The sequence below is a fragment of the Wolffia australiana genome, chromosome 2 (genome assembly GCF_029677425.1).
Source record: "Wolffia australiana isolate 7733 chromosome 2, ASM2967742v1".
In the NCBI taxonomy this organism is placed as follows: domain Eukaryota; kingdom Viridiplantae; phylum Streptophyta; class Magnoliopsida; order Alismatales; family Araceae; genus Wolffia; species Wolffia australiana.
The window spans coordinates 17817387-17889475 of NC_135836.1; the positions used below are offsets into that span (position 1 = coordinate 17817387).

Consider the following 72089-nt stretch of genomic DNA (forward strand, 5'->3'; position numbering starts at 1 on the left):
GAAAAAGTGCCTCATTGTTGTGGGATAAGAAGCCGTTGTATCTTAATGCCTGTATTTGAAACCTTAAGGTGGTCTTTGGGGTCTGAGCAGTTAGTCCTTTAGAAAGATCCTAATGTAGAGCAGATATTTGATGCCTATATTGAGATATAATCAAGTACCAAAAGTGATGTTGTTGAGTTTTTAGCATCCTGAATGAGAAAATAGTTTTCGAGGTAGTACGGGGACATTAAGCGTAGGTCAAGAGGCACAATATGAAGTACTCATTTGAAGAGTAGTATAAGACAAAAAGATATGATGTGTCTAATAAGGACTCACTTTGTTAATATAACATCAAGAGAAGTTAGTTTACTGAATATTATTTAATGAACATTAAAATCTAAATAACATGTGACACATGACACAATTCCTAATGGATGAAATGAAAAAGGTGCATATAATACCACATAATTCACTTTCTCTTTTTTCATTTCTCCTCGATCTCATAAAAAACTTTTCATACTCAACAATGTAGCCGCATACATCAGTATGTATCAGACCTGACATATCTTTGGGAGGTTCTCAATTTCCAAATTAGAAACATGCGCATGTGTATGTGTGTGTCATGGTTAGCAAGTTAAACATGATTGAAAATGAATGACAGTAAGTAGGCATCTCATGAATTTTAGGCAATCTCCATTTGCCAAATTTTCAAAGCTCTTAAAGATAAGCCTTAATACACAGTCTTCATGAGAGAAATATCAACTTGGAGGTAACTTTAAGAAACATCTGATGGATATATGATTGAATTTTACACAAAAGTAACGAATTTAGTTCTCAAATAAATGGAACTACAAATTTTTACAATAGTCAGGAAATATCTAAGTTTATTTATAATAGGCCCAATTTTCTTTATTAGACTAAGAAAATAATAGTCTTCTAAATAAAGAATCTCCCAAGAGAAGCTTGAGGTTCACTATCAATACTGTGATCATTAAATCCTTTTGTCATACTTCCTATCCTTAACATTATATTGTCTTTTCATCTCATTTTATCTATTTCTCAAAATTGAAACATGTCTAATATTTGACTCTCTAATTGAGGTAGGCACTACATGTAGTTATTTAGTTAGTGCCCTTTCAGACCATGGTGAAAATATACATTGTTTCATATATCGTAATATTTATTCTCTTCACTAACATGCTAACTTAACAGTCATAATCTTTTTCATTTTAAAATGACATGTGACACCTTTTTGGTTATTCTTGGGGTCTTTGTATTTTTTGTAAGCAATTAACTTTGGAATTATCAAGCATTTTTAATTCAACTAGGTTGACTTAATCTTGTTTGTGATAAAAATAAAAATACAGTTTGATTATGGTTCATGATGGAATTGAATGATGAGGTCACTACTAATGTCTAGGAATAATCACTCTGCACAAATGCAGGCTGTTAGTTCATAAGATCATATTTTGTATTTCATCATATGCAAAGGATCACTTGACCATGTAAGATTTGAATAGATTTTTGGCTACTATATCTTCAAGTCCTATTCCACTGGTCAAAAAAGCTATATCATATAGTGTGTCATGGCCTTATGTTCTATATCTTCGCAATATTTTAATTGCTAATAGATCATCGAGGGTGTGTAACATTAAACCTTCCTATAGAGAACTCTTTACTCATATCCCATCTGTAACATCTTTAATGATGTATTAAAATGAGCTCCATTACAAAGGACATAGGCAAACGCCTCATACATGAAACAATACCCCTGACTATGGATCACAACCGTGATTTCTTGGATCCTTCCTGAGTTGTGTTGATCTTCTCATGTGCGCAGACTCTAGATGTATCCATGTGTTCTACGACACGTTGAATCTCCTCCTTAACCTTGACGAGCTCCATTCACCATCCTTCGTTGTTGTTATGCCGTCCCAATTGCATCGGGAATGGAGAGGAGCTCTAAGAAGTAGGAAGAAGAAATGGAAGGGCCTTCAAAAATTCTGTCCTGGGAGAATGTTGTTCAGGGCCTTCCCTTATTTATCCAAAGTTTAATTATATCTTGTGAGATCCAAAATACCGTGAGTGTGTGACCCTCTAGGCCAATGTATCAATCTCTTTAATGACTCTAGTTGCCCAATAACCTTTATTACCCTTCCAAATTTAACTATATCAATATATAGATTAATTAATGCCTGATCAATCAAATGAAACCAATAGGTCAAATGTCCAACCTTTGGGATGCCACGCTATACCTCGTACTCTAGAAGATGCACATGATTGTGAACTGACTCACTCATGGAACTTGTCTATCATCAGTTATTGGGTAAGTATAGTCACTTGTCCACTTGGTGCTCCTAGGATGACTTAGGGTATGGTCAACTACCTAACCCTAGTAGGGCATCTGAGTTAGTATTGATGCATTTGGAAATCATTAGGGAACTCTTCTCCAATATTTTTCTGCCTTACCTAAGGACTTCATCGCATCATCTTCATTGAGATGTCTCTTCTTATACCGAGGGTGGATGATCCTAACATAACCACTAAATATTTTTTAATAACTTCTTGATGCATATGACTATTTAGAATCCCATGTTTAAGAACTAGCAGGTCATAGCCAAAGTACAACTGACCGTCCACAATACATCTTTTGTGACCCAGGTCGAAGGACCAATTACACAACTGTATCGTGAATCAACTCATTGACAAATTGGTATAATACCATTTAGAGATTCATATGGATCTATTTGGAGAATATTTTCCGCGAACGAGCACCTTGTATCTATCCTTAGTGTCTGTACACTAATGGCTACAAGACTAGCCATACTCACCGTATGAGTGAGGCTAGATAGTTCTATACTATTTGGTTACTTTGATGTCCTTCTCAAGTATCCTTCTAATATGGATATTAAGACTACATGCTTAAGGACTATTGACCTGCGTATTACAATCTCATCGTAGTTCACTAAGTCCTATCATGTATTCATGAACTTGATTATTAGGATCCTACATGCATTGTAATGAATACATCATCAACATGGAATAAGATATGTAGTGTGTGATTGGCTTGTGAACCTCATATTTCCATTATCATCAAGTTCTTGAACATGTCATAAGTGATTTTCATCAAATATATCTCATAGTGGGTTACTTGATAATGTGTTTTTGCAGTAGATCATATTCTCTACAACATAAAAGTTTTCTACCAGATTCTATATTCATTTGTAAGGGCTCCCACTAAATTTAAGCATTCTACACGACCTCACGTTCCTAAAATAGGACAAAGTAATGTTCTTCTAGTGGGGATTAGAATCTCAAAAAATCAAATTATAACTTGGAGTTCATTCCACTAATCATAATAGAATATTGAGCATTCATATGATGATATTTGCAACTACTTGTAGTATTTAAGAGTAAGTTGATCTCCAACTCTCATGCAACATGGAATTTGCTCCACCAGCCATTGAGTCTGGTCTGGGTAGCACCTTTGTTACTTTATGGCAATACATTTTCGTCCAGCCTTGGAGTTTGATACACCAAACTACATATTTCTTCTACCTCTAACTTGTGGCATACCTTAATTATTAGTCCGTCCGACCAAAGATGCAGCAATGGAGTTTTCACCACAACCAAACTTTAAGAAATTAGGATCTTAGCTCTATTAAAATGATGACCACATGTGAGCTCACAATCTTTACGCTGTGCCTTATAGTTTAATTGTGTTTTTAATATATTTTATTTAGTGTCTTTACGCTATATTTTAATTCCTTATTTTTTTAATTTATTTTAGTTTCATGTATTATCTTCTATTACATATGCCTTCATCTAAGACATAGAAAGCTTACATATGTCTCATGTGTCTGTGCAAAGATGCGAGCACAACTTGACTATCATTCATAGTAAAAAATTTAAGCCCAATATAGTTCTATATTTTGAAACCAAGCTTTAGGGATCTTATATTAGATTTATCTAGGTTTTAATTACAACCAAGCGGTTCACATTTATTTTGACCAATACATGCACCTATATGAAACATATTTTTATATTCACTATTCATATTTCTATACTTAGGTGATAAGACTTATTTAATTGAAACAAAAAAATAATTTCAATCTCTTACATGAAACTAAAAGTGTCACTAGAAATGAAACTCTCAATTCCAATGATATCAAAAATGGCAACATAATTTGAAACCGACTCACAAGGTCACTTCAACAATAAATGTTCTTATCTATTTTATTTAATACACATTATTCAATTGCATTGGTGTATCTAGTAGAAGCAAGACTACATATCTATCTAAATGTAACTAGAATAATTACTAAAGAAGATAAATATGAACTGAACATAAGGTTTTTGATCAATGATTACCTCTGCTTATATCACAGTTGAATTTATGAGTAACCATTTAAGAATTAAATTTTTTTATTATGATTAGAAAATGGAGCACTGGTGGATTCAAACCTCTTCAAAATTTATGTGACACCCTACAGTGGAGCTTTTTATTTCATTAAAATAACTAGTTATTATGAATTTTTATATTGAGTTTTGAAATAAACAAAAGATTTGTTCTCATTTGGTGTACAAGCTATCATATCAACTCATTTGGTGTACAAGCTGTGGTGCTGCTAGCACAGGCGGCCGACTAGCTGCCTGCGCGGGCTGCGTTGGCGCATGCGCGAGCGGCCGGGTTGGCAGCCTACGCACGCGGCCTAACCGCGGGGTTCAAGAGCTCTAGGCGGGGCTGCGCGCGGGTGCCGGCGCTCTTGGCGACGTCGCACGCGGTCGCCCACGGGGCTGCACCTGCGTCACGCGGCCGCCACACACCGTGCGATGCCGCCGTACGAGGCCTGGGAGTGCCGCCTGCCGCCGCTGCACGGGGCAGCTGCCTGCCGGCGGCCCCGCAGAGCGGCGGAGCGGCGGCCTCTGGTCGATGGTGGGGCGGCAGCCTCCGATCGACGGTAGGGCGTGGTGGCCTCCTGCCTACTATGGCTTTTGATCGTGGAGGTAGGAAGTATATATAGCTATTATGTTACCTAATCCACTAATCCTTAGGATCTGGATATCAGAGTGTTGACTTCTTCAACTCTAATGTTCTAGAAGCTTATGGAATGATCTAGACAAAAATCTTATAGATGGTTATACGACCTTCAAGTCACTTTTAGAATCTTTTGTGTTTCTAGAATCATATGGAGTCCTCTAAAATATTCTATAAGCTAATGGACCATATTATAAGCTTGTGGGTCTTTCTAAATGTTTTAGAAAGGTGTGGAAATATTCTAGAGAGGGAAGTCTATGGAAGATTCCGAGGAGCTTGATTTAAGGAGGTGCCTGCCTCATCCAAAGGGGGGATCTGGAGAGCATCCTAGTGTGCATCTTTGTGAGCATCCTTGTTAGAAACATTGAAGGTTTCAAGCTACGGTAATTGGAGAGTTGGAGAAAAGTTGGGGCCAACATAGCATCTTACAAAGAAGCTTTTGTGAGGAGCTGACACCAAGTGTGTATCTCTTGCTGGTCAGTCCCTTTGGTAAACTTGTTCTCTTTTGTACTTTCTGTTTTGAACCTCTACTGTGAACATTGATAATCCCATTCAAGAAGGTTGTTTATCTCCAATCAGTAGATGGGTTTTGTTCACTCTTATCCCGATACCCTTGGTGGATTACTATGGTTGGTTGGATACATATTTTAGGCTCCATTAAGTTAAGATCCTCAATAGTATGAACTTTTGAGTAAAGATTAAAAAGAAAATTTAAAATGAATCTTTGTTTAACGGAAATGTAAATCTTTTGGTTATATTGACTCTTGTCCATGTACATTGAATATAAAAGTATACAAAAAAAATAAAGGTACGCATATACGACAAATCTCCATAATAATAATAATGAATAGATCAAGACTGACTATCTTGAGTCATGCAAACCACACGGATTCCCATTTTTCTAGCTCCTGTGATGCACTTGGAGCTTCTCCATTTGTTGATAAAAAAACTTATTTACTAATATGTATGATGCTGGAGTACCACCTTGCAACGAATGTGGGTTTTTCTGAGTCTCTAATAGGATGTCCAGCACCAATTTAAGCCATGGAACAGGTGATCTGTAAACTTAAACTGGAATTGCTCAATTTGAAGAACTAGAAAATTATGCCAGCAAGAAAAAATAACGTATTAATTATTTTTTATTTTACATTTTCATTTGTGCGTCTTGATTTAATTTTTTTTTAGCGAAGGGCAGGAAATGGGGCCTTAGCATGGGCGTCCTTGTCAAGGACATCATTATCAAGGTCAACGACTTGAGGGCTTTCATTTCCTCCCTAAGAAATCGGAAACTTTGACTAGGTAATCAAACGCAGAGAGAATGGAAGATGATACTAGAGTCTTCATTCGAGTATGGCTCATCGCAGTGCCAACAGCACTGGGTTTCTATCATCCGACCAGGCAGGTGATGGCTCCTAGTGATCCTTCCCGTAATTCTTCTCTTCTTCGTCCTCCCTAATAGCGGAGTTGAGAAACTCGTCAGCAGCAGTCAGCGCCAGGATGGCCGGTCCTGAAATGTACATTTTGAGCCATATGTGCCTCCTTTCGAATATTTGAAGAAGAGGGTCTCCAATTTGAATTGTATCTTTGGAATTTGGCGCATTCCCTGGCTCGATGTCCGTATTGTGAACAAATTTGGTAGCGAGGTTGGAATCTTTGATTCCTTCCTCTTCCTCTTCCGCGATATTGAGTAAATCCTCTGTTGTTGTTGAATTCCCTCTTGGTATAAGGGTATTGACCCCTCTGAGCATTGTTAGCTATTGGCGGAAAATTTTCATTTTCCTCTTCAAATCTTAGATATGCGTCGTGGGCTTTGAGGTTGGTGATAATTTCGTCAAATTTGAGGTGCCCAATGTTGGCATTGATGCTCACAATGAATGACGAGTAGGCTGACACTAGTCCCCTCGAGAAGGTGTGTATCTTGGCCTGCTCGTAAGGTAGTTGTCCGGCAGCATCCAATGCTTCAATAACTGATCTAAAGTATCTGACGTACTCCTTAGTACTCCTTGCTCCTTTCCGCATGTTATGAAACCTGCGTTGAAGGTCCATTATACGTTCCTGATCCCATCCAGCAAACACTGACACCAACTTTTCCCATGCCACTTTAGATGATCGGGCTCTGCTGATATGAGGTAAAACCTGTTCAGAGATTGTCTGGTGAATAAATCCTAGTACCTGCTGATCGATCCGCCACCATTTCTTGAACGCTGGATTTTTGACTATATTTCCTTGTTCATCTACAATGGAAACAGGTGGAGAGAGACCTTCAATGAATCGCATAAGACCATACCCGTTTAGAATTGGGACCATGGCACTTTTCCAGACACGAATATTATCACCATTGAGCTTGGTCAGCACAATTCCTCAGGCGGGAACTATTACAGGAACTTGTCCTGTCATGGCAATCTCGTTCGCCGATGGATTCACGGCCATGGGAAAATTTTCCCCCATCTTCTTGATGCCTGCTTAGAGTGGCTCTGATAGCATGAAAGAGCGCGAGTCCCTTCACGTAGCGTGCTCGAGAACTGGGAGAAAGTTGACCAGAAAGAAGAAGAACGACAGAGAGAGAGAGAGGGAAGAACATGAGAGATGGAAGTTAGATTGTATTATCCCCAAATCGATCAACACAGTTTGGGGTTGTATTTATATGATAATAGTAACTAATTATAATGAATTTCCTTAACTAATCTAGCCGTTGTAACAGAAAATACAATGGCTATGTTTAGTTAAGTCCTAGCCGTTGGATCTCGCTAGTCGATCTTTGATCCTAGCCGTTATATCTCAATATAAAGGCTATGTTTAATTTGATCCTAGTCGCTAGATGTGTATATTTAGATTTTATCCTAACCGCTAGATTGACCTGTCTATGTTTAATCCTAACACTAGATTTTCCTATATTGAATCCTAGCCACAGTCCCATATCGGGTATTATATATTTCTAGTTCCTTACTATCTAATCTTATTTAAACCTATGTCGGTGGCATGTCGTTGACTGTCGACGGGCCATCTTGGTGCTGGCTGCTGTCGACAAGTTTCTCAACTCTGCTATCCTTCCCCTTATCCTTCTCCACAATCCATATCCGCATCATCTCCGCCAACATCCTCGTCTGGCTAGCCACATTCAAGCTCCTCTTTGCCTTCGATAGAGGTGTTGTCTCCTTGAACTCGTAACCACCTCAAGAACTTCCAAAAATTGCAAAGAAAATAAATCGCTCCATAAGAAACAAGAAATCGAGAACACGTAACAAGAAATCGTTCCGCGCACATTTCATCGAGTAGGTAGAGGCTCTTATATAGTGAGCCAATCAGACAAGGAGAGAGAGGGGAACATAACCGCCAGCAGGTGACCTGGCAAGCAAGTCTGATATGGATGCATCTCCGCCGTTATAACTCCGCACGATTGACGGTGGAGGTCAACCTGATAAAAGAAACATAACTGCCAAAAAACATAAAATCCCCAAATGTTCATTGGACGGAGAATTTCGTCGAAGCCAGCGAAATCGGGGAGCTCCGGTGAGGCTGGGGCAACTCCTTCATACTCCTCCTTGCTCCAGAATCACCTGGTCAACATTTCGCATGCCTAGCCGCTTCCGCATTTCTTCAAACTTCAATCTCCCGAGGGATTTTGTCAGTATATCTACAAGTTGATCTTCCGTCGGTACATGCTCCAGGATTATTTTCTGCTCCTCAACACATTGACGAATGAAGTGGTATCGAACGTCTATATGTTTAGTGCGATTGTGATGCACGGGGTTCTTGCTGATGATAATTGCCGAATTATTATCTATCATTAGCTTCCATGCCTCCTTTGCCTTGCCTCGCAGCTCACAGGTGAGTCGGTTCAGCCACATGCCTTGGCAAGCTGCTGAAGTGGCCGCAATGTATTCAGCCTCACAAGTTGAGAGTGCCACAGTCTTTTGCTTCTGGGTGGACCAGCTGAACAACATGTTGCCTAAGAAAAAGCCCTGTCCGGAGGTGCTCTTCCGGTCATCAGCATCACCTGCAAAATCGCTATCACCATAGCCCACCAGGCCTTCTCCTTCATAACCCTTCTCATATATGAGACCAAAGTCACAAGTGCCCTTGACATATCTCAGAACTCTCTTAACTCCGGTGAAGTGCTCGGTGGATGGCTTCTCCATATATTTGTTCAATAAACCAACCAAAAACATCAGATCAGGGCGTGTATGAGTCAGGTACCTCAAGCTTCCAACAAGACTTCGAAAATAGGTAGCATCCACTGTTGGGCTTGAGTTGACTGAGGAGAATGCCGGTCTTGTTTCAAGCGGTACGTGCACCGGGTTGCAGTCCACTAACTTAGCATACTCGAGGATCTTCCTTGCATATGCCCCTTGAGACAGAGTAATCAGCCCGTTCAACTGTCTGATCTCTATCCCAAGGTACGAATTCAGAAGGCCGAGATCACTCATCTCAAAGTGATCTCTCATCTGCACCTTGAATATCTTGATGTGCTCATCACTTTCACCTATGACAATTAAGTCATCTACATACACACCAAGGATTAGTGATGTATCGGAGCCCATCTTGTGATATACACCTTGTTCATGTTTACTCCGGGAAAATCCAAGCGACTTGAGGGTAGTATGAAGCTTGTAATATCAGGCACGTGGCGCTTGCTTTAGCCCATATAAGGCCTTCCTCACTCTCAGCACCTTTCCCTCTTCTCCCTTTACCACAAAGCCTTCGGGTTGTCGCACGTAAAGCTCCTCCTCCACCGTGCCATGGAGAAATGCAGATTTCACATCAAGATGGTGCAAATCCCACCTCTTTTCAGCAGCAAGGGCAATTAGGAGTCGAATTGACTCAAATCAAACCACTGGAGCAAAGACCTCATCAAAGTCAATGCCCTGCCTCTGAGAATAACCTTTCACAACCAGCCTTGCTTTGTGACGGATAATCTCCCCTTGTTCATTCTTTTTCAGCTTGTAGAGCCATTTCAGCCTAATTGGCTTGCAATGGACTTGAGGATGCACCAGCTCCCAGGTCAGATTCTTGTCACTTGATTCCATCTCCTCCTTCATAGCATTCCTCCACTCCTCTGCCTTTACGGCTTCCTAGAAACTCACAGGTTCTTCTTGGATGAGCAGGCAGTTTTCATCCACATTCAAAGGTGAGTAAGTATTAGCATATATCTGAGCAAGAGGTATGTACAGAGGAGGATGACTTGTCTGTGACTCAGTGTGGGAAGATACCACCGATTCACCCACAGGTTGTTGCACTTCAGTCATTTCTTCATCATCGGGTAGTGTAGGGTTGACCGAGTCAACCGACTCTAACTGGGATATTTGCTCTAAGTCACCAGCCTTTGAAGATAGCTGAGGATAGAAGGTAAGTACTCGATCATTCTCACCTTGACTGTTCCACATCCATTTACCATTCTCATAAAAAATTGCATCACGAGTAATATGCACCTTGGAGTTGACCGGGTCAAAGCACCGATAACCCTTAGTCCCAACTTCATACCCGATAAAAACCATAGGATGACTTCTATCATCTAGCTTCTTATGATTTCCTCTTGTGGCCTTCACATGAGCAAGGGTCCAAAGACTCTCAGGTGGTCAACGCTTGGTCTTCTGCCGGTCCACTTCTCATATGGTGTGCTACCCTGAAGACTTTTTGTAGGTGAGCGATTTAAAAGGTAGACCGCAGTGCTCACTGCCTCTCCCCAAAGCTCTTTAGGCAGATCCTTCGACTTCAGCATGCTCCTCACCATGCCCATGACTGTCCTATTCTTCCTCTCAACAATGCCGTTTTGCTGAGGAGAATAAGGAGCAGTCAACTGCCTCTTAGTGCCTTGAAATCACAAAAATCAGAGAATTCATCGAAATTGAACTCACCTCCTCTATCAGTCCGGAGACATTTGATTTTTAGATCCTTCTCTGCTTCAGCTAGAGCCTTTAATTTCTTGAATGCACTTAAGGCTTCTGACTTGTGCTTGAGCGGAGCCACCCACATTAACCTCGAGCAATCATCAATGATTAGGAGAAAGAAGTGACTTCCCCCTAATGTGGGTAGATCTATCGGGCCACATAAGTCTGCATAGATGAGCGCTAAGGGCTGGGCAGCCCGAAATTCACTCGAGGTGGGGAAGGAGTGTCGACTTTTCTTGCCTGCTAGGCAGTGGATGCACACATGAGTGGGCACTTGAGTGAGTGGAAGACCCTCGACTAACTGGTTCGAACTCAATTCTCTGAGGCTGTGGAAGTTCAAGTGGCCAAATCTAGAATGCCAGAGCCAGCTCTGTTCATCAGCATCTTTCTAGACCAAACACTGATCAACAACATGAAGTTTGTGAAGGTACAGCCGACCTTCAGTGCGTTTGACCTCTGCAAACACTTCTCCATCTTGATCAAATATGGTCAAGGAACCTCCATACATGACCATCCGACACCCCTCTTCATGAAGCCTGCCCAAACTAAGGATGTTAGCACATAATTTCGGTACATAGAGTGCCTTACCGAGTTTCACAATATGTCCATCACCCCAATTAACATGTATAGTGCCTCTGCCAGCTATTTGGACTGTTGAATTGTCGCCGAATTTGACAATTCCGGATGCCTCTCCATCGAGATCTGCAAAGAAGCTTCGATTACCTGACATGTGATTAGTGGCCCCAGTGTCAAGATACCATAAGTCAGGATCAGAGGGCTCGGCGGCTGAGCCTTGGAGCAAGACATCACAGGCTTCACCAGTAATAACCATGAGTAATGTAGAATCCGGCTTGTCAGTGACCTCTACCACATAAGCTTGCTCTGACCTCTCCTTCTTTGCACTACGGCATTCATACGCAAAATGCCCAAATTTCTGGCCGTTGTAGCATGAGATCTGTGACTTATCGTATTGCACTTTTCCTTCATCAGCAGGAGGAGTTCGGCTGCGACCACAGCCTTTGCCTCGGCGTCCACAACGGCCACGACCGCGTCCTCTGCCTCGGGATGAAGATGCCTCAGCTGTAAGTGTAGTCTTGCTGAGTGCGCGGGCAAGTAGTGCCTGCTCCTCCTCCCGAGCTTCACGCTCCTTGAGCCGCAGCTCATGGATGGAGAGCGAGCCAATTACCTCATCCAAGGTGATCTTCGACAAGTCTCCATACTGCTTCAGGGATAGCGTCAGCGGGTCAAATTTTGCTGGAGTAGCACGCAAAAACCAAGTGACAACGTCCATCACAGACAATGTCTCCCCGAGCCGTTGTAGATCGGAGACGATTGTGGTGAATTTCGTCGCAAAATCCATCACACTGTCACTCTTGTCCATCGCGAGAATTTCATACTCGCGCTTGAGGCTCTGGACGTGGGATTGAATCACTCAATCCATGCCCGAATTCCGCGAACGAAGAATGTCCCAATTCTGCTCGGCAATCTTCTTCGCGTCAAGGACAATCATCAGGTCTTTTGGCACGGCCGAGAAGATAGCCGAGAGAGTGGAGCAATCCTTCTTCTTCGGCACGGAGTCTGATTCGATTGCTTGCAATAGATCGTGTGAGTCAAGAAATACCTCCATATTCATCGACCACACACGATAGTTGGTCTTGGAGAGCTTGAGGGATGGCGCTGGCAGCACCATCTCCCCCCTAGGCTCGCCGTACGAACTCGCCTCGCCGGTCTTCTTCACCAGCTGCACGATCCACCGAATCGAGTGGCTCTGATACCACTTGTTGGCGCCTTGAACTCGTAATCACCTCAAGAACTTCCGAAAATGGCAAAGAAAAGAAATCGCTCCATAAGAAACAAGAAATCGAGAACACGTAACAAGAAATCATTCTGCGCACATTTCATCGAGCAGGTAGAGGCTCTTATATAGTGAGCCAATCAGACAAGGAGAGAGAGGGCAACATAACCACCAGCAGGTGTCCTGGCAAGCAAGTCTGATGTGGATGCATCTCCGCCGTTATAACTCCTCGCGATGGACGGTGGAGATCAACCTGAAAAAAGAAACATAACTGCCAGAAAAACATAGAATCCCCAAATGTTCGTTCCACAGAGAATTTCGCCGAAGCCGGCGAAATCGGAGAGCTCCGGTGAGGCTGGGCCAACTCCTTCAAGAGGACCCCTCCATCCCAGCCGGCCATTAGATAGTCTATCACTGGCAGCTTTCATAGCGATAGCCTCTCTCCCCATTATCGTCAAACGAAAACCTGTCTCCCCTCAAACCACAATTTCTCTAAGGCTTTCTATCGCCGGATTTGTGACTAAAGTTCTCCTCTTGGCCTTGGTTGCGTCTCTCTATTCCAAAAGGCTGCAGTTCCATCGCTGGGTTGCCGTCGCTCTCCACTCCCTCTTCTTATACGTTGGGCTTGATCTATTCCTCGCGAGCATTGCAATCATGACATGAGCGATGCTACCTCCAGGCACAGATCTTGAACCAAAGTTCGCCGCGCCGCACTTGTCTTCTTATCTTCAGGATTTCTGGGGAAGATGGTGGAATCTAGTGGGCTCAAACATCATGCGTTCCGACATGTATGATCCAGTCCAAAGCTTGTGGGGAAGTACGGCAGCAGTGATGGCGTCGTTCTTCTTTTTGGACTCATGCATGATGTTATCTTCTTTTACATGTCCCTCGAGCCGTCGACAGGAGAGGTTGGGTTGTTCTTCGTGCTCCACGGGATCTGCACGACGGCAGATATATCGGCAAAGAAGCAGTGGAGTATGCGGGGAATGAGGCCTCTGCAACCGGCACTAACGGTGCCGTTGACACTTGGGTTTGTATTGGGGACTTCTTGGTGGTTGTTCATGCCGCCGACAGTGAGGGCTCCTGGGAAGGAAACGGATGATCTCTTCTTGCTCTTGAAAGGAGTTGCTGAAACCTAGGTGTTGTGAGCGAGATTGATGGGATGTTTAACACATGTGAGTCATTGTTGTGTGTCCATTTGAGGCCTATTAGAAGCCTGTATCCCTTCTATCATCCCATTTCTTCTTCTTCTTCTTGTTTTCATTGATTTTTCTCTTCTTCTCTCTCTCTCTCTCTCTCTCTGTCTCTCTCTCCCTTTTGTTACTACTTACTACTAGAGTTCGCCTGGCCCGAGCCCAATACAGATGACGTTATGGGGACAGATGCTGTATTGCATATCAGAAATGGGACATCTGGCATCCATCTTTCCTGATATCGGTTGCTACAGGTCAGATATCCAATACAATTATCCATCATGATGTCATCATATGTCAGAAATGGATATGGGGACAGATGCTGTATTGCATATCAGAAATGGATGACGATATTCTATATTGGTGTGGGATGTATTTTTTTATCGTCGTACATATAAATTTAAATATATTTTATATTTCAATTGAATAATAGATTTAGTCAATATTCAAGTTTAGCTTGAAAGGTTGAAAAAAATGACATCCGATATTTATTAGCCTAACCTAGCCAAAAACGGACTCGCATTCCTAATTTCCAAGCCTAGTCAGATTATTGGATACTGATATCTGGATACTGATTTTTAGCATATGTAACATCAGATATCCAAATACCCAACTCTGATATCCAATATCCACTACTAGGATCTGCAATGTCGTGACTCCTTTGATATTTTTTCCGATATAGGGGATTGGGTGGATATTCAACATCTGTTTGGCATTGAATATCTGATATTTGAATTATATCTATTTCACCCACATATCAGATATCAGTTTTCCAATATCAGATACCGGGCAGATATTGAATAGACATACAGACTTACACTAATTATCACCACCTATGGCTCATTGTAATGCCCCAAAGTAGGCGGCATCCCTACAGACATATGTGCGTGCTAATTGTGAAGACACATCCTTGTACTTGGACTCAGAATAGGGGGTCAATTCCTTAAGAATCATAAGTGGCGACACCAGACCTTGATTTTAAAGCCGATGCCCATTAGGTGCTTGTGCTTGTTGATGCACAAGCACGGCGGATAAGGGCAGTCACGCGCACTGCACAGACAGGCTATCGAGGACGCGCATGCATAGACACCAAGCATCATGCGCACGCGGGATATGCAAAGTGGGCATCAAAGGCGTTGGCACTGCACGCGGAAGCTGCTTGAGAGCAGATGCGCATGTGTAAGCCGCGTGGGCTATGTGTGTTATGTGTGGGGGGGGGCGTGAGGAGGGAGAGATTACGCTAAGAGACTAAAACATTGGTGTAGAGAGCACTGAGATGACTGCGGGGCGTGTGGCAGCCCTATGGGTAGTGGTGTGACGCATAGTGCCAAGGCTTGGGGTGACGAGCACGGCGGTGCCAATGCAGACCGACTGTGGTGGTGTTAGCACGAGTGCTGGTGGCGCGTGGATTGTGAAGGCTGGGATGGAATGGCTGGTGCACTAAGAACTATGACCCATGGCGCGCCATGCTTGGCGCGAGGGCACACTTGTAGTAGTGGTGCTGATGATGGATATTATGTGGCCGTCAAGCCAATCACACTACCATATTTACGTTCATTATTAATCTGTGTGATGTTTATAATGAAGTCCATGAATATGTGCAATGACTTAGTTAATTATGATGAGATCATAATACAGTGATCACTGGTTTTTAAACATGTATTCTAAATATTCCTATTCGAGGATAGTCAAGACTAACATCGAATTATCCGGATAGAATAGCACTAGCTGACTCTACTTATTCGATAAGTATAGTTGATCCTATGGCTATTAGTGTGGCGACACTAAGGACAAAAAGTGGGTGCTCTTTGGAGAAAGAGTTCGCTGAATTGGTCCGTATGAATCCCTAAATGGTATTATACCTAAACGTCAATTAGGTTGATTCAAGTCAAGGTTGTATAAGTGATCCACTGACCTGAGACACAAAGGACATCTCATGAGTGGATGACTACATTTTGACTATGACTTACGAGCCTCTTATCATGGGATTCAAATAAGTTATAAATTGGATGTAGTAAGAAGCTTACGGAGATGATTGAGTGGTCAAGATGGGATCATCCGCCCTCGGTACAAGAGGAGATTGACTGAAGGAAGATGATGCAGAAAAATCCCTGGCCTGGGTAGTGAGGATATTGGAGAAGACGTTCTCCAATGATCCCCGTTACGCATCAGTACTAATTGAATGACAGATCAGAGTTTGATGATAAACCATACTCCAAGTCGTTCGAGAGTCTCGCGCGGATAATGGATTATACATATACGGTAACCGATGATGGTAAAGGTTCCATGAGAGAGTTCGAGACTACTCGGCATCTTCTAGAGCACGAGGTGTAGCTTGGCATCCCACAAGCTAGAAACTTAACCTATCGACTAGGTTAAATCGATCATTATTTAATTAATCTATATGTTGATATAGTTAATTAATAAGGTTGGTCAATAAATTTTATTAGGCCATTAAAGTTATTAACTAGAACAATACATGGGCCTAGAGGGTCACACGCACAAGGTCATAAGGGCATTGGTGGATATATTTTACTTTGGGGGATTTTTGGGAAAAACCTTAAGTGAAATATAAAGAGGGAAAGGGGTCTCATTTGAAGCACCCATGCAAGCCTCATTTGAGAGCCTCTCCCCCTCTCCACTCTCTTCTCCACTCATCCAAGGAAGAGTGTCTTCATGGTGAGGAGATCCTCTAGATTTCTAAGAAGAGTTGAGGAAGAAGATGTGGAGATCCAAGTGCCGAGTGATCGCGTGGATACTTCTAGAGGCCGGACGTGTGAACGGCTTCAGAACGATCTCAGAGCGGCAGAGTCAAGGGTGGACTGAGTTCCCCAAAAGGTGCTAGCAAGGTTTTGTTTTATAGATCAATGGAGAATCGATCAACCATGCTTCCGCATCCATGGAACGTGTTTTTCCATGGCCAAACTAAAGCATAGAACCCAGTAGTTGGCAGGTGTGTGCTTAGGGATGAGGTTGTGAAGGCAAAGGAGCGCCACTACTCAAGCGCGTGTTACGCCTAATCTCGTTACTTCAGTATCATCCTTGGTCTTCCCCCATGTAATGGCTATGACTATGAAATAATATTGTCCTTTTATGATAACAATGACCCAATTCATATATGGGGCCTTGCCCTAGCTTCTCCTTTTAAACTCCAAGCAATCTAAAGTTTTTGCAAGCGACTTCCACTACACAAGCAAAGGTTGTTCAATGTTTTTGCCTAAGCGTTGAGGTCGGCACACGTTTGATCCGAGAGTTGTTGTTCATAGCTTAGGATTTGACCACGTAACGATCATGGAAAGATTACGGATAATAGTTTGAAAAAAGAGGGTACATGATTGAAGGGGCTTATGTTTATTCATCCATTAGACGAATTTTTGTTTTGTTCCAATCCCATATTAGCAGTTAGACTGAACATATGATGAATCAGACACTATCTTGATTTAAAATTGGAGGAACTGAGTCGTATTTGATGATGGTGTTGATTTAAGTTGCTAGAGATAGCCTAAGAGGGGGGGGTAGGCTCTACCCTTGTTCAATTTCTTTTCTGAATCTTCTTTACCCTCTAGTAATGTGTTTTTATGTAGATATCTCTGACACTACTTAGGCTTTAGAGGAAGTGAGGGACAATGCACGGTATTTTTATACAGGTTAGGGCTATTCCCTTACTCCTGTCCCGAGATATCCTGTCAGAATTTACAATCAATCCCTAACCAAGTTCTTTAACTGCCCCAGCTAAAACAACTTGGTAATAGGGATACACGGATATCACCTAACTAAGAATCGAGATGGAGAGTAGTCTCGGGCCCCCTTAGCCTTCACAAAGTCACTCATCCCTTCAACTCCTTCTAGCCCACACCACTTAGAGCTTTGTAATTTGTTGATGTTTCTGCACCTTAAGATGTCTTCTTCTATAGATCTGACTTATGCAGAATCTAGCATGAAAAATGGATGAGCAGTGTCTATTGATTTGTTGATCAGAAAGTGTCGACAGAGAGGAGAGAATTACTTAGTGAGATTAGTGAAAGAAGATGGCTCAGATTGTACAGAGAAACTATAGGAGGGAGAAAAAGAGGAAAAAAATCAGAAGAGTTAGGGAAAAGTGACTGAAGGTTGTTATAGGAGGAGGAAATATATAGGTGGAAGTAAGGCCCATGGATGGATGGTAAGCCAAATGGGACAAAATCCAATCATTCATTAGTCATCCATCATAACCTCTGAATGTTTACCAAATGAAATCCCTTATCACATATCATCCCACCATGTTTCTCATTCAGTGGAATGCAGACTCAAGACACAAGACCCGTCACGATGCAGATTGCAGTCTTCCCTTCGAGATTCACCATACCAGAACAAGACAATTTCTTCACTATTGCTTTTGCAATGGCTGTCACTTTTTCAAATTTCACGCTGCTTGGAAGAAAAAGAAGTTTTTATCTCCACACATTATCGCCTGAAAAATGCCCCCTTTTCCCTTTTTGTTTCTTTCATTTCAAATCTTTTCTCTGGTACCAAAAATGTCCCTGCATTCTCTACATAGCGGCTATTTTCCTTCGAGGGTAATAAGGAGAAGAAATTCTATAATGCTAATATTAGCATAAGTTATGGATAACCCTTCTAAAGAGGATTTGCTAGTTCACATTCATTATTGATTCCGTTTGTCCTAGTTATAAGATTAATCACAAAACACGTCATTAGTACATTATTACTGAAATTCATCAAAACATCACCCCTATATTTGATGATGAAATTTAATGGCGAAGCATCAATCTTCAGATGGAACTGAATGATGGAACATGGTGGGATGGTATGTGATAAGGGATTTCATTCGGTAAACATTCAGAGGTTATGATGGATGACTGATGAATGATTGGATTCTGTCCCATTTGGTTTACCATCCATCCATGGGCCTTACTTCCACCTATATATTTCCTCCTCCTATAACAACCTTCTGTCACTTTTCCCTAACTCTTCTGATTTTTTTCCTCTTTTCTCCCTCCTATAGTTTCTCTGTACAATCTGAGCCATCTTCTTTCACTAATCTCACTAAGTAATTCTCTCCTCTCTATCAACACTTTCTCTCTCTGTCTCTCTCATCAAAGCATCCCTTTGGATTTTCTCCCTCTAAAATATATTATCTCTCCTCATTATCTAGATTCTCATTTCCTTCCTCTCCACATCCATGTTCCGAATAACCACTTGTAGAAACATATTTGGATGTCAATTAATCCAGAGGAAAATGATGATTATCAACAAGGTAATGCAACAAGAATGCTCGAGACATCATTTTCAGCCACTTCACGTCTTCGCGTCATCATTGTGAAGAAAACAAAGAGGATAATACCAGCCTTAGAGATTGCATATATTGCAAAGTTCAGACTTATATCCAAAAAAACCTGCTCTAATACCATGTTAGACAAGGGCGAGATTTCTTCCTCCTCTGCTGCTGATGTTCTTCTATTTTCTAGATTCAGAGAGACCTTTGCACCTAATGTTAAACAAACCAAAAACTCACACATCACCTTTCACCACGCTAGACTATATACCGACCACTTACAGAGATTGGTACACCCATGTACCTAGACATATTCTCAAGTGCCACTTATAGCTGTGGCCCACCTACACACAAATGCTATGGGTTACTCATAATATATATCCCAGTTAGAGTACTAACGAAGAAAGATAAATGAAACATAAAGTTAACTAAAGACTCTAATCAACAGTTTCAGTCAGCTTTTTAATTTACATTACTCCTACTATGTCCTCATCCACATCCTCTGGCTCATACACATCCTCACCATTGATAACTTTCTCCATTATGTTTGATATTTCCCATGGCACATGATATAATTGTAGATCCTTCTTATCCTCAATAATTCGGGAATTTTGAACCTTACCTTTGTGGAGTTTCAATGACCCAGTTCCTTTTTTCTAGGATCATTGCCTCGATGTTATATTATTGTCTAAGCATATAAATAATTTAATCAAACCTTTCCAGTAATTATCAGATTTGCTTCTGATTTTACCAATAAAAATGATACAAAGTGATTTATAAATGTCACTGGTGATGTATGCTGATTTGCATGTAATTTTAACTAGTTCTCTCCTTAGGCAATGACTAAAGGGATGACTATACAGACAAAGACTCAAATTTAACGATGTTGATGAGGACTCTCCTCTCATGACAATGACTCTTTCACATAAACAACAATAATAGCTATCTTCAGAAAACCTGAGTTTAATGAAAAAGATGATTTCCCTTTAGTAATGAGAATTGTGATGACTCTCTAATAGTGTCATCAATGAGTTTGCTCCTTAGCTGTATGCTTTTGATAATATTTTTACTCACAATTCTTTTCTGCATAAGATTTTTAAGTGTTGGAATCCTTCCTGGATTGATGATTAGATTCTTTTGTTTCTCATTTTGACCTATTTCTATTTTTGTGATCCACTAGATCATGTCAAATTAAATCTTATGGAAATCCTCACTATTCGGAGATCCAGTTATGTTGTTTATCAGATTACATAGATTGATGTATTTTGGCTGAAAAGCCCATTGATGGAATGGGGCTTTCACAGTTCCAACAAAGGAAGGTAATGTACCACATTGATTCATGCAAAATTTTGATGAATTTAGAAGGAGGCATATTGGGAGCAAGGATTCAATCCATAAAAAGCCGGCAGTGAAAACTGAATTCCCAATTTATACTTTTTAATAAATAAATTTAGCTTAAAGTAAATATTTTGAAGGAATAAAAACTTCGAAAGACTTTAGTTAATAATTTCAAGTAAACTAATGAAAATTTATAAGAAGGTGAGAAAGTATTCGATAAGTTGATGGAGAAGCATTCTCAGAGTAATGATTGAATCTATAAAAACAGGTAATGACAAATCTCAGAGTAATGATTGTTCACTCCATTATCTTGGTGGGCCCGCCCCAGAGCTCGGAACTCAGCGAAACCAACAAATCGGACCTGCACGTACTCTTATCTAGGGTTTCATTGCATTACGTAGTTACATTCACTTAATAAATTTACCCGTCGGACGATGCCTTTGTCGACGTCCGACATCAATCATCCCTAAAGGCCAGTCCCTATGGAGACGACCATACTCACAACTATACATTCCTAAGTAAGATTGTACATGAAAAAACTATTTGATTAAAGAAAAAATAGAAACGACGACACAAAATTAACACACCGATTTTTGCTTTTTCACAAATCATCTAAATTACATTAAAACTTCAAATACAATAAAATAAAAAGTACCAGATAGGGTTGATTCAGAGTTGTTCTCCTCTCTGTTTTGCAATTGTGAAAGAGTCCCTTCTATAATGACCTCCTCGACCCGAAAGTCGGCTTTTATACTTAGGATAAATGGTAAAATTACCATTTGACCCCCCAATTAGTAGTTAGTTTTTATCCATAGATGTGAGCTTGATCTGAACCCAAAGAGATAAAAAGAGGAGGTTGAGACGAGCAAATCCATAAAAATTTAACCTCAATCTGACTTCAGGATCAAAAGTTATTCATAAATGAAAATTGACCAACCTGAGCCATTGGAACAATTTTAAGTAATTTTTTTTTTATAGACACAATTTCGTGTCGATCGCTGATTCTGGCCCATTTTAAAAACCTTTGGCGCCTCCTCTTTCGAAGCACCACATACCCTGTCCTGGAAATAAAAGAGTAATAAAAAAATGCGAAAATACTTTTGCCTGTGTTTTTAATAACACTACCCACTCATATTTGGCCACATCACCTAGTGAGCGTGCGCTATGTATGGCAGCCCGGACGGTGAACTTACCGCCTAAAGGAAGAATTTCCGTGCAATGCATTGAAAACATCAGATTCCTTTTCAATAGCCGAGATGATGCCACGTAGCATTGGCGATTCGATATCCAAAATTTTGCAGAAAAATTGATGGCGCAGGCCAACAAAGATCGTCGACAACGTCGTTCGCACCGCCCACCACCGTCGTTGAAGCTCAAATGAAAATTTCTCGATTATCACGTATTGTTTTCATCGTTCTTTCTCTAGTGTTTTATGTTTTCCCGTCTTGCCGTTGTGTTTTCGTCTCGTTTGCAACGTGTCCATACGTTCTTCATCATTGACACAGGGAGGAATCCTTAGTCATTTTTGGACCCCCTCCCTTGTGTCCTTGCTTCTTCTTTTTCTTTTATTTTCATTTCTATTTCCCTTTAATTTATAATTGGGGGCCCATTTATGTAAGGGCCCGCTAATGGTCCCCTTCTTTCCACCTTTTTGTTGACCTACTTAATGGCCCATCCCTTCCCCCCTTTATAATGGAAGAGGGGGCGCCCGAATCCCTTAGACCGGGAATTAAGAAAGAAGAAAGTGTTTTTTTGTTCTTCGTCTCACCCCCCCTCCATCGAGAGAGAAAGAAAAGGGGGAGGAAGAGGAGAACGGTGCTGCAGCCAGGGAGGGAGCTATCTGAAAGAGGAAAGGAAATTCTGAGGAATTCCTCTCACACTACTCTATTCGACCGCCCTGGTTTTCTCCTCCACCATGGAATAGCCATCCAAGGTTCACGGCCGACGGCCATCCAGTCCACTCCCGCCTACACCAGTCGCGCCCCGCCCCGGACTGCCTGTAGTTGTAGCCAGGGGACGCGATCCCGTAATTACGTCATAGACTGTTCAGAATCCCCAATTGTCGACCAAGATAGGGCCAGATTGTCGTTCTTCTCACCCCGCTAGTCAGTGAATCCACTTGCCACTTCCGTCGACCTGTAGCGACGGTCGAGAAACTTGAACCTCTCACTGCGGCACCGACAACTCGGGATTTTTCCTGTGGATATCTCTACAGGTTTGAGAACCCCAACGAGAACGTTGATCCCCCCTTTCGTGCGGGCCACCCAGGAATTCGGCCGTCCTAGAGAAATCGACGCTGCCGTCGTTACGCCAGCTGCTTCGGTGGGTCAATGCGTTGACAATGGCTGGGGCACGCTCAAGCTGAACCCCAGCCACTGGATTCTATCCCTCCGCCGAGGAGTCTACCGCTGCTGAGCCCAAGGCTGCCCACGGGAAATCCCACGAGAAGCCTGCGTCGCCACTCGTGACGGTTTGGCCCGCCTACAGCACCGAACGCCTCTGAATTCCCCAACGCCTTGCGGGATAACAATCATTGCCGCTCGCCATTGCCAATTAACCTCCCTGGGTTGACTATCACAGTTTGCCTAGAGGGGTTCGGCAATGTGGCTTGAGTCACGGCATCACCGTTGGTCGCTCCACCGCCGCCTCCTCCTCCGCCGTACACTCTACGGCACCTCTCCGCTTCACCCGTTTTGACTACAACCGACTGTCGACGAATTCTGCACTATGAGCCATATCTACGAGGTACGCCGTCCTCTCCCGTCGCTCGTTTAATCGTGCCACTTACAGTAAATTATCCTCTTGACTCCTCCGCGCTAAGGCTAGATAGGTGAGAGAGGTTTTGAGAGAAAACTACAACGTACTTGAGTATCTTACCGGTACAGACGAGACCATCCGTTACGTGCAAGCCCTACGGATTGACTCTTTCGGTTGTAGACACCTTCGTCGCTCCAATGAGGTTCAAGAGGCAACCGTCACTGCCACCTGGCGACCTCGTCCAAGCTCGGAGCTCGGCACCTCCCTTGAGTCAGAGCCTGCACATACAACACACACGATACCCATACATCACGTCGTAGTCACATAACACGTTAGGGTTGCATCCGTCGGATGACGACACCGTCGATGTTTGATACCTTTATCAGCACCAAGTCATCATACGTGGTGTCAATCGTATGACGTCCTACACGACGTTCGACATCAAAAATCCCTGATTAAATGGGCGCGCGCAATCAGACACCGAACAGAAAAAAAATTATGTGTATGCCTCTCAATATTCTCCCTCCTCCATATTTCCTAAAATATCGTAGAAAAAATCATAGAAATATTTCGGTTAATTCAATAAAACACTGGAAATATGTTTATTGGGTTTTTACGCCTGTAGTGCGCAACCGAGAAATGTTTTAAGGGCATATTTGCAACATAATTTCAGAAAAGTCCCTCCGACTTTAGAAATTACTTTAAAACTCCTATTTTCCTTATAAATGTATCTTGTTATAGGTTTATAAATTAATTTTTTCCTTATAAAGTCCCTAAAAATTTGATAAAATTCTAGAAAAATCTAGAAAACCTACTAATTCATCCCCACATTAATTAAAATTAAAATTAAATTTTAAACCTGCCACTTTCATTTAAATAGAATTATTCCAAGCGTAGCTAAATTCCATAAAATTCTTAAATTAACAGATAATTAGGGGAAAATGAGAAATTACTTGGAAAAATTAATTAACATTTAAATTTATGATAACAACCCTATTTTAAAATCATCAAATGCATAACATTGCACTAATTACTTGAACTAAATATCAAATTTAGGGTATTAGCTTGTCTCAACACAAATGACTACAATATCGGCCATATTCATCATGAGTAATGCTAGACAGTGTTATTTTATCCAGATACTTCAATGTCTTTCATGACTATCCTTCAAATAGGAATAAGTTGAAAACATGCTTAAAGGCTGGCGACCTTGGTATTACGATCTTATTATAATTCACTATGTATAGTCATGTATACATGGACTTCATTATAAGCATCACATAAGTTATGAACATGGAATGAGATATGGAATGCGTGTGCTTGGCTTGAACACATCAATTTCCATTATGAAGATCACCCCAACCTAGTTGGCAAGGAAGGACATCAATTGCTTCTAGAGTCAAAGTTTCCATGAATCCGGAAGTGGCATTGTTTCTTTATAAACATTTGGTTTACTTCTTAAACACCAAGGCATATATCGTATGTACCTAACGTCACAGGATTATGATGATTTGGAGCATTGCGTTTCATTCAAGTACAATATTAAATTCCACAGAAAATATCCTAAATCTTCCTGATCAAACATCCATTGCATTCCATTCCATTCAGTGGCCTATCTCTAGACTGTTCAAAATTTGGCTTTTTGTAAATCCTCACTCTCTAATAGCAATGCACCGCATCTACATTACGACCATCAATTGGGTTGTATTGTCACATGAAATTTCATTAAAAAGATAACACTGGAAGATATATATTTACAGAATTTATGATGTAAATATTAAAAAATATAAAAAAAGATGTAAATTTTCTATACACAGAATTTTCCCTACGAATATTTCTTTCTTTCGACATGCTATTTGATATTTTTGATAAAAAGTCAATTCGTATTGTTCTTAGAGAACTGTCTCCCTGTGGAAAAATGGATCCACAGAATTCACAATAAAATTTTTTGACATTAATTTACAAGTATCTCAAAATACTAAAGACAACTTTAATTCATATTGAATTGACACTTTTTTAGGATTATCACACAGTTATTTATGTAAAAGTTATAACACGATGCCAAAAGTCAAACATCAGGTCACAATTAAAATTGTTTAATAAATAATAATTGATAAATTAAATAGACAAATAATGGTGTAATTTCAGTCAAGGGCTTAAAGAGAGAGAGAGTGGCGTTCAGGCAGATGGAGAGACAATGAGAGGGGAGAGGAGAGAGAAACAGAAAGGCACAGATGCGGGGGAGAGAGAGAGAGAGAGAGAGAGATATAACGTACCAGACATGTGAAAAAAACGCAAGTGGAACAGATGGGAAACTTAGGACAGAATTGCAAGCGCTGCAAGCGAGAGGCATTTAATGGAAGGGTAAATAGCACGGTACATCCCAAACCATGTCCAAAATCTGCTAGTTAACCTTAGCTTTTTTTTTTGGCACAGTATATCCCAAACTCGCTAAGTCGACGGTGATATATCCCGGTGATGACGTGGAATCCATCATGGCTGCCAGGTGGATCTCCGGCCAGATTTTGACCTGGTGGAACCCGCCTGGCAGCTACGTTGGATTCCACGTCATAAGGGGATGTGTCGACCTGCCAAGGGTTAAACTTAAAGAGAGAGAGAGGCATTCTAGAGAGAGAGAAGGGGAGAGAGAGGCAGTCTAGAGAGATAGAAGGAGAGAGAGAGGTTCTAGAGAGAGAAAGAGAGGTGTTCTAGAGAGAGAGGCGTTCTATAGAGAGAGAATGGGAGAGAGAGACGCTTTAGAGATACCCGACCGAATCGAATCGCACGGGAGAGTGAGGCGAAACCACCTCTGCCGCTGGCCGCCGAGGCCCGCGAGCTCTTGGCGGAGCCCCCCCTCTCACTCTCTTTCTCTCTCTCCAATATCTATGATGATCCCCGATAACCTTCTCCTCTGTCCCTGTCTATGTCTCTGTTCAAGAACGCCTCACTCTCCCGTGCGATTCGATTCAGTCGGGTCTCTCTAGAGTGCCTCTCTCTCCCTTTCTCTCTCTCTAGAATGCCTCTCTCTCTAGAACACCTCTCTTTCTCTCTCTAGAACACCTCTCTTTCTCTATCTAGAACCTCTCTCTCTCCTTCTCTCTCTCTGTAATGCCTCTCTCTCTTTAAGTTAAACCCTCGGCAGGTCGACATATCCCCTTATGACGTGGAATCCAGCGTGGCTGCTAGGTGGGTTTCGCCAGGTCAAAATCTGCCCGGAGATCCACCTGGCAGCCACGATGGATTCCACGTGATCACTGGGGTATATCACCGTCGACTTAGCGAGTTTGGGATATACCATGCCAAAAAAAAAGCTAAGGTTAACTCGCAGATTTTGGACATGGTTTGGGATGTACCGTGCTATTAACCCTTAATGGAATATGCATACATTTTAGTTGTTGCCCCTCTATTTACGGATTCAGGCTTTCTAGTGAGTGGACTGATCTTTCTCTGCTAAAGACCTGACGTCAGACCTTAAGACGGTGTAAATATATGCAGATATTTTGATTGTAATTATTTGGACTGTTACAGTGACTTCGGGCTGCCTTTTTCAGCGTTAGTAAATTATAACCTTATTCCAGTTTTAAGGTTATTTTCTTTACTCCATCATCGATGCGCCAACGCTTTAACTAGTGTTCGCCCGTCCCAATGCCGGTATCGGATGCTGGTATCGGGACGGATGCTGAACTGGATACCGGAAATGAATTTTCCGGTATCCGTTTTTTTCGATATCCGGATATTGGTATCAGATATCGGTTGCTATAGTGCCGATATCCGATACCGGTATCCGTCCGATACCGGCATTTGTCTTCGTCTCAGGGGGACAGATGACGGTACCGGATCTCGGATGCGGATATCGATTTTTGATATCCGCACCGAATTTCATTATAGTTATGACTTATGAAATCTCTCTCTATTTTTTTTTTCGAAGCTTTGAATCAAATGGGAGAGCTGAACGCAGCGGGCAACGGCCAGCGGCCAAGTGGAGTAGGCGGATGGCGGGGAGTGGACGGTGGTGTCGGCAGAGGACGGCAGCGGTGGAATCGGCGGACGGCAGAGTCGCAGGTACGTTTTTGTAATTTCTGTAATTTCGACTTCCAGCATTTTCCACATTTTTGTAATTTTCGTCTATTTAATCACGATGAAGATGGAGGCTGTCGATTGCCGATTCTTCTTCTTTTTTTACATCTATTTCTCCACATTCTCTTTGATTCTTATTCATTGTTGTAATTCTAAGCCTCCATCTCTCTTCTCATTCTCCATTTTCCACTCTCCAATCTCCAATTCTCCCTCGCCCCTCTCTTCTCTCTCAACCCTAGATCATTAACACTTACTGTATATTTCTCCCATACTGTATATTTCTCTCTTCTTTTGAAAACTGTAGACTTTTTGGAGTTTTCCGGAAGTAAAATGATGAATTCAGTAGTCTTTTAATCCAGTTGTTTGCAAATTCTGTTTCTTTTTATTTCAGGTGTTTTTTTGGTATATGAATTTTTTCAAATTACTGATAGTCTTTGTGGGATTGCTTAATTTTGCGTTATTAATATAACTCTGACCCCTTTCTCTCTCATTTTCTGCTAAAATATGTTTCTATCTCTCTCCCTTGCACCCTCTCACGCTCTGCTGAATTTTAACTTAATGATCAATCTCTCCCTCTATTTTCTCACCCTCTACTACTCCCTTATTCTCCTCCTCCCCCTCTCTTCTCTCCCTCTCATTCTCCCTTAATGTATAATGCTCACCCTCCCTCTCTCATTTTTTGCTAAAACATGTTTCTATCTCTCTCCCTTGCTCCCTCTCACGCTCTGCTGAATTTTAACTTAATGATCAGTCTCTCCCTCTATTTTCTCACCCTCTACTACTCCCTTATTCTCCTCCTCCCTCTCTCTTCTCTCCCTCTCATTCTCCCTTAATCTATAGTGCTCACCCTCCCTCTCTCATTTTTTGCTAAAACATGTTTCTGTCTCTCTCTCTCCTGCTCCCTCTCACGCTTTGCTGTTATTATTCTATTTTCTTCCTCTCACCTCATTCTCATGCTATGTGACTCAATAAGTCTTGCTTGAATATCTATCGTTCTTCCTTTACTTGTATATTCCATTCTCCTTTTTTCACTATCTAGTAAATTGTCGTATTCATTGCACCCGTTACGTAATTCATAGCTTAAATCGCAGTTTGGCATCATGTGATCCATTGTGTTGAATTTTTGCTTACCAAATTATGCCATCAGAAACATGAACCCACCTGGAGGCAATGACCCAGCCCAAGAAAGATCTGGGTCAGGAGCTGTAAGCCCCCGACGTACGGAGGCGGGAACGTCTCGTGCCGTACAGAGTCAACCTTGTTCGAATCATTCAGTCAACATTGACTTATTCGAACAGATGAAAGATGGATACTATACATGCTTACTGTGCCAGGAGTTGAACCCACACAGTAAGAGGAAACCCATAAAGAGGCAAGCCGACAAAAGCACAAATGTATTTTGGCGTCACTTCAAATCCAGCCATCCAGCTCGTCACTCTGAACTGAAGGCGAAGCCTAAAGACCCTGGTCAGACACGCATCACTGACAGAATGCAGAGCAAACAACAAGGAGAGCCTAGCCGACGGGGGCCGATTAAAGGGCACACTCCAGATGAGATGAAGAATTTCATTGCACGATTCGTATGCCTGACAGATTCACCCTGGAGCATTGTTGACAATGTCACCTTCAAGGATATGTGGCATTACACGATGCTTATCGACTTGGATCCTCCAAGTGCGAAGGTCATAAAGAGGTGGACCATCCAAATGCACGGCCAAATGAAACTTGGTGTGAGGAAGCTCTGGGAGAATGTGGCTCGAGTGTCACTCATTGTAGATGCGTGGACTGCGGAGAACGGGACTGGATTGCTAGGCATCACCGTCCACTAGGTGGACGACACATGGACGTACAAAGAGCGGGTACTTGCCATCCGAGAAATTGTCGGCAAGCACGATGGGGAGAACATGGCGTCCATTGTTCTCCAATCACTAGATGAGTTTTGTCTACGGACGAAGGTCAGAACTCAACATCTATCTCATTTTATTAGTTGAACTTGTGCCTTTAAATGTGTAATGTAATTATGCAGGTCTACGCCGTTACTACCAACAATGCCACGGCGAATAAGAGGATGTTGGCATTGATGGCGAGAAAGTTGAAGAGTGTAAACCGGCGTTTACTGCTAGGAGTGCGTCCCATGTGTGGCACACATTCTGAATATTGTCGTGCAGCGGCGTTAAAAGCCGGTATTCCTTGGCCTGGGGTGTGGAACCCGAAGAAGCGACAGCGATGACAACAGAGCAGTCTGAAGCGACCACGACAATGATCTCGGTGATGTATACTTAGTGTCTGATGACAAGGAGGGACCACGCAAGCCGTTATGTTTGGGTGATGCAGTTGCAAAGTCGCACCCTAGTGCGGAGTATTCAGAGCTCTGTGCAGCGGAGAGAACTCTATACATATGCCTGTGAAAGGCGACCCGAAGTCGGGGACTCCAACATGGTTGTCTTAGACTGTCAACCCGATGGAACAGAGCGTACACTATGTTGACAGCCACCGTGAAGAAGCGTGATGTAGCGAAGTCTCGATGGCTTTGGCGGAAGGCGACGTCATCGAAGTTGTCGAAGGACGAGTGGGAGGTTGTCAAAGAGTTCTGCCGCATCCTTGGCCATTTCGCCGTATCAACTAATCATGTTTGCAAGACAGTGACGTCGGTGATCTATGATGTCCTGTATCTCATAGACTTGCCTCAAGGTTCACATGGAGGAAGTGGTCCAGCAAATTGAAGACGGGACATTCTTCACATCCGTTCGATGCTTATACGAAGGAGATCGTTCGAACATGGCGCAGGCGTGTAGAGCGATGCATTGCAAGTTTGCACAGAACGCTGAGATATTGTGGGCGAATAAGGCGATCACGGGCGCAACATTGATGGATCCAATCCACAAAGGGGCAATGCTCCGTCCGGGTGTCTGAGAAACGACCATCGCATACGTACGGTCGTTGTTACCCGGTGACTACTCGAGCCGTGGGCCGAGAGGGGCCGAGAGGCAGCCAGGAGGTGAAGAGTTGGACAAGTGGCTTAGCAGCACTATGCGGCACGTGCAACCGGCACCAGTGACAATGAGGTTGGCCTGGGATGAGTTCAACCAGTTCCTTGTAGAGACTGTGCCAAATGAGGGTGTGTTCACTCCATTATCTTGGTGGACCATGACGGGGTCGAAGCGTTTCCCCTTGCTTGCGACCATTCCGAGGCACCTATTATCCGTATGTGCGACGAGCGCCCCTACCGAGCGCATGCTCTCGGTTGGCAATGCTATTGTCACATACAAGCGATCGCGTCTATCGCCAATAAGCATTGAAACACTAATCACTGTGAAGTGTTGGCTCCGTGCGGACAACAAACGGTGTTACAATGACGTTGAGCTAGATGAGGATGTTGACGACGGAGAAGATGGCATGGTTGCATGTGCTCGAGGTGCACATCACATAACTGAACTAGATGTTCTTGTTTCTACGTAATTATCGTTACTGATCTCTTATCTTCTGCAACGCAGGTGATGATCAAGTGAGCACAAATCTCTGACAGAGCCGTTGGGACTATGTTTTTTTGATAGAGCCACAATCATAGCATACATATGAATTTTGCTACAGATGTCGAATTAACGGCGTGTATGGATTCTTTTGAATTTATTTAAAATTTGGTACATTTTCCAAATATGTAATTGAGTATCCCTAAATTACTACGACGATTCAAATGAATGCATAATATTAAATTTTAAATCAATTTAAATAGACACTTTCAGTTCTTGTTACAAATTTATATCCGGCATTACTATATTCCTCCAACAATTCAATAAATAATCTTAGTATCAATCAAAAAAAATAATCCCTGTAATTAAATATACTGCCAAGAAATATACTTCCTCGTCTATTAAATTTATTAACTATATTACACAATTTTATTCTCTTAAAATAACAGTATATTAGTTTCTTAATAACATTAGTTGTTAGTTAAAAATAACAATTCTACAATAATCTAGTTATGGTATTACATATTTTCTGCAGTTTTATTCACATAAAAATATAGTTTACTAATTTCACTATATAACTAATTTCACATAAAAATATACCTAGTAACATTAGTTTTTAGGTCATATTAAATTTATTATTCCATTTCTTAACTGTATGACGTAATTTTACATAAAATAACCATTTCTTAACAACTTTAGTTGTTAGGTCATATTAAATTTATTATTCCATTTATTAACTATATAACGCTATTTTGTTTTCTTAAAATAACAATATATTAATTTCTTAATTCCATTAGTTGTTATGTAAGATTAAATTTATTGTTATTTTTGTTTACTATATTAGCAACTTTATTTCCTTAAAATGACAATATATTAATTGCCTAGTAACATTAGTTGTTAGGTCATATTAAATTTATTATTATGTTTATTAACTATATAGCATAATTTTGTTTTCTTAAAATAACAATATATTAATTTCTTAATAACATTATTTGTTAGGTCATATTAACTTTATTATTTAATTTATTAACTATAAAGCATAATTTTATTTTCTTCAAATAACAATATACTAATTTCTTAATAACACTAGATGTTATGTAATATTGAATTTATTGTTATTTTTATGAACTATATTACGCAACTCTACCCTCGTTATCATGATAATTTTAAATTTTAAATTACATGAGGTATTATCTGTGGGCGGTGAGCTGGTGAAGATGAGAATTAACTGGAAGATGCCTGGGGAGAATATATAGTCTCACGGAAATTAGAATTGTACAATATGGGATTGCAGACGACTGAACAAAAATTGCGGATATCGGTTTCGATATACGGATATTGAAAACCGATATCCGCCTCGTCCCTCCCCCTCCGGTATGCGGTACCGATATCCGTCTGACCACTGATAGACGGATATCGCCCGAGATGCGATATCCGGGACCGTCCCATTTTTTCCCGGATGTCGGATATCGGTTGTCCGATACTGGATGTCGGGACGGCGAACAGTAGCTTTAACCATGACGCACAATTGGAGTAGGATTGTCATCATCAAGGACGTCACATCAGAGCCTAAGGCGTCTCAAGGTCAACGAATCTGAGGCCTATCAAAGCCTATTTTCCTCTCTCCAAAGCCAGACACTTCGACTGGGATCTCAGAGGACGGGAGGCGTGAAGAGAATGGAAGAGGAGGTGAAAGTCGTCGTCCGAGTTTGGTTCGTTGCCATTCCGGCGGCGATGAGTTACTGCTACTTCCTCAATTCTATCATCCGACCGGGGAAGTGGCGCCTCCTTGCGATCCTTCCAGTAATAGCCCTCTTCATCCTCCTCCCCTTCTCCTTCTCCACTGTTCACATCCGGTTTATCACCGCGGGCATATTCGTCTGGCTTGCCCCGTTCAAGCTTCTCCTCTTTGCGTTTGACCGCGGGCCGCTCCGCAACGGAGGAACAACAGATCAGCGTTCGCTGCTGACGTTCATTCTGCTGGCCTCCCTCCCAATCTTGATAAAGAAAAACCCTGCGTCGCCTCAGACCTCCCGTCCACTAAAGATTTTTATCACCGGGTATGCGATGAAAGGTCTCCTCTTGGCCTTTATTGTCTATTTCTATCCTGAGAGGCGGCGATTTCATCGGGGAATGGCGTTTGCTCTCCACTTCCTTTACTCCTACATGTTAATCGATCTCTTCGCCGCAAGTACCGCTGTCGTGGCCCGAGCGTTACTACCGCCGGGAACAGGCCTAGAACCGCAGTTCGCCGCGCCCTTCTTGTCGTCGTCTCTTCAGGATTTCTGGGCCAGGCGTTGGAATCTAGTAATATCAGGCCTCTTGCGTTCCGCCGTGTATGATCCAGTCCGGAGCTTGTATGGCCGCACAGCCGGTGTCATGGCATCGTTTATCGTTTCCGCACTGATGCATGAAGTTCTCTTTTATTATCTGGCCGTCGAGCCGTCGTCTGGAGAGGTCGGACTCTTCTTCGTGCTTCACGGCGTATGCACAGCGGCAGAGATATCGGTAAAAAATGGTGGAGTAGGAGAGGAATGAAGCCGCTACACCCCGTGTTGACTATACCGGTGACTGTCGTGTTCGTGTTGGGGAGTTCTTGGTGGTTGTTCATGCCATCAGCAATCAGGGCTTTTGAGAAGGAGACGGAGGATTTCCTCTCGCTGTTGAAAGGATTTGTGATGCGACATGATGTGCGTTGACTTCATGGCCAAGGTTATTCCTGGATTGATGCCGCCAGTTTTGGTTTTATTGTTATCTATCGTCAGAGATAGATCTGTGACTTCTGGTTAATTGTCGTAAAATATGGCAGTGGTGTCTATCGATCGTCAGAGATTGAACTGCACCTTCTAGTTAATTGTTGTAAAATATGGCAGTGGTGTTTATCGATCGTAAGAGGTGAATTGTACCCTCCAGTTAATTGCTGTAAAATATGGATTGGTGTTTATCGATCGTTAGAGATAGAATTGTACCTCCAGTTAATTGTTGTAAAATATGGCAGTGGTTTATATCTAGATGGTGGTATAGGAAACCTTATCGCCTTATTTCTGGACGAAGAAAATTTCCAAGATATCTTATGCTGAGAAGTGGGAAGAGTCCTTATCGTCTCATGGCCAGCGGAAAATGGATAGACGTGTTAGGGCACTCGTCGTGAGCCCTTGGAGCATTTAGAGCGGCCGTGACACGTTCGAAGGGCGACCTAGTCCATTGCGCATTAAGGGCTGAACTATGACTTCACGCCGGAGGGGGGGCGTGGCATGGTTTGGTTCCGTAGAAAACTTCTGATTTATGACGAGAGATCAAGAGAGAATGAGTGAGAGGGAGAAAGAGAGAGCCAGATATCTGTTGAGAGAGAAAGAATGAGGGAGATGGAGAGAGAGAGAGAGTTAGAGGGAAAGAGACAAGGAAATAAGTCAATAACTATAGCGCAGAACAATTAGGACTGGGGACATTTAGAACTAGTTAGCCCTGCCTGAACTGGGAGGGAACTGGAAGTAAATTATTAAATATTTATTTAGTACTTTTTTGTAAAATTATAAAAAATAAATCCAATTTCACCAGAGAGGTTTCTATTGAGTTCCGCCTAGCTGTGACATATTTGATCATTTGTGGGCACCCGCTCGATGAAGAGGAGTTCTTATTATAAGGCAAGCTGCAACAACCCATCACAACCTCTTCCTCTATTGAAAATTTCTTCTTTTTCTATTGACCCTGACAGTTCTCATAGATGTATGGAGGGAGAGGGGTGTAGAGAAAGGGAGGTGTGGAGGGAGAAAGGCTCATAGATGAAGATAGGGAGAGGGGGGAAAGAGGGAAAGGGAAGCCAAGGGGCATTTGTGACCAGCGGTCCTATAGCTGGTTAACATAACCAACATACTCAACATAACCATCAACATAACCTTTCTACTTTCACTTTGACTAGTCAACCTAACCAGACCAAGAAGGGACCTGGACTGAACAAGGAGGAACCTGAACCAGACTGAACTTTAGGTATGGTTTAGGCCTTTGCTAAAAGCTGGGACCGGACCAAAGGTGGAGTGGTATGCTTCAATCACATTAAATTACACACGATTTCAAATTAAGGGATGATGATTGCATTAGTGTCCGAATGGTTTAACAATATTGTTAATGGATCCTAAAATGATATAATTAACCAGTTAAAGTATTATACAGGGGTTTACAGGGGTTATGTTTATAAATATATGGAGACAACTTTATAAATAAAAAGTAACATTTCCACCACATCAGAATATAACAAATTTTTCTACATCACCGGGTGGATTCCTGCTTGCTATGAACTCCTGCACAGGTGAGTGTAAGGCACAATGTCTAATCGCCTAATGATAATTATAAGAAATGGAAGAAAATACCAAAGAGATACCCAAACAAATAAAATGTAATCTTTTCCTTAAAAATAGTCCCATAAACCCTTAAAATAAGTCACTTCAAACCCATATAAAACATAAAATTATTACAATTCATACAATGAGATCTAAAAGATATATCAAAGTCTAAGTTCATGAAATTTTAGCACTCCCTTTTGCCCCATACAGTATGTTATATAGAAGATTGAAAGCTCACCATCTATTTATATAATATCAAATTAAAATCATAATATGAATCAGTTTCATCGTATGAAATAAAATGTCTCAAATTTGACAATTAAACCTAAAACTAAGACACAAGTCAATGATCCAATCACCTTAAACAGAATGCAATCATTAGGTTCTTTGAATGGGTCATCACTAGATGTACACATGTCCGACCTCTAAACATATCCATTTGGTCCTCAGCACATTGAGTCTCTTCATCTTCTACTTGATATGTGTATCCAACAATCTGAGATGATCATTTTCCCATGCCTCTTGTATTAATACAGGACGCCACCCATGGAGGGAGGAATAAGGATCAGGGATACTGAGAAAAAATCTGATTGGAAATTTTTGGTCCTTTATATAGATTCGTACTTCATAGAATATTTCATAAGAACCATTAAATTTTATGTTTATCATCTACGGTATAATCCCTCATCCATGTAAAAATCATAGAATAATTTGGGGTATGGTCATATTATCAAATCCCAATCAACCATCCAATCTAGTATTCAAGAATTTGGTTCATAATCCAAAATTTTCTTTCGTCCAGTAATTCCTCTACCTTGTATTTTTTGAGCTTTGTTCTCTGTAACAAGGTGGATGATCACATCATGACCATTTAACCCTTCATGGATTTTTGTCAAAATAGGTAAGCCGACAGAATCCTATGTTTTGGGACTTTTGGGCCATTGTCCATTTGCATCTGAGCTAAGCATATTTCCAGTCCCTTATGTGATAGTAAAAAAAAAAAACAGTTGCCCATCCAAAATATTTATCGTGTCTTATATCAAAGAACAACTTAGCACAACTGTAGCATGAATGAACCTAGTTCATAGTTACATATAAAACCATATGGGGATTCAAATGCATCAAACCAGTGAACTCATTTCCTGAATAGTGCTTACTATCTCTCCTTAATATCTCCTCATAAATGGTCATATTATCAAATATTCTCACCAGATGAGGATTGTAGAATTTCATTTATAGATTTGGATATCCTTCTCTAATGTCTTATGAATATGAATATTCATGATATATGTTCAAAAAATAACTAATTGTCGTATTATAATCTTATCACTATTCAGTAATAATTACAAATATTCTTGGATTTCATTATAAGGATCATAGATGCACAGTCATATGAATGATTTGTAGATAAGAATGCTGAAGGAGATATGCAATATGCAATCATCATGAAGAAATTTCAATGTGACAAAGAAATCTAGGATATCAATGCGGGAGAGAAATAAATGATATATTTAGGAGAATATATTTCCAAATTTTTAACTGGAACCAGATCCACTTCAATAATTTTCTCTACAAATCCAACTTGTGCTTATCATTTTATGTATCATACATCCTCAATCCATTGTTTTCTTGGTAGTGAAAGCATTTGAAAGAGTGTATTAAGTGCACAAGTGTCCTACCATTAGTTTGCTAAAACAGTTTCTTTTACAAGTCATCCATACACTTGTAATAATTTATTTGCATTCAAGTAAATGGTCTGATTTCATTACATAGGTTCATAATCTTAATATAGAGATCCCAACCATGGGAATCAAGAGATGAATATAAGTTTTGAATACTATGATCTACATCTCTTGAATGACATATGTTTACTATATCATTCTAAGCTCTATAGGGTTAACTTTTCTCTTGTGGATAATCTTCATGATCATCCCTGATATTGGTTTATTCGTTAGATCAACTTAAAAAAATTATTTAGTTCTACTGAAAACACAATACTTATGCATGGCTGGGTTTTATAAATATTATTTAAGAGATCCCCAAATTCATAATTAGGTCAATAATCATTATATCATGAAGTAGAGTGTTCACGATCAAGTTCTAATCATACAGCCAAATCCGTTAGTATGGAAAATTTTCTTTTCCAAGTGAAATCCATGGTATATGAAAGAATGAAAAAGTGCCTCATTGTTGTGGGATAAGAAGCCGTTGTATCTTAATGCCTGTATTTGAAACCTTAAGGTGGTCTTTGGGGTCTGAGCAGTTAGTCCTTTAGAAAGATCCTAATGTAGAGCAGATATTTGATGCCTATATTGAGATATAATCAAGTACCAAAAGTGATGTTGTTGAGTTTTTAGCATCCTGAATGAGAAAATAGTTTTCGAGGTAGTACGGGGACATTAAGCGTAGGTCAAGAGGCACAATATGAAGTACTCATTTGAAGAGTAGTATAAGACAAAAAGATATGATGTGTCTAATAAGGACTCACTTTGTTAATATAACATCAAGAGAAGTTAGTTTACTGAATATTATTTAATGAACATTAAAATCTAAATAACATGTGACACATGACACAATTCCTAATGGATGAAATGAAAAAGGTGCATATAATACCACATAATTCACTTTCTCTTTTTTCATTTCTCCTCGATCTCATAAAAAACTTTTCATACTCAACAATGTAGCCCCATACATCAGTATGTATCAGACCTGACATATCTTTGGGAGGTTCTCAATTTCCAAATTAGAAACATGCGCATGTGTATGTGTGTGTCATGGTTAGCAAGTTAAACATGATTGAAAATGAATGACAGTAAGTAGGCATCTCATGAATTTTAGGCAATCTCCATTTGCCAAATTTTCAAAGCTCTTAAAGATAAGCCTTAATACACAGTCTTCATGAGAGAAATATCAACTTGGAGGTAACTTTAAGAAACATCTGATGGATATATGATTGAATTTTACACAAAAGTAACGAATTTAGTTCTCAAATAAATGGAACTACAAATTTTTACAATAGTCAGGAAATATCTAAGTTTATTTATAATAGGCCCAATTTTCTTTATTAGACTAAGAAAATAATAGTCTTCTAAATAAAGAATCTCCCAAGAGAAGCTTGAGGTTCACTATCAATACTGTGATCATTAAATCCTTTTGTCATACTTCCTATCCTTAACATTATATTGTCTTTTCATCTCATTTTATCTATTTCTCAAAATTGAAACATGTCTAATATTTGACTCTCTAATTGAGGTAGGCACTACATGTAGTTATTTAGTTAGTGCCCTTTCAGACCATGGTGAAAATATACATTGTTTCATATATCGTAATATTTATTCTCTTCACTAACATGCTAACTTAACAATCATAATCTTTTTCATTTTAAAATGACATGTGACACCTTTTTGGTTATTCTTGGGGTCTTTGTATTTTTTGTAAGCAATAAACTTTGGAATTATCAAGCATTTTTGATTCAACTAGGTTGACTTAATCTTGTTTGTGATAAAAATAAAAATACAGTTTGATTATGGTTCATGATGGAATTGAATGATGAGGTCACTACTAATGTCTTGGAATAATCACTCTGCACAGATGCAGGCTGTTAGTTCATAAGATCATATTTTGTATTTCATCATATGCAAAGGATCACTTGACCATGTAAGATTTGAATAGATTTTTGGCTACTATATCTTCAAGTCCTATTCCACTGGTCAAAAAAGCTATATCATATAGTGTGTCATGGCCTTATGTTCTATATCTTCACAATATTTTAATTGCTAATAGATCATCGAGGGTGTGTAACATTAAACCTTCCTATAGAGAACTCTTTACTCATGTCCCATCTGTAACATCTTTAATGATGTATTAAAATGAGCTCCATTACAAAGGACATAGGCAAACGCCTCATACATGAAACAATACCCCTGACTATGGATCACAACCGTGATTTCTTGGATCCTTCCTGAGTTGTGTTGATCTTCTCATGTGCGCAGACTCTAGATGTATCCATGTGGTCTACGAAACGTTGAATCTCCTCCTTAACCTTGACAAGCTCCATTCACCATCCTTCGTTGTTGTTATGCCGTCCCAATTGCATCGGGAATGGAGAGGAGCTCTAAGAAGTAGGAAGAAGAAATGGAAGGGCCTTCAAAAATTCTGTCCTGGGAGAATGTTGTTCAGGGCCTTCCCTTATTTATCCAAAGTTTAATTATATCTTGTGAGATCCAAAATACCATGAGTGTGTGACCCTCTAGGCCAATGTATCAATCTCTTTAATGACTCTAGTTGCCCAATAACCTTTATTACCCTTCCAAATTTAACTATATCAATATATAGATTAATTAATGCCCGATCAATCAAATGCAACCAATAGGTCAAATGTCCAACCTTTGGGATGCCACGCTATACCTCGTACTCTAGAAGATGCACATGATTGTGAACTGACTCACTCATGGAACTTGTCTATCATCAGTTATTGGGTAAGTATAGTCACTTGTCCACTTGGTGCTCCTAGGATGACTTAGGGTATGGTCAACTACCTAACCCTAGTAGGGCATCTGAGTTAGTATTGATGCATTTGGAAATCATTAGGGAACTCTTCTCCAATATTTTTCTGCCTTACCTAAGGACTTCATCGCATCATCTTCATTGAGATGTCTCTTCTTATACCGAGGGTGGATGATCCTAACATAACCACTAAATATTTTTTAATAACTTCTTGATGCATATGACTATTTAGAATCCCATGTTTAAGAACTAGTAGGTCATAGCCAAAGTACAACTGACCGTCCACAATACATCTTTTGTGACCCAGGTCGAAGGACCAATTACACAACTGTATCGTGAATCAACTCATTGACAAATTGGTATAATACCATTTAGAGATTCATATGGATCTATTTGGAGAATATTTTCCGCTAACGAGCACCTTGTATCTATCCTTAGTGTCTGTACACTAATGGCTACAAGACTAGCCATACTCACCGTATGAGTGAGGCTAGATAGTTCTATACTATTTGGTTACTTTGATGTCCTTCTCAAGTATCCTTCTAATATGGATATTAAGACTACATGCTTAAGGACTATTGACCTGCGTATTACAATCTCATCGTAGTTCACTAAGTCCTATCATGTATTCATGAACTTGATTATTAGGATCCTACATGCATTGTAATGAATACATCATCAACATGGAATAAGATATGTAGTGTGTGATTGGCTTGTCAACCTCATATTTCCATTATCATCAAGTTCTTGAACATGTCATAAGTGATTTTCATCAAATATATCTCATAGTGGGTTACTTGATAATGTGTTTTTGCAGTAGATCATATTCTCTACAACATAAAAGTTTTCTACCAGATTCTATATTCATTTGTAAGGGCTCCCACTAAATTTAAGCATTCTACACGACCTCACGTTCCTAAAATAGGACAAAGTAATGTTCTTCTAGTGGGGATTAGAATCTCAAAAAATCAAATTATAACTTGGAGTTCATTCCACTAATCATAATAGAATATTGAGCATTCATATGATGATATTTGCAACTACTTGTAGTATTTAAGAGTAAGTTGATCTCCAACTCTCATGCAACATGGAATTTGCTCCACCAGCCATTGAGTCTGGTCTGGGTAGCACCTTTGTTACTTTATGGCAATACATTTTCGTCCAGCCTTGGAGTTTGATACACCAAACTACATATTTCTTCTACCTCTAACTTGTGGCATACCTTAATTATTAGTCCGTCCGACCAAAGATGCAGCAATGGAGTTTTCACCACAACCAAACTTTAAGAAATTAGGATCTTAGCTCTATTAAAATGATGACCACATGTGAGCTCACAATCTTTACGCTGTGCCTTATAGTTTAATTGTGTTTCTAATATATTTTATTTAGTGTCTTTACGCTATATTTTAATTCCTTATTTTTTTAATTTATTTTAGTTTCATGTATTATCTTCTATTACATATGCCTTCATCTAAGACATAGAAAGCTTACATATGTCTCATGTGTCTGTGCAAAGATGCGAGCACAACTTGACTATCATTCATAGTCAAAAATTTAAGCCCAATATAGTTCTATATTTTGAAACCAAGCTTTAGGGATCTTATATTAGATTTATCTAGGTTTTAATTACAACCAAGCGGTTCACATTTATTTTGACCAATACATGCACCTATATGAAACATATTTTTATATTCACTATTCATATTTCTATACTTAGGTGATAAGACTTATTTAATTGAAACAAAAAAATAATTTCAATCTCTTACATGAAACTAAAAGTGTCACTAGAAATGAAACTCTCAATTCCAATGATATCAAAAATGGCAACATAATTTGAAAACGACTCACAAGGTCACTTCAACAATAAATGTTCTTATCTATTTTATTTAATACACATTATTCAATTGCATTGGTGTATCTAGTAGAAGCAAGACTACACATCTATCTAAATGTAACTAGAATAATTACTAAAGAAGATAAATATGAACTGAACATAAGGTTTTTGATCAATGATTACCTCTGCTTATATCACAGTTGAATTTATGAGTAACCATTTAAGAATTAAATTTTTTTATTATGATTAGAAAATGGAGCACTGGTGGATTCAAACCTCTTCAAAATTTATGTGACACCCTACAGAGGAGCTTTTTATTTCATTAAAATAACTAGTTATTATGAATTTTTATATTGAGTTTTGAAATAAACAAAAGATTTGTTCTCATTTGGTGTACAAGCTATCATATCAACTCATTTGGTGTACAAGCCGGCCGCTTGCGCGGGTGCTGCTAGCACAGGCGGCCGACTAGCTGCCTGCGCGGGCTGCGTTGGCGCATGCGCGAGCGGCCGGGTTGGCAGCCTACGCACGCGGCCTAACCGCGGGGTTCAAGAGCTCTAGGCGGGGCTGCGCGCGGGTGCCGGCGCTCTTGGCGGCGTCGCACGCGGTCGCCCACGGGGCTGCACCTGCCTCACGCGGCCGCCACACACCGTGCGATGCCGCCGTACGAGGCCCGGGAGTGCCGCCTGCCGCCGCTGCACGGGGCAGCTGCCTGCCGGCGGCCCCGCAGGGCGGCGGAGCGGCGGCCTCTGGTCGATGGTGGGGCGGCAGCCTCCGATCGACGGTAGGGCGTGGTGGCCTCCTGCCTACTATGGCTTTTGATCGTGGAGGTAGGAAGTATATATAGCTATTATGTTACCTAATCCACTAATCCTTAGGATCTGGATATCAGAGTGTTGACTTCTTCAACTCTAATGTTCTAGAAGCTTATGGAATGATCTAGACAAAAATCTTATAGATGGTTATACGACCTTCAAGTCACTTTTAGAATCTTTTGTGTTTCTAGAATCATATGGAGTCCTCTAAAATATTCTATAAGCTAATGGACCATATTATAAGCTTGTGGGTCTTTCTAAATGTTTTAGAAAGGTGTGGAAATATTCTAGAGAGGGAAGTCTATGGAAGATTCCGAGGAGCTTGATTTAAGGAGGTGCTTGCCTCATCCAAAGGGGGGATCTGGAGAGCATCCTAGTGTGCATCTTTGTGAGCATCCTTGTTAGAAACATTGAAGGTTTCAAGCTACGGTAATTGGAGAGTTGGAGAAAAGTTGGGGCCAACATAGCATCTTACAAAGAAGCTTTTGTGAGGAGCTGACACCAAGTGTGTATCTCTTGCTGGTCAGTCCCTTTGGTAAACTTGTTCTCTTTTGTACTTTCTGTTTTGAACCTCTACTGTGAACATTGATAATCCCATTCAAGAAGGTTGTTTATCTCCAATCAGTAGATGGGTTTTGTTCACTCTTATCCCGATACCCTTGGTGGATTATTATGGTTGGTTGGATACATATTTTAGGCTCCATTAAGTTAAGATCCTCAATAGTATGAACTTTTGAGTAAAGATTAAAAAGAAAATTTAAAATGAATCTTTGTTTAACAGAAATGTAAATCTTTTGGTTATATTGACTCTTGTCCATGTACATTGAATATAAAAGTATACAAAAAAAATAAAGAATGCATATACGACAAATCTCCATAATAATAATAATGAATAGATCAAGACTGACTATCTTGAGTCATGCAAACCACACGGATTCCCATTTTTCTAGCTCCTGTGATGCACTTGGAGCTTCTCCATTTGTTGATAAAAAAACTTATCCACTAATATGTACGATGCTGGAGTACCACCTTGCAACGAATGTGGGTTTTTCTGAGTCTCTAATAGGATGTCCAGCACCAATTAAAGCCATGGAACAGGTGATCTGTAAACTTAAACTGGAATTGCTCAATTTGAAGAACTAGAAAATTATGCCAGCAAGAAAAATAACATATTAATTATTTTTTATTTTACATTTTCATTTGTGCGTCTTGATTTAATTTTTTTTTAGTGAAGGGCAGGAAATTGGGCCTTAGCATGGGCGTCCTTGTCAAGGACATCATTATCAAGGTCAACGACTTGAGGGCTTTCATTTCCTCCCTAAGAAATTGGAAACTTTGACTAGGTAATCAAACGCAGAGAGAATGGAAGATGATACTAGAGTCTTCATTCGAGTATGGCTCATCGCAGTGCCAACAGCACTGGGTTTCTATCATCCGACCAGGCAGGTGATGGCTCCTAGTGATCCTTCCCGTAATTCTTCTCTTCTTCGTCCTCCCTAATAGCGGAGTTGAGAAACTCGTCAGCAGCAGTCAGCGCCAGGATGGCCGGTCCTGAAATGTACATTTTGAGCCATATGTGCCTCCTTTTGAATATTTGAAGAAGAGGGTCTCCAATTTGAATTGTTTCTTTGGAATTTGGGGCATTCCCTGGCTCGATGTCCGTATTGTGAACAAATTTGGTAGCGAGGTTGGAATCTTTGATTCCTTCCTCTTCCTCTTCCGCGATATTGAGTAAATCCTCTGTTGTTGTTGAATTCCCTCTTGGTACAAGGGTATTGACCCCTCTGAGCATTGTTAGCTATTGGCAGAAAATTTTCATTTTCGTCTTCAAATCTCAGATATGCGTCGTGGGCTTTGAGGTTGGTGATAATTTCGTCGAATTTGAGGTGCCCAATGTTGGCATTGATGCTCACAATGAATGACGAGTAGGCTGACACTAGTCCCCTCGAGAAGGTGTGTATCTTGGCCTGCTCGTAAGGTAGTTGTCCGGCAGCATCCAATGCTTCAATAACTGATCTAAAGTATCTGACGTACTCCTTAGTACTCCTTGCTCCTTTCCGCATGTTATGAAACCTGCGTTGAAGGTCCATTATACGTTCCTGATCCCATCCAGCAAACACTGACACCAACTTTTCCCATGCCTCTTTAGATGATCGGGCTCTGCTGATATGAGGTAAAACCTGTTCAGAGATTGTCTGGTGAATAAATCCTAGTACCTGCTGATCGATCCGCCACCATTTCTTGAACGCTGGATTTTTGACTATATTCCCTTGTTCATCTACAATGGAAACAGGTGGAGAGAGACCTTCAATGAATCGCATAAGACCATACCCGTTTAGAATTGGGACCCTGGCACTTTTCCAGACACGAATATTATCACCATTGAGCTTGGTCAGCACAATTCCTCCGGCGAGAACTATTACAGGAACTTGTCCTGTCATGGCAATCTCGTTCGCCGATGGATTCACGGCCATGGGAAAATTTTCCCCCATCTTCTTGATGCCTGCTTAGAGTGGCTCTAATAGCATGAAAGAGCGCGAGTCCCTTCACGTAGCGTGCTCGAGAACTGGGAGAAAGTTGACCAAAAAGAAGAAGAACGACAGAGAGAGAGAGAGGGAAGAACATGAGAGATGGAAGTTAGATTGTATTATCCCCAAATCGATCAACACAGTTTGCGGTTGTATTTATATGATAATAGTAACTAATTATAATGAATTTCCTTAACTAATCTAGCCGTTGTAACAGAAAATACAATGGCTATGTTTAGTTAAGTCCTAGCCGTTGGATCTCGCTAGTCGATCTTTGATCCTAGCCGTTATATCTCAATATAAAGGCTATGTTTAATTTGATCCTAGTCGCTAGATGTGTATATTTAGATTTTATCCTAACCGCTAGATTGACCTGTCTATGTTTAATCCTAACACTAGATTTTCCTATATTGAATCCTAGCCACAGTCCCATATCGGGTATTATATATTTCCAGTTCCTTACTATCTAATCTTATTTAAACCTATGTCGGTGGCATGTCGTTGACTGTCGATGGGCTATCTTGGTGCTGGCTGCTGTCGACAAGTTTCTCAACTCTGCTATCCTTCCCCTTATCCTTCTCCACAATCCATATCCGCATCATCTCCGCCAACATCCTCGTCTGGCTAGCCACATTCAAGCTCCTCTTTGCCTTCGATAGAGGTGTTGTCTCCTTGAACTCGTAACCACCTCAAGAACTTCCAAAAATTGCAAAGAAAATAAATCGCTCCATAAGAAACAAGAAATCGAGAACACGTAACAAGAAATCGTTCCGCGCACATTTCATCGAGTAGGTAGAGGCTCTTATATAGTGAGCCAATCAGACAAGGAGAGAGAGGGGAACATAACCGCCAGCAGGTGACCTGGCAAGCAAGTCTGATATGGATGCATCTCCGCCGTTATAACTCCGCACGATTGACGGTGGAGGTCAACCTGATAAAAGAAACATAACTGCCAAAAAACATAAAATCCCCAAATGTTCATTCGACGGAGAATTTCGTCGAAGCCAGCGAAATCAGGGAGCTCCGGTGAGGCTGGGGCAACTCCTTCATACTCCTCCTTGCTCCAGAATCACCTGGTCAACATTTCGCATGCCTAGCCGCTTCCGCATTTCTTCAAACTTCAATCTCCTGAGGGATTTTGTCAGTATATCTACAAGTTGATCTTCCGTCGGTACATGCTCCAGGATTATTTTCTGCTCCTCAACACATTGACGAATGAAGTGGTATCGAACGTCTATATGTTTAGTGCGATTGTGATGCACGGGGTTCTTGCTGATGATAATTGCCGAATTATTATCTATCATCAGCTTCCATGCCTCCTTTGCCTTGCCTCGCAGCTCACAGGTGAGTCGGTTCAGCCACATGCCTTGGCAAGCTGCTGCAGTGGCCGCAATGTATTCAGCCTCACAAGTTGAGAGTGCCACAGTATTTTGCTTCTGGGTGGACCAGCTGAACAACATGTTGCCTAAGAAAAAGCCCTGTCTGGAGGTGCTCTTCCGGTCATCAGCATCACCTGCAAAATCGCTATCACCATAGCCCACCAGGCCTTCTCCTTCATACCCCTTCTCATATATGAGACCAAAGTCACAAGTGCCCTTGACATATCTCAGAACTCTCTTAACTCCGGTGAAGTGCTCGGTGGATGGCTTCTCCATATATTTGTTCAATAAACCAACCAAAAACATCAGATCAGGGCGTGTATGAGTCAGGTACCTCAAGCTTCCAACAAGACTTCGAAAATAGGTAGCATCCACTGGTGGGCTTGAGTTGACTGAGGAGAATGCCGGTCTTGCTTCAAGCGGTACGTGCACCGGGTTGCAGTCCACTAACTTAGCATACTCGAGGATCTTCCTTGCATATGCCCCTTGAGACAGAGTAATCAGCCCGTTCAACTGTCTGATCTCTATCCCAAGGTACGAATTCAGAAGGCCGAGATCACTCATCTCGAAGTGATCTCTCATCTGCACCTTGAATATCTTGATGTGCTCATCACTTTCACCTATGACAATTAAGTCATCTACATACACACCAAGGATTAGTGATGTATCGGAGCCCATCTTGTGATATACACCTTGTTCATGTTTACTCTGGGAAAATCCAAGCGACTTGAGGGTAGTATGAAGCTTGTAATATCAGGCACGTGGCGCTTGCTTTAGCCCATATAAGGCCTTCCTCACTCTCAGCACCTTTCCCTCTTCTCCCTTTACCACAAAGCCTTCGGGTTGTCGCACGTAAAGCTCCTCCTCCACCGTGCCATGGAGAAATGCAGATTTCACATCAAGATGGTGCAAATCCCACCTCTTTTCAGCAGCAAGGGCAATTAGGAGTCGAATTGACTCAAATCAAACCACTGGAGCAAAGACCTCATCAAAGTCAATGCCCTGCCTCTGAGAATAACCTTTCACAACCAGCCTTGCTTTGTGACGGATAATCTCCCCTTGTTCATTCTTTTTCAGCTTGTAGAGCCATTTCAGCCCAATTGGCTTGCAATGGACTTGAGGATGCACCAGCTCCCAGGTCAGATTCTTGTCACTTGATTCCATCTCCTCCTTCATAGCATTCCTCCACTCCTCTGCCTTTACGGCTTCCTAGAAACTCACAGGTTCTTCTTGGATGAGCAGGCAGTTTTCATCCACATTCAAAGGTGAGTAAGTATTAGCATATATCTGAGCAAGAGGTATGTACAGAGGAGGATGACTTGTCTGTGACTCAGTGTGGGAAGATACCACCGATTCACCCACAGGTTGTTGCACTTCAGTCATTTCTTCATCATCGGGTAGTGTAGGGTTGACCGAGTCAACCGACTCTAACTGGGATATTTGCTCTAAGTCACCAGCCTTTGAAGATAGCTGAGGATAGAAGGTAAGTACTCGATCATTCTCACCTTGACTGTTCCACATCCATTTACCATTCTCATAAAAAATTGCATCACGAGTAATATGCACCTTGGAGTTGACCGGGTCAAAGCACCGATAACCCTTAGTCCCAACTTCATACCCGATAAAAACCATAGGATGACTTCTATCATCTAGCTTCTTATGATTTCCTCTTGTGGCCTTCACATGAGCAAGGGATCCAAAGACTCTCAGGTGGTCAACGCTTGGTCTTCTGCCGGTCCACTTCTCATATGGTGTGCTACCCTGAAGACTTTTTGTAGGTGAGCGATTTAAAAGGTAGACCGCAGTGCTCACTGCCTCTCCCCAAAGCTCTTTAGGCAGATCCTTCGACTTCAGCATGCTCCTCACCATGCCCATGACTGTCCTATTCTTCCTCTCAACAATGCCGTTTTGCTGAGGAGAATAAGGAGCAGTCAACTGCCTCTTAGTGCCTTGAAATCACAAAAATCAGAGAATTCATCGAAATTGAACTCACCTCCTCTATCAGTCCGGAGACATTTGATTTTTAGATCCTTCTCTGCTTCAGCTAGAGCCTTTAATTTCTTGAATGCACTTAAGGCTTCTGACTTGTGCTTGAGCAGAGCCACCCACATTAACCTCGAGCAATCATCAATGATTAGGAGAAAGAAGTGACTTCCCCCTAATGTGGGTAGATCTATCGAGCCACATAAGTCTGCATAGATGAGCGCTAAGGGCTGGGCAGCCCGAAATTCACTCTAGGTGGGAAAGGAGTGTCGACTTTTCTTGCCTGCTAGGTAGTGGATGCACAGATGAGTGGGCACTTGAGTGAGTGGAAGACCCTCGACTAACTGGTTCGAACTCAATTCTCTGAGGCTGTGGAAGTTCAAGTGGCCAAATCTAGAATGCCAGAGCCAGCTCTGTTCATCAGCATCTTTCTAGACCAAACACTGATCAACAACATGAAGTTTGTGAAGGTACAGCCGACCTTCAGTGCGTTTGACCTCTGCAAACACTTCTCCATCTTGATCAAATATGGTCAAGGAACCTCCATACATGACCATCCGACACCCCTCTTCATGAAGCCTGCCCAAACTAAGGATGTTAGCACATAATTTCGGTACATAGAGTGCCTTACCGAGTTTCACAATATGTCCATCACCCCAATTAACATGTATAGTGCCTCTCCCAGCTATTTGGACTGTTGAATTGTCGCCGAATTTGACAATTCCGGATGCCTCTCCATCGAGATCTGCAAAGAAGCTTCGATTACCTGACATGTGATTAGTGGCCCCAGTGTCAAGATACCATAAGTCAGAATCAGAGGGCTCGGCGGCTGAGCCTTGGAGCAAGACATCACAGGCTTCACCAGCAATAGCCATGAGTAATGTAGAATCCGGCTTGTCAGTGACCTCTAGCACATAAGCTTGCTCTGACCTCTCCTTCTTTGCACTACGGCATTCATACGCAAAATGCCCAAATTTCTGGCAGTTGTACCATGGGATCTGTGACTTATCGTATTGCACTTTTCCTTCATCAGCAGGAGGAGTCCGGCTGCGACCACAGCCTTTGCCTCGGCCTCCACAACGGCCACGACCGCGTCCTCTGCCTTGGGATGAAGATGCCTCAGCCGTAAGTGTAGTCTTGCTGAGTGTGCGGGCAAGTAGTGCCTGCTCCTCCTCCCGAGCTTCACGCTCCTTGAGCCGCAGCTCATGGATGGAGAGCGAGCCAATTACCTCATCCAAGGTGATCTTCGACAAGTCTCCATACTGCTTAAGGGATAGCGTCAGCGCGTCAAATTTTGCTGGAGTAGCACGCAAAAACCAAGTGACAACGTCCATCACAGACAATGTCTCCCCGAGCCGTTGTAGATCGGAGACGATTGTGGTGAATTTCGTCGCAAAATCCATCACACTATCACTCTTGTTCATCGCGAGAATTTCGTACTCGCGCTTGAGGCTCTGGACGTGGGATTGAATCACTCGATCCATGCCCAAATTCCGCGAAAGAAGAATGTCCCAATTCTGCTTGGCAGTCTTGTTCGCGTCAAGGACAATCATCAGGTCTTTTGGCACGGCTGAGAAGATAGCCGAGAGAGTGGAGCAATCCTTCTTCTTCGGCACGGAGTCTAATTCGATTGCTTGCAATAGATCGTGTGAGTCAAGAAATACCTCCATATTCATCGACCACACACGATAGTTGGTCTTCCAGAGCTTGAGGGATGGCGCTGGCAGCACCATCTCCCCCCTAGGCTCGCCGTACGAGCTCGCCTCGCCGGTCTTCTTCACCATCTGCACGATCCACCGAATCGAGTGGCTCTCATACCACTTGTTGGCTCCTTGAACTCGTAACCACCTCAAGAACTTCCGAAAATGGAAAAGAAAAGAAATCGTTCCACGGAGAATTTCGCCGAAGCCGGCGAAATCGGAGAGCTCCGGTGAGGCTGGGCCAACTCCTTCAAGAGGACCCCTCCATCCCAGCCGGCCATTAGATAGTCTATCACTGGCAGCTTTCATAGCGATAGCCTCTCTCCCCATTATCGTCAAACGAAAACCTGTATCCCCTCAAACCACAATTTCTCTAAGGCTTTCTATGGCCGGATTTGTGACTAAAGTTCTCCTCTTGGCCTTGGTTGCATCTCTCTATTCCAAAAGGCTGCAGTTCCATCGCTGGGTCGCCGTCGCTCTCCACTCCCTCTTCTTATACTTTGGGCTTGATCTATTCCTCGCGAGCATTGCAATCATGACATGAGCGATGCTACCTCCGGGCACAGATCTTGAACCAAAGTTCGCCGCGCCGCACTTGTCTTCTTATCTTCAGGATTTCTGGGGAAGATGGTGGAATCTAGTGGGCTCAAACATCATGCGTTCCGACATGTATGATCCAGTCCAAAGCTTGTGGGGAAGTACGGCAGCAGTGATGGCGTTGTTTCTTGTTTCTGGACTCATGCATGATGTTATCTTCTTTTACATGTCCCTCGAGCCGTCGACAGGAGAGGTTGGGTTGTTCTTCGTGCTCCACGGGATCTGCACGGTGGCAGATATATCGGCAAAGAAGCAGTGGAGTATGCGGGGAATGAGGCCTCTGCAACCGGCATTAACGGTGCCGTTGACACTTGGGTTTGTATTGGGGACTTCTTGGTGGTTGTTCATGCCGCCGATAGTGAGGGCTCCTGGAAAGGAAACGGATGATCTCTTCTTGCTGTTGAAAGGGGTTGCTGAAACCTAGGTGTTGTGAGCGAGATTGATGGGATGTTTAACACATGTGAGTCATTGTTGTGTGTCCATTTGAGGCCTATTAGAAGCCTGTATCCCTTCTATCATCCCATTTCTTCTTCTTCTTGATTTCTCTCTTCTCCTCTCAACTGTTTTCATTGATTTTTCTCTTCTTCTCTCTCTCTCTCTCTCTCTCTCTGAATCTCTCTCTCTCTCCCTTTTGTTACTACTTACTACTAGAGTTCGCCTGGCCCGAGCCCAATACAGATGGCATTATGGGGACAGATGTTGTATTGCATATCAGAAATGGGACATCTGGCATCCATCTTTCCGGATATCGGTTGCTACAGGTCAGATATCCAATACAATTATCCATCATGATGTCATCATATGTCAGAAATGGATATGGGGACATATGCTGTATTGCATATCAGAAATGGATGACGATATTCTATATTGGTGTGGGATGTATTTTTTTATCGTCGTACATATAAATTTAAATATATTTTATATTTCAATTGAATAATAGATGTAGTCAATATTCAAGTTTAGCTTGAAAGGTTGAAAAAAATGACATCCGATATTTATTAGCCTAACCTAGCCAAAAACGGACTCGCATTCCTAATTTCCAAGCCTAGTCAGATTATTGGACATTGATATCTGGATACTGATTTTTAGCAGATGTAACATCAGATATCCAAATACCCAACTCTGATATCCAATATCCACTACTAGGATCTGCAATGTCGTGACTCCTTTGATATTTTTTCCGATATAGGGGATTGGGTGGATATTCAACATCTGTTTGGCATCGAATATCTGATATTTGAATTATATCTATTTCACCCACATATCAGATATCAGTTTTCCAATATCAGATACCGGGCAGATATTGAATAGACATACAGACTTACACTAATTATCACCACCTATGGCTCATTGTAATGCCCCAAAGTAGGCGGCATCCCTACAGACATATGTGCGTGCTAATTGTGAAGACACATCCTTGTACTTGGACTCAGAATAGGGGGTCAATTCCTTAAGAATCATAAGTGGCGACACCAGACCTTGATTTTAAAGCCGATGCCCATTAGGTGCTTGTGCTTGTTGATGGAGGACCATCGTGCCGACAACGACCTGATGACGACGACAACATCAGCCGGACGACCGACGACGACTCGCCAGCAGCCACGTCGGACAGCTCGTGCCGACGTCCGCAACCTGGGGTTTAAGTACTCCGGGTAGGTTCGAACAATTTATGTTTTTCCTATGTGTATTTTCTTTGCATTTCGAATTATGGATTGGGCCAGTATCGTAGGGCCCATCCTCGTCTTTGTTTCCATTTTAAGATTGTATTTTGATTTTGTAAGGAGAGGTCGAACCACGTCTCATGACGGTTCAACCTCTCCCCACGTCTCCTTGGCACCCCTCCTCCCTATATAAGGGGAGGGCATGCCCAAGGGACTACTTGGAAGTTTTTGAAATTGAAAAGTATTTTCAGAGATCTTCCCCCTTATCTAGCTGTAGAGTAGGGGGTTTGGCTAGCCCCGTCTCTTTGTCGAGATCACTCCGGAGAGGGTAGAGCCCACGTCTTGTCCGTCGAGATCACTCCGGGCGGGACGTGTTCAACCGTGCCATCGAGATCACTCCGGCACGTTCAAGATTTTCAAGAAGTCGTCAAGTCAAGAGTTGAGAGGGTTCCCATCGAGATCACTCTGGGCATCCTCGAGGTTCGCGACAGCAACGGCGCAGTGCGGCATCGGGACATCAGCCTCCAGCGAGGAGGAACGCCCGCGGCTCCGTCAAGAACTCCTCTGCCAGGTTCTTGATTTCCCACCTTCACCGTCACCCTCCTCTTCCTACCATCCCGATCATCTTCTCCCATCGTTCTTGATTATCCTCCATCCTCTCCCCTTGTTTTTTGAACTGAGAACCCCTTTCTTGATCTTCTCCCTTGTCCTCCCTTCGTTCTTGAACCCCTCGTCCTGTCCCTGCCTTCTTGATCGCCACCATCACCACCTTACCATCCTCTTGATTTCTTCCTCACCGCAAACCCACTTCTTGATCGCCGTCGCCCCCCCTCCCCCCTTCCTTCCCTGATCGTGATCCCTTCCGCCCCCACCCGATTCTTGGCATCCACCATCACCACCCAGCCCTCCCGGTCGTGGCTCCTCCCGCCCCGCGGTCCCACTTCGCATCACGGCGCCGCTCGCGTGGTAGCCCCGCCCTGCGCCGCTTAACTCCGCGTCACGGCCGCCTGCCGCGTCAAGGACGACGCCCACGCCGAGGGATTACCCCGCGCGCGGCCATTGCTTCGCGCGACCCCCTCACTGCGCAGCGCGCGAAACGCGCCACGACCCCGCGCGCGGCCGCGACATCCGCGCCACGACCCCGCATCGCGCGCGCTCCGCACCCCGCGCCGCGACCCGGCGCTGTGGACCCGCATTCCCGCTGCCGTCCACGCCATGGTCCCTTGCCGCGCCGCAGCCCCGCGACGCGCCGCTACTCCACCTGCACCATGAACGCCCGCGCGCCGCCGTGATCCGCCGTGATCCGCCGTGATCCCCGCGCCGTGGCCTCGCCGATTCCACGCACTGTCATCACCGCCCTGCCGAACTGCCGTGGACTACACGACTCAAGGTTAAATCTCGTCTCCTCTCCATCTTAATCCAGTATCATTACCCCTTGCAGTCCCGTCGTCCGCTATCGCGTCCTCTGCCCAGATCTCCAGAACGAACATCGAAATAGGCATAGCCACCGACGTCGAGAGCAGGATTCTTTGGAGGTAAACGGACTGTCTCTGATTGTTTAGATATCGAACTCTCCAGGGCCGTAAGACGCCCCTCCCGTCTTAGTCGTCTAGTAGATTCTGCGGGTCATCGGGAGTCCGATCTCTGGATCGTTCTACCCCGTAGATCGTCCCAATCTACGACGCTTACTCCTCCGCGTCTTATCTGCTCGTTTATAAAATTCAATTCCGAATTTCAACAACACATAACATATCATCATTTTCACTTGTGACGCGAGACGCGCCGTTCGATCCCGGCCGCTGGAGTTTCGCATCAAGGGGCCTACGCGGTAGTTGACCATAGATGATCTCGAATGGCGCCTTGCCCGTAGTGCGGTTCACCGAGTAATTGTAAGCAAATTCTGCGCGAGGCAGAACTGGATCCCATGCAACAACATGGTCGCCGACAATGGATCTCAATAAGTTACCGAGGCTGCGGTTCACAACCTCGGTCTGACCATCCGTCTGGGGATGATAAGCTGATGAAAATTTCAGTTGTGTTCCCATGAGGACCCACAACGTCTTCCAAAAGTAACTAGTGAATTTAATGTCTCGGTCAGAGACGATAGTCTTTGGTACGCCATGTAGCTTGACGACGTGGTCGAAGAAGAGTCGGGCGATCCTTGATGCATCGAAGGTTTTCGAGCACGGAATGAAATGGGCCATCTTCGAAAAACGATCGACCACGACCATGATGGAGTCGTGACGCCGGATTGTCTTAGGTAACCCTAAGACAAAATCTAAGCTGACATCTTCCCAAGGCTGATCGGGAACTGGAAGGGGAGTATATAACCCGGTATTTTGCTTCGTGAGTTTGGCACGAGAACACGTAAGCTTGAGAGATGGCCAGTAGAACTTCTCTTCAAGGGCTTGGATGGTCTTCATGACTCCAAAGTGGCCACTTAGCCCTCCCGCGTGGACTTCATGAATCAAGAAGTCTCTGAGAGACGTGCGTGGGATGCATACTCTCTTCCCGTTGAAGAGATAGCCATCCTCGAGGAAGTAATCTCTCGACCGATTAGGCGAGGCATGTGTGATGGAGGAATAGAGGGATGAGAAATCGGGGCAGTCCGTGTAATCCTCCTTCATCTTTTCAAAACCTAAGACCTGGGTCGTCATGATGCTTAGTACGGTGGGTCGCCGACTAAGGGCGTCGGCGACTACGTTGTCCTTGCCCTTCTTGTGGCGGATGACGAAGGTGAAGTCTTGTAGGTAAGCGATCCACCGTGCGTGGCGATCGCTGACCTTCTTCTGGTCGTGTAAGTGACGTAGAGCTCCGTGGTCCGAGAAGAGGACAAATTCCTTTGGCAGCAGGTAGTGGCGCCAGTGGCGGAGTGACTGTACTAAGGCGTAGAACTCCCGATCGTAATTGTCATAATGCTTCCTCGTGTCATTCAGCTTCTCGCTGAAATACTCAATCGGGTGGCCTCGTTGACTAAGGACACCGCCAATGCCAACTCCTGACGCGTCGCAGGCGACCTCGAAGACGTCACTAAAATCTGGTAATTTCAGGACCGGGGCCTGCGTCATGAGTTTCTTCAGAAGTTCAAAAGCCTGGTCGGCCATGCCGGTCCACTCGAATTTGTCGCTCTTGAGGATGTCCGTAATGGGGGCGGTGATGCCACTAAAACCTGGTATGAAACGTCGATAAAAAGTCGCCAATCCGATGAAGCTCCGTACATCGTGTATGCTCTTCAGCTTAGGCCACGCGACTATGGCCTCGACTTTGGCTGGGTCGACGGGCACTCCTTGTGCTGATAGGATAAAACCGAGGAAGGAGACCTCGGTCGTGAAGAATGAGCACTTCTTTGGGTGTGCGTATAACTTCTCATGACGTAGTGACTCGCACACGTGCCTAAGGTGCTGGGCGTGCTCCATCCTAGTCTTACTATAGACTAGGATGTCGTCAAAATAGATGACGACAAATCGTCCAATGAATGGCCTAAGCACCTCATTCATCAATCTCTGGAAGGTGCTTGGTGCATTGGACAACCCAAAGGGCATCACGTTCCACTCAAATAGTCTGTCTTTGATCTTGAATGCCGTCTTCCACTCGTCGCCTGGTCGATTCGGACCTGATGATAGCCACTCCGTAAGTCTATCTTGGAGAAGATAGATGCGCCGACCATCTCGTCGAATAAATCCTGTACTCGCGGGATCGGAAAACGGTACTTTACCGTGATTTTGTTGATGGCCCGTGAGTCACAACACATCCTCCAAGTGCCATCCTTCTTGGGAGCGAGCAGTGCCGGAACGGCGCAAGGGCTGAGGCTCTCCCTGATCAGGCCCTTCGCTAGGAGCTCCTTCACCTGCGAATATAACTCCTCGTACTTAACTGGGTCCATCCGGTAGTGTGGCAGGTTTGGGAGGGTAGCTCCGGGAACTAAATCAATGGCATGCTGGATATGTCGGAGAGGTGGGAGCTCGCTAGGGAGCTCGGCCGGAAACACATCGCCATACTCCTCAAGGAGTTGGACGACTTCCGAGGGCAGAACGTCCTGCGCTGCCATGGTGGGTCCATCTGCTAAAGTGACTGCATAACAGACCGCGGGCGGGTCGTCGCCGTCCTCCAGCTCCCGTCGGAAGATCAAGCCATTGGTGACAATGGCTGTAGGTGTGGGGCGCGGGGCCGCCGGCGCTGATCGCGTGGGCAACGAGGGTATCCGCACCGAGGGGTACCAAACGAGTCGGCGTCCACCGTAGATGAACGAGCAAGTGTTGGCTCGTCCAGATAGCTGCACGTCGTGGTCAAATAACCACGGTCTGCCTAAGATGATGCTACCAATTTTCATTGGTAGGACGTCGCATAGGACCTTCTCGTCGTAGGTACTCATCTTCAACGGCACATAGCACTGCATCTTGACCGGAATGGTCGATGCGTCGATCCATGAGACCTGGTACGGCGTCGGATGAGGTATCAAAGGTAGCCCTAATCGAGTTGTGGTATCCTCCGATATGCCATTGATGCAACTCCCACTGTCGACCATCAGCTTGTAGGTACGTCCTCCAATCCTGACATACGTGTGAAAGATCGACGTTCGCTGCGCAACGTCGACTGGTCGGGTAGCCACGGTGGTAGCGGGGGAAGTGGAACCCACTCGCGGTGTGCTAGTGGATTCCCCAACCACTCGAGTGTCCACGGTGGCGACGGGATAGGTAGTGGTAGGAGCGATCGGCGTGATCTGGATGTATCCTAGGGGATCATCCAGCTCATCACTATCGGGTTCCTCGCCCGGATACTCGTCGACCTCAAGGTCGTCGTCCTGTTGGTCGTCGGCGGGTTGCCCGTGAATGTCCATGATCATTAGTGACGGGCAATCACTGCGTCGGTGTCCGAACCCCTTGCACTTGAAACACTACATGGGCTCTCTGGAGGCGTTCGGAGCTCGAGCCGTCGATAGAGCCGACGGAGTAGCAGGGGCTGGTACCGGGACGGTGGCTGGCGCGGCCTGTGCTGGTGGAGTCGGGGTGGTACTGGTCGTCCTGGGTGCCGGTCCCAAACTCTTGGTCCAAGAGGTGCGTGACGGGGCTGCTGTAATCGTGGAAGAAGTCGGTCGAGGAGCGGGCAGGGCGGTGGCGGCGAGGCTCTCTGAACTGAACTCGTTGCTCTCAACGAGGCTATATGCTAAGTCAACCGTTGCCGGGTTCTGCTCCAAGACTCGGGTGCCCAAGTCTTGCCGTAACCCGTGAATAAAGAAGGCGATCTGGATTTGTGGACTATCCACAAATTTGCATCGCATTCTATACTCCTCGAACTCTACGATGTACTCGGAGACCTTGCGTTTTCCTTGACGCAAGTTCATCCAGCACATCATCAGGTGCGTCATGTACAGCTTAGGGACGTATTTGTCCGTAAGCCTACGTGACATCTCAGCCCAAGTGAAGGGCGGGTCTCGGCGCTGTCGTGCGGCTTCCTTCTCGTTCTTCCAAAAGATTTTGGCTTGCCCTCCAAGCCGTGCTTCGGCGTACTCCACACAAAGATCGTCGTCCATCTTGTACCACTTAAAGTAACTCTCCAAATCCGATTCCCAATCAGTGTAATCTTTCGGGTTCCGGGAACCGTCGAAGATGGGAACCTCCAGTCGTACGCTCTTCTGTATCATTGCCCGGTGCGCCTCACATCGTCGTTCGTGTTCGTCGTCGTGACGACGAACAGGAGGATGGCGTGGAGCACCCGGTGATGATCGTAATCTCGATGCTCCTCGTGACGGTAATCGTCATATCGAGGTGGGGCCTGCGGGTACGGCCTTCCTTTGGGGTACTCGTCGCGATGGTGACGTCTCGGAGGAAACGCATATCATGGCGGGTATCCCTCATCCCGACGAGGTGGATGATCGGGATATCGGGGATATCGGTGATCATCAGCCGAATGTAGGTCTTGTCGGGGTGGTGGGTCGTAATCGGGGGCGTGCCTCGATGGGGCTCGTGGAGGAGCGGGGGCGTCCCGGTAACGATCTGGTACGTGGACGGGCGCGGCACTGTGGTGAGGAGGGTAGGCGGAGCTGCCTCCATAAGTGACGGCGTCCGGGCGTCGGACGAGTAGTGGGTCCTGCGGACTACCTGGGCGGGACGAGAAATGAGGTGCGTTACGCACCGGGATACAATTGGGGTTGGTAAACCCAGCGTCATGCTGAGCGTACCGCTGCCTGTCTTGAGGGTGGGGATAGTCATCATAGTGTCGGGTGGCTCGTCTCTCGCCCGGTGGCGGGGAGCGGCATCGGTCGCTGTGGTGATCATCATAATCCTGGGTGGGGCTTCTCCGACGACCTTCACGATAATGATCCCTAGGTGGGGACCATTGACGGTCCCTTCGTTCCTCCGGGTAGGCGTATGTAGTCGGTGGCGCCTCGGGATAATGCGAGGGCTGCTCCTGGACGGGAGGGTCCCTCATGGGGGCCTTGCCCGGTCGTTGGGTCACCTCACGAGCCATGGGCTCGTCATAATGCTCAGTCGCCATGACCCTACGGGTAGGGACAACGGCGGAAGAATGCCGGTCTTCGGAAGATCGATGCGCCGTAGGTGCCGGTTCAGCTCCGTCGATCGAGTCCCGAGAGGCGGGACCTCGAGATAGGGGGGGAGGAACAAATGCCTCCTCCGGATCCAATGGCTCGTCCGGTGGTTGTTCGCTAAAGGGATCCTCGAGGCGAGGATCCCCCACGACGGGATCATATTCACGATCCTCGTCTCTATCAAGGTAGTCGGTGTCCCGACACTGGGCTCGCGTACGAACCATTCTATGGTCAACCATTCACGTCTAAAAATAATCTAGGGGAAGTGCACGTGATGGATGAGATGCTACGACGTGTAATATGCGAATGGATTTTCAAATTATGATGCGCGCAATATATCAAAGCGTAAAAATATCCAACCGACCGTGTTAAGCAAGAGCTAACACGACCGGCTCTGATACCAATATGATGCGAAACCTCGGCGGCCGGGATCGAACGGCGCGTCTCGCGTCACAAGTGAAAATGATGATATGTTATGTGTTGTTGAAATTCGGAATTGAATTTTATAAACGAGCAGATAAGACGCGGAGGAGTAAGCGTCGTAGATTGGGACGATCTACGGGGTAGAACGATCTAGAGATCGGACTCCCGATGACCCGCAGAATCTACAAGACGACTAAGACGGGAGGGGCGTCTTACGGCCCTGGAGAGTTCGATATGTAAACAATCAGAGACAGTCCGTTTACCTCCAAGGAATCCTGCTCTCGACGTCGGTGGCTATGCCTATTTCGATGTTCATTCCGGAGATCTGGGCAGAGGACGCGATAGCGGACGACGGGACTGCAAGGGGTAATGATACTGGATTAAGATGGAGAGGAGACGAGATTTAACCTTGAGTCGTGTAGTCCACGGCAGTTCGGCAGGGCGGTGATGACAGTGCGTGGAATCGGCGAGGCCACGGCGCGGGGATCACGGCGGTCGGATCACGGCGGATCACGGCGGCGCGCGGGCGTTCATGGTGCAGGTGGAGTAGCGGCGCGTCGCGGGGCTGCGGCGCGGCAAGGGACCATGGCGTGGACGGCAGCGGGAATGCGGGTCCACGGCGCGGGGTCGGCGGTGCGGGGGTCGTGGCGCGGATGTCGCGGGCCGCGGCGCGGGGGTCGTGGCGCGGGGTTGCTGCGCTGCGCGGTGAGGGGGTCGCGGCGGAAGCAATGCAGGCCGCGGCGCGGGGTAATCCCGCGGCGTGGGCGTCGCCCTTGACGCGACAGGCGACCGTGGCGCGGAGTTAAGCGGCGCAGGGCGGGGCTACCACGCGAGCGGCACCGTGATGCGAAGTGGGACCGCGGGGCGGGAGGAGCCGTGACCGGGAGGGCTGGGCGGTGATGGTGGATGCCAAGAATCGGGTGGGGGCGGAAGTGATCACGATCAGGGAAGGAAGGGGGTAGGGGGGGCGACGGCGATCAAGAAATGGGTTTGCGGTGAAGGAAGAAATCAAGAGGATGGTAAGGTGGTGATGGTGGCGATCAAGAAGGTAGGGACAGGACGAGGGGTTCAAGAACGAAGGGAGGACAAGGGAGAAGATCAAGAAAGGGGTTCTCAGTTCAAAAAACAAGGGGAGAGGATGGAGGATAATCAAGAACGATGGGAGAAGATGATCGGGATGGTAGGAAGAGGAGGGTGACGGTGAAGGTGGGAAATCAAGAACCTGGCGGAGGAGTTCTTGACGGAGTCGCGGGCATTCCTCCTCGCTGGAGGCTGATGTCCCGATGCCGCACTGCGCCGTTGCTGTCGCGAACCTGGAGGATGCCCAGAGTGATCTCGATGGGAACCCTCTCAACTCTTGACTTGACGACTTCTTGAAAATCTTGAACGTGCCAGAGTGATCTCGATGGCACGGTTGAACACGTCCCGCCCAGAGTGATCTCGACGGACAAGACGTGGGCTCTACCCTCTCCGGAGTGATCTCGACGAAGAGACGGGGCTAGCCAAACCCCCTACTCTACAGCTAGATAAGGGGGAAGATCTCTGAAAATACTTTTCAATTTCAAAAACTTCCAAGTAGTCCCTTGGGCATGCCCTCCCCTTATATAGGGAGGAGGTGCCAAGGAGGCGTGGGAGAGGTTGAACCGTCATGAGACGTGGTTCGACCTCTCCTTACAAAATCAAAATACAATCTTAAAATGAAAATAAAGACGAGGATGGGCCCTACGATACTGGCCCAATCCATAATTCGAAATGCAAAGAAAATACACATAGAAAAAACATAAATTGTTCGAACCTACCCGGAGTACTTAAACCCCGGGTTGCCGATGTCGGCACGAGCTGTCCGTTTGGCATCGAATATCTGATATTTGAATTATATCTATTTCACCCACATATCAGATATCAGTTTTCCAATATCACATACCGGGCAGATATTGAATAGACATACAGACTTACACTAATTATCACCACCTATGGCTCATTATAATGCCCCAAAGTAGGCGGCATCCCTACAGACATATGTGCGTGCTAATTGTGAAGACACATCCTTGTACTTGGACTCAGAATAGGGGGTCAATTCCTTAAGAATCATAAGTGGCGACACCAGACCTTGATTTTAAAGCCGATGCCCATTAGGTGCTTGTGCTTGTTGATGCACAAGCACGGCGGATAAGGGCAGTCACGCGCACTGCACAGACAGGCTATCGAGGACGCGCATGCATAGACACCAAGCATCATGCGCACGCGGGATATGCAAAGTGGGCATCAAAGGCGTTGGCACTGCACGCGGAAGCTGCTTGAGAGCACATGCGCATGTGTAAGCCGCGTGGGCTATGTGTGCTACGTGTGGGGGGGGGGGGCACGAGGAGGGAGAGATTACGCTAAGAGACTAAAGCATTGGTGTATAGAGCACCGAGATGACTGCGGGGCGTGTGGCAGCCCTATGGGTAGTGGTGTGACGCATAGTGCCAAGGCTTGGGGTGACGAGCACGGCGGTGCCAATGCGGACCGATTGTGGTGGTGTTAGCACGAGTGCAGGTGGCTCGTGGATTGTGAAGGCTGGGATGGAATGGCTGGTGCGCTAAGAACTATGACCCATGGCGCGCCATGCTTGGCGCGAGGGCACACTTGTAGTAGTGTTGCTGATGATGGATATTATGTGGCCGTCAAGCCAATCACACTACCATATTTACGTTCATTATTAATCTGTGTGATGTTTATAATGAAGTCCATGAATATGCGCAATGACTTAGTTAATTATGACGAGATCATAATACAGTGATCACTGGTTTTTAAACATGTATTCTAAATATTCCTATTCGAGGATAGTCAAGACTAACATCGAATTATCCGGATAGAATAACACTAGCTGATTCTACTTATTCGATAAGTATAGCTGATCCTATGGCTATTAGTGTGGCGACACTAAGGACAAATAGTGGGTGCTCTTTGGAGAAAGAGTTCGCTGAATTGGTTCGTATGAATCCCTAAATGGTATTATACCTAAACGTCAATTAGGTTGATTCAAGTCAAGGTTGTATAAGTGATCCACTGACCTGAGACACAAAGGACATCTCATGAGTGGATGACTACATTTTGACTATGACTTACGAGCCTCTAATCATGGGATTCAAATAAGTTATAAATTGGATGTAGTAAGAAGCTTACGGAGATGATTGAGTGGTCAAGATGGGATCATCCGCCCTCGGTACAAGAGGAGATTGACTGAAGGAAGATGATGCAGAAAAATCCCTGGCCAGGGTAGTGAGGATATTGGAGAAGGCGTTCTCCAATGATCCCCGTTACGCATCAGTACTAATTGAATGACAGATCAGAGTTTGATGATAAACCATACTCCAAGTCGTTCGAGAGTCTCGCGCGGATAATGGATTATACATATACGGTAACCGATGACGGTAAAGGTTCTATGAGAGAGTTCGAGACTACTCGGCATCTTCTAGAGCACGAGGTGTAGCTTGGCATCCCACAGGCTAGAAACTTAACCTATCGACTAGGTTAAATCGATCATTATTTAATTAATCTATATGTTGATATAGTTAATTAATACGGTTGGTCAATAAATGTTATTAGGCCATTAAAGTTATTAACTAGAACAATACATGGGCCTAGAGGGTCGCACGCACAAGGTCATAAGGGCATTGGTGGATATATTTTACTTTGGGGGGTTTTTGGGAAAAACCTTAAGTGAAATATAAAGAGGGAAAGGGGTCTCATTTGAAGCACCCATGCAAGCCTCATTTGAGAGCCTCTCCCCCTCTCCACTCTCTTCTCCACTCATCCAAGGAAGAGTGTCTTCATGGTGAGGAGATCCTCTAGATTTCTAAGAAGAGTTGAGGAAGAAGATGTGGAGATCCAAGTGCCGAGTGATCGCGTGGATACTTCTAGAGGCCAGACGTGTGAACGGCTTCAGAACGATCTCAGAGCGGCAGAGTCAAGGGTGGACTGAGTTCCCCAAAAGGTGCTAGCAAGGTTTTGTTTTATAGATCAATGGAGAATAGATCAACCATGCTTCCGCATCCATGGAACGTGTTTTTCCATGGCCAAACTAAAGCATAGAACCCAATAGTTGGTTGTCAAGGCAAAGGAGCGCCACTACTCAAGTGCGTGTTACGCCTAATCTCGTTACTTCAGTATCATCCTTGGTCTTCCCCCATGTAATGGCTATGACTATGAAATAATCTTGTCCTTTTATGATAACAATGACCCAATTCATATATGGGGCCTTGCCCTAGCTTCTCCTTTTAAACTCCAAGCAATCTAAAGTTTTTGCAAGCGACTTCCACTACACAAGCAAAGGCTGTTCAATGTTTTTTCCTAAGCGTTGAGGTCGGCACACGTTTGATCCGAGAGTTGTTGTTCATAGCTTAGGATTTGACCACGTAACGATCATGGAAAGATTACGGATAATAGTTTGAAAAAAGAGGGTACATGATTGAAGGGGCTTATGTTTATTCATCCATTAGACGAATTTTTGTTTTGTTCCAATCCCATATTAGCAGTTAGACTGAACATATGATGAATCATACACTATCTTGATTTAAAATTGGAGGAACTGAGTCGTGTTTGATGATGGTGTTGATTTAAGTTGTTAGAGATAGCCTAAGAGGGGGGGGTAGGCTCTACCCTTGTTCAATTTCTTTTCTGAATCTTCTTTACCCTCTAGTAATGTGTTTTTATGTAGATATCTCTGACACTACTTAGGCTTTAGAGGAAGTGAGGGACAATGCACGGTATTTTTATACAGGTTAGGGCTATTCCCTTACTCCTGTCCCGAGATATCCTGCCAGAATTTACAATCAATCCCTAACCAAGTTCTTTAACTGCCCCAGCTAAAACAACTTGGTAATAGGGATACACGGATATCACCTAACTAAGAATCGAGATGGAGAGTAGTCTCGGGCCCCCTTAGCCTTCACAAAGTCACTCATCCCTTCAACTCCTTCTAGCCCACACCACTTAGAGCTTTGTAATTTGTTGATGTTTCTGCACCTTAAGATGTCTTCTTCTATAGATCTGACTTATGCAGAATCTAGCATGAAAAATGGATGAGCAGTGTCTATTGATTTGTTGATCAGAAAGTGTCAACAGAGAGGAGAGAATTACTTAGTGAGATTAGTGAAAGAAGATGGCTCAGATTGTACAGAGAAACTATAGGAGGGAGAAAAAGAGGAAAAAAATCAGAAGAGTTAGGGAAAAGTGACTGAAGGTTGTTATAGGAGGAGGAAATATATAGGTGGAAGTAAGGCCCATGGATGGATGGTAAACCAAATGGGACAAAATCCAATCATTCATTAGTCATCCATCATAACCTCTGAATGTTTACCAAATGAAATCCCTTATCACATATCATCCCACCATGTTTCTCATTCAGTGGAATGCAGACTCAAGACACAAGACCCGTCACGATGCAGATTGCAGTCTTCCCTTCGAGATTCACCATACCAGAACAAGACAATTTCTTCACTGTTGCTTTTGCAATGGCTGTCACTTTTTCAAATTTCACGCTGCTTGGAAGAAAAAGAAGTTTTTATCTCCACACATTATCGCCTGAAAAATGCCCCTTTTTCCCTTTTTGTTTCTTTCATTTCAAATCTTTTCTCTGGTACAAAAATGTCCCTGCATTCTCTACATAGCGGCTATTTTCCTTCGAGGGTAATAAGGAGAAGAAATTCTATAATGCTAATATTAGCATAAGTTATGGATAACCCTTCTAAAGAGGATTTGCTAGTTCACATTCATTATTGATTCCGTTTGTCCTAGTTATAAGATTAATCACAAAACACGTCATTAGTACATTATTACTGAAATTCATCAAAACATCACCCCTATATTTGATGATGAAATTTAATGGCGAAGCATCAATCTTCAGATGGAACTGAATGATGGAACATGGTGGGATGGTATGTGATAAGGGATTTCATTTGGTAAACATTCAGACGTTATGATGGATGACTGATGAGTGATTGGATTCTGTCCCATTTGGTTTACCATCCATTCATGGGCCTTACTTCCACCTATATATTTCCTCCTCCTATAACAACCTTCTGTCACTTTTCCCTAACTCTTCTGATTTTTTTCCTCTTTTCTCCCTCCTATAGTTTCTCTGTACAATCTGAGCCATCTTCTTTCACTAATCTCACTAAGTAATTCTCTCCTCTCTATCAACACTTTCTCTCTCTGTCTCTCTCATCAAAGCATCCCTTTGGATTTTCTCCCTCTAAAATATATTCTCTCTCCTCATTATCTAGATTCTCATTTCCTTCCTCTCCACATCCATGTTCCGAATAACCACTTGTAGAAACATATTTGGATGTCAATGAATCCAGAGGAAAATGATGATTATCAACAAGGTAATGCAACAAGAATGCTCGAGACATCATTTTCAGCCACTTCAGGTCTTCGCGTCATCATTGTGAAGAAAACAAAGAGGATAATACCAGCCTTAGAGATTGCATATATTGCAAAGTTCAGACTTATATCCAAAAAAACCTGCTCTAATACCATGTTAGACAAGGGGGAGATTTTTTCCTCCTCTGCTGCTGATGTTCTTCTATTTTCTAGATTCAGAGAGACCTTTGCACCTAATGTTAAACAAACCAAAAACTCACACATCACCTTTCACCACGCTAGACTATATACCGACCACTTACAGAGATTGGTACACCCATGTACCTAGACATATTCTCAAGTGCCACTTATAGCTGTGGCCCACCTACACACAAATGCTATGGGTTACTCATAATATATATCCCAGTTAGAGTACTAACGAAGAAAGATAAATGAAACATAAAGTTAACTAAAGACTCTAATCAACAGTTTCAGTCAGCTTTTTAATTTACATTACTCCTACTATGTCCTCATCCACATCCTCTGGCTCATACACATCCTCACCATTGATAACTTTCTCCATTATGTTTGATATTTCCCATGGCACATGATATAATTGTAGATCCTTCTTATCCTCAATAATTCGGGAATTTTGAACCTTACCTTTGTGGAGTTTCAATGACCCAGTTCCTTTTTTCTAGGATCATTGCCTCGATGTTATATTATTGTCTAAGCATATAAATAATTTAATCAAACCTTTCCAGTAATTATCAGATTTGCTTCTGATTTTACCAATAAAAATGATACAAAGTGATTTATAAATGTCACTGGTGATGTATGCTGATTTGCATGTAATTTTAACTAGTTCTCTCCTTAGGCAATGACTAAAGGGATGACTATACAGACAAAGACTCAAATTTAACGATGTTGATGAGGACTCTCCTCTCATGACAATGACTCTTTCCCATAAACAACAATAATAGCTATCTTCAGAAAACCTGAGTTTAATGAAAAAGATGATTTCCCTTTAGTAATGAGAATTGTGATGACTCTCTAATAGTGTCATCAATGAGTTTGCTCCTTAGCTGTATGCTTTTGATAATATTTTTACTCACAATTCTTTTCTGCATAAGATTTTTAAGTGTTGGAATCCTTCCTGGATTGATGATTAGATTCTTTTGTTTCTCATTTTGAGCTATTTCTATTTTTGTGATCCACCAGATCATGTCAAATTAAATCTTACGGAAATCCTCACTATTCGGAGATCCAGTTATGTTGTTTATCAGATTACATAGATTGATGTATTTTGGCTGAAAAGCCCATTGATAGAATGGGGCTTTCACAGTTCCAACAAAGGAAGGTAATGTACCACATTGATTCATGCAAAATTTTGATGAATTTAGAAGGAGGCATATTGGGAGCAAGGATTCAATCCATAAAAAGCCGGCAGTGAAAACTGAATTCCCAATTTATACTTTTTAATAAATAAATTTAGCTTAAAGTAAATATTTTGAAGGAATAAAAACTTCGAAAGACTTTAGTTAATAATTTCAAGAAACTAATGAAAATTTATAAGAAGGTGAGAAAGTATTCGATAAGTTGATGGAGAAGCATTCTCAGAGTAATGATTGAATCTATAAAAACAGGTAATGACAAATCTTAGAGTAATGATTGTTCACTCCATTATCTTGGTGGGCCCGCCCCAGAGCTCGGAACTCAGCGAAACCAACAAATCGGACCTGCACGTACTCTTATCTAGGGTTTCATTGCATTACGTAGTTACATTCACTTAATAAATTTACCCGTCGGACGATGCCTTTGTCGACGTCCGACATCAATCATCCCTAAAGGCCAGTCCCTATGGAGACGACCATACTCACAACTATACATTCCTAAGTAAGATTGTACATGAAAAAACTATTTGATTAAAGAAAAAATAGAAACGACGACACAAAATTAACACACCGATTTTTTGCTTTTTCACAAATCATCTAAATTACATTAAAACTTCAAATACAATAAAATAAAAAGTACCAGATAGGGTTGATTCAGAGTTGTTCTCCTCTCTGTTATGCAATTGTGAAAGAGTCCCTTCTATAATGACCTCCTCGACCCGAAAGTCGGCTTTTATACTTAGGATAAATGGTAAAATTACCATTTGACCCCCCAATTAGTAGTTAGTTTTTATCCATAGATGTGAGCTTGATCTGAACCAAAAGAGATAAAAAGAGGAGGTTGAGACGAGCAAATCCATAAAAATTTAACCTCAATCTGACTTCAGGATCAAAAGTTATTCATAAATGAAAATTGACCAACCTGAGCCATTGGAACAATTTTAAGTAATTTTTTTTTTATAGACACAATTTCGTGTCGATCGCTGATTCTGGCCCATTTTAAAAACCTTTGGCGCCTCCTCTTTCGGAGCACCACTGATGGAGAACCATCGTGCCGACGACGACCTGATGACGACGACGACATCAGCCGGACGACCGACGACGACTCGCCAGCAGCCACGTCGGACAGCTCGTGCCGACGTCCGCAACCCGGGGTTTAAGTACTCCGGGTAGGTTCGAACAATTTATGTTTTTTGTATGTGTATTTTCTTTGCATTTCGAATTATGGATTGGGCCAGTATCGTAGGGCCCATCCTCGTCTTTATTTCCATTTTAAGATTGTATTTTGATTTTGTAAGGAGAGGTCGAACCACGTCTCATGACGGTTCAACCTCTCCCCACGTCTCCTTGGCACCCCTCCTCCCTATATAAGGGGAGGGCATGCCCAAGGGACTACTTGGAAGTTTTTGAAATTGAAAAGTATTTTCAGAGATCTTCCCCCTTATCTAGCTGTAGAGTAGGGGGTTTGGCTAGCCCCGTCTCTTCGTCGAGATCACTCCGGAGAGGGTAGAGCCCACGTCTTGTCTGTCGAGATCACTCGGGGCGGGACGTGTTCAACCGTGCCATCGAGATCACTCTGGCACGTTCAAGATTTTCAAGAAGTCGTCAAGTCAAGAGTTGAGAGGGTTCCCATCGAGATCACTCTGGGCATCCTCGAGGTTCGCGACAGCAACGGCGCAGTGCGGCATCAGGACATCAGCCTCCAGCGAGGAGGAATGCCCGCGACTCCGTCAAGAACTCCTCCGCCAGGTTCTTGATTTCCCACCTTCACCGTCACCCTCCTCTTCCTACCATCCCGATCATCTTCTCCCATCGTTCTTGATTATCCTCCATCCTCTCCCCTTGTTTCTTGAACTGAGAACCCCTTTCTTGATCTTCTCCCTTGTCCTCCCTTCGTTCTTGAACCCCTCGTCCTGTCCCTGCCTTCTTGATCGCCACCATCACCACCTTACCATCCTCTTGATTTCTTCCTTCACCGCAAACCCACTTCTTGATCGCCGTCGCCCCCCCTCCCCCCTTCCTTCCTTGATCGTGATCCCTTCCGCCCCACCCGATTCTTGGCATCCACCATCACCGCCCAGCCCTCCCGGTCGCGGCTCCTCCCGCCCCGCGGTCCCACTTCGCATCACGGCGCCGCTCACGTGGTAGCCCCACCCTGCGCCGCTTAGCTCCGCGTCACGGCGCCTGCGCGTCAGGGCGACGCACGCCGCGGGATTACCCCGCGCCGTGGCCTGCATTGCTTCCGCCGCGACCCCCTCACCGCGCAGCGCAGCAACCCCGCGCCACGACCCCCGCGCCGCGGCCCGCGACATCCGCGCCACGACCCCCGCACCGCGCCGCTCCGCACCCCGCGCCGCGACCCTGCGCCGTGGACCCGCATTCCCGCTGCCGTCCACGCCATGGTCCCTTGCCGCGCCGCAGCCCCGCGACGCGCCGCTACTCCACTTGCACCATGAACGCCCGCGCGCCCCCGTGATCCGCCGTGATCCGACCGCCGTGATCCCCGCGCCGTGTCATCACCGCCCTGCCGAACTGCCGTGGACTACACGACTCAAGGTTAAATCTCGTCTCCTCTCCATCTTAATCCAGTATCATTACCCCTTGCAGTCCCGTCGTCCGCTATCGCGTCCTCTGCCCAGATCTCCAGAACGAACATCGAAATAGGCATAGCCACCGACGTCGAGAGCAGGATTCTTTGGAGGTAAACGGACTGTCTCTGATTGTTTAGATATCGAACTCTCCAGGGCCGTAAGACGCCCCTCCCGTCTTAGTCGTCTAGTAGATTCTGCGGGTCATCGGGAGTCCGATCTCTGGATCGTTCTACCCCGTAGATCGTCCCAATCTACGACGCTTACTCCCCCGCGTCTTATCTGCTCGTTTATAAAATTCAATTCCGAATTTCAACAACACATAACATATCATCATTTTCACTTGTGACGCGAGACGCGCCGTTCGATCCCGGCCGCCGGCGTTTCGCATCAACCACATACCCTGTCCTGGAAATAAAAGAGTAATAAAAAAATGCGAAAATACATTTGCTTGTGTTTTTAATAACACTACCCACTCATATTTGGCCACATCACCTAGTGAGCGTGCGCTATGTATGGCAGCCCGGACGGTGAACTTACCGCCTAAAGGAAGAATTTCCGTGCAATGCATTGAAAACATCAGATTCCTTTTCAATAGCCGAGATGATGCCACGTAGCATTGGCGATTCGATATCCAAAATTTTGCAGAAAAATTGATGGCGCAGGCCATCAATGATCGTCGACAACGTCGTTCGCACCGCCCACCACCGTCGTTGAAGCCCAAATGAAAATTTCTCGATTATCGCGTATTGTTTTCATCGTTCTTTCTCTAGTGTTTTATGTTTTCCCGTCTTGCCGTTGTGTTTTCGTCTCGTTTGCAACGTGTCCATACGTTCTTCGTCATTGACACAGGGAGGAATCCTTAGTCATTTTTGGATTTCCTCCCTTGTGTCCTTGCTTCTTCTTTTTCTTTTATTTTCATTTCTATTTCCCTTTAATTTATAATTGGGGGCCCATTTATGTAAGGGCCCGCTAATGGTCCCCTTCTTTCCACCTTTTTGTTGACCTACTTAATGGCCCATCCCTTCCCCCCTTTATAATGGAAGAGGGGGCGCCCGAATCCCTTAGACCGGGAATTAAGAAAGAAGAAAGTGTTTTTTTGTTCTTCGTCTCACCCCCCCTCCATCGAGAGAGAAAGAAAAGGGGGAGGAAGAGGAGAACGGTGCTGCAGCCAGGGAGGGAGCTATCTGAAAGAGGAAAGGAAATTCTGAGGAATTCCTCTCACACTACTCTATTCGACCGCCCTGGTTTTCTCCTCTACCATGGAATTGCCATCCAAGGTTCACGGCCGACGGCCGTCCAGTCCACTCCCGCCTACACCAGTCGCGCCCCGCCCCGGACTGCCTGTAGTTGTAGCCAGGGGACGCGATCCCGTAATTACGTCATAGACTGTTCAGAATCCCCAATTGTCGACCAAGATAGGGCCAGATTGTCGTTCTTCTCACCCCGCTAGTCAGTGAATCCACTTGCCACTTCCGTCGACCTGTAGCGACGGTCCAGAAACTTGAACCTCTCACTGCGGCACCGACAACTCGGGATTTTTCCTGTGGATATCTCTACAGGTTTGAGAACCCCAACGAGAACGTTGATCCCCCCTTTCGTGCGGGCCACCCAGGAATTCGGCCGTCCCAGAGAAATTGACGCTGCCGTCGTTACGCCAGCTGCTTCGGTGGGTCAATGCGTTGACGATGGCTGGGGCACGCTCAAGCTGAACCCCAGCCACCGGATTCTATCCCTCCGCCGAGGAGTCTACCGCTGCTGAGCCCAAGGCTGCCCACGGGAAATCCCACGAGAAGCCTGCGTCGCCACTCGTGACGGTTTGGCCCGCCTACAGCACCGAACGCCTCTGAATTCCCCAACGCCTTGCGGGATAACAATCATTGCCGCTCGCCATTGCCAATTAACCTCCCTGGGTTGACTATCACAGTTTTCCTGGAGGGGTTCGGCAATGTGGCTTGAGTCACGGCATCACCGTTGGTCGCTCTACCGCCGCCTCCTCCTCCGCCGTACACTCTACGGCACCTCTCCGCTTCACCCGTTTTGACTGCAACCAACTGTCGACGAATTCTGCACTATGAGCCATATCTACGAGGTACGCCGTCCTCTCCCGTCGCTCGTTTAATCGCGCCACTTACAGTAAATTATCATCTTGACTCCTCCGCGCTCAGGCTAGATAGGTGAGAGAGGTTTTGAGAGAAAACTACAACGTACTTGAGTGTCTTACCGGTACGGACGAGACGTGCAAGCCCTACGGATTGACTCGTTCGGTTGTAGACACCTTCGTCGCTCCAATGAGGTTCAAGAGGCAACCGTCACTGCCACCTGGCGACCTCGTCTAAGCTCGGAGCTCGGCACCTCCCTTGAGTCAGAGCCTGTACATACAACACACAGGATACCCATACATCACGTCGTAGTCACATAACACGTTAGGGTTGCATCCGTCGGATGACGACACCGTCGATGTTTGATACCTTTATCAGCACCAAGTCATCATACGTGGTGTCAATCGCATGACGTCCTACACGACGTTCGACATCAAAAATCCCTGATTAAATGGGCGCGCGCAATCAGACACCGAATAGAAAAAAAATTATGTGTATGCCTCTCAATATTCTCCCTCCTCCATATTTCCTAAAATA

At 43.9% G+C, this 72089-nt stretch overlaps 3 protein-coding genes and 2 pseudogenes across 3 annotated transcripts; 3 read left to right on the forward strand and 2 right to left on the reverse strand.

Moving 5' to 3' along the window:
• Positions 1-11293: 11293 nt before the first annotated feature.
• On the reverse strand, positions 11294-12286 carry LOC144716389 (uncharacterized). The gene has a single exon (XM_078591501.1). It carries the CDS (start codon positions 12284-12286, stop codon positions 11294-11296), a length of 993 nt encoding a protein of 330 aa, XP_078447627.1.
• Positions 12287-13366: 1080 nt separating this feature from the next.
• Positions 13367-13839, forward strand: LOC144716391 (putative long-chain-alcohol O-fatty-acyltransferase 7). The gene is made up of 2 exons (XM_078591502.1): positions 13367-13449; positions 13500-13839. Exons 1-2 carry the CDS (start codon positions 13367-13369, stop codon positions 13837-13839), a joined length of 423 nt encoding a protein of 140 aa, XP_078447628.1.
• Positions 13840-32443: 18604 nt separating this feature from the next.
• On the forward strand, positions 32444-33749 carry LOC144717102 (putative long-chain-alcohol O-fatty-acyltransferase 5 pseudogene; annotated as a pseudogene).
• Positions 33750-48623: 14874 nt separating this feature from the next.
• LOC144716392 (uncharacterized) lies at positions 48624-50222 on the reverse strand. The gene has a single exon (XM_078591504.1). The coding sequence runs from the start codon at positions 50220-50222 to the stop codon at positions 48624-48626; it is 1599 nt and encodes a 532-aa protein (XP_078447630.1).
• Positions 50223-50439: 217 nt separating this feature from the next.
• LOC144716393 (putative long-chain-alcohol O-fatty-acyltransferase 5 pseudogene) lies at positions 50440-50913 on the forward strand (annotated as a pseudogene).
• Positions 50914-72089: the final 21176 nt, after the last annotated feature.

Bases quoted from the DNA above. Each gene is read 5' to 3' on its own strand.
- LOC144716391 (XM_078591502.1), top strand. From the start codon at position 13,367: ATGCTACCTCCAGGCACAGATCTTGAACCAAAGTTCGCCGCGCCGCAC. The intron at 13,450-13,499 runs GTGGAATCTAGT...TGTATGATCCAG, and splicing joins CAGGATTTCTGGGGAAGATG to TCCAAAGCTTGTGGGGAAGT.
- LOC144716392 (XM_078591504.1), bottom strand. From the start codon at position 50,222: ATGGGGAGAGAGGCTATCGCTATGAAAGCTGCCAGTGATAGACTATCT.
- LOC144716389 (XM_078591501.1), bottom strand. From the start codon at position 12,286: ATGGACAAGAGTGACAGTGTGATGGATTTTGCGACGAAATTCACCACA.